The sequence below is a fragment of the Oncorhynchus tshawytscha genome, linkage group LG16, assembly GCF_018296145.1.
Source record: "Oncorhynchus tshawytscha isolate Ot180627B linkage group LG16, Otsh_v2.0, whole genome shotgun sequence".
NCBI lineage: Eukaryota > Metazoa > Chordata > Actinopteri > Salmoniformes > Salmonidae > Oncorhynchus > Oncorhynchus tshawytscha.
The window spans coordinates 86,007,564-86,079,652 of NC_056444.1; the positions used below are offsets into that span (position 1 = coordinate 86,007,564).

Below are 72,089 nucleotides of genomic sequence, written 5' to 3' on the forward strand. Positions count from 1 at the left end.
TCCAGTTCACCCATCCTGACCCATCCAGTTCACCCATGCGGACCCATCCTGACCCATCCAGTTCACCCATCCTGACCCATCCAGACCCATCCAGTTCACCACCCTGACCCATCCAGTTCACCCACGCTGCCCCATCCAGTTCACCCATCCTGACCCATCCTGACCCATCCAGTTCACCCATGCTGACCCATCCAGTTCACCCATCCTGTTCACCCATGCTGACCCAACCAGTTCACCCATCCTAACCCATCCAGTTCACCCATGCTGACCCATCCTGACCCATCCAGTTCACCCATGCTGACCCACCCAGTTCACCCATGCTGACCCACCCAGTTCACCCCTACTGACCCATCCAGTTCACCCATGACCCATCCTGACCCATCCTGACACATCACCCAGTTCACCCATCCTGACCCACCCAGTTCACCCATCCTGACCCACCCAGTTCACCCATCCTGACCCACCCAGTTCACCCATCCTGACCCATCCAGTTCACCCATCCTGACCCCATCCAGTTCACCCATCCTGACCCACCCAGTTCACCCATCCTGACCCATCCAGTTCACCCATCCTGACCCACCCAGTTCACCCATCCTGACCCACCCAGTTCACCCATCCTGACCCATCCAGTTCACCCACGCTGCCCCATCCAGTTCACCCATCCTGACCCACCCAGTTCACCCATGCTGACCCATCCAGTCCTGACCCACCCAGTTCACCCATGCACCCATCCAGTTCACCCATGCTGACCATCCAGTTCACCCATCCTGACCCATCCAGTTCACCCATCCTGACCCACCCAGTTCACCCATCCTGATCCAGTTCAACCCATGCTGACCCACCCAGTTCACCCATGCTGACCCATCACCCCTGACCCATCCAGTTCACCCATGCTGACCCATCCAGTTCACCCATCCTGACCCATCCAGTTCACCCATCCTGACCCATCCAGTTCACCCATCCTGACCCATCCAGTTCACCCACGCTGACCCCCTGACCCACCCAGTTCACCCATCCTGACCCATCCTGTTCACCCATCCTGACCCCAGTTCACCCATCCTGACCCATCCAGTGACCCATCCTGACCCATCCAGTTCACCCATCCTGACCCATCCAGTTCACCCCTGACCCATCCAGTTCACCCATGCTGACCCATCCAGTTCACCCATCCTGACCCATCCAGTTCACCCATGCTGACCCATCCTGACCCATCCAGTTCACCCATGCTGACCCATCCAGTTCACCCATCCAGTTCACCCCTGACCCATCCAGTTCACCCATGCTGACCCATCCAGTTCACCCATGCTGACCCATCCAGTTCACCCCTCCTGACCCATCCTGACCCATCCAGTTCACCCATCCTGACCCATCCAGTTCACCCATCCTGACCCATCCAGTTCACCCATGCTGACCCATCCAGTTCACCCATGCTGACCCATCCAGTTCACCCCTCCTGACCCATCCTGACCCATCCAGTTCACCCATCCTGACCCATCCAGTTCACCCATCCTGACCCATCCAGTTCACCCATGCTGAACCATCCTGACCCATCCAGTTCACCCATCCTGACCCATCCAGTTCACCCATGCTGACCCATCCTGACCCATCCTGACCCATCCAGTTCACCCATCCTGACCCATCCTGACCCATCCAGTTCACCCATCCTGACCCATCCAGTTCACCCATCCTGACCCATCCAGTTCACCCATGCTGACCCATCCAGTTCACCCATGCTGACCCATCCAGTTCACCCATCCTGACCCACCCAGTTCACCCATCCTGACCCATCCAGTTCACCCATCCTGACCCATCCAGTTCACCCATCCTGACCCACCCAGTTCACCCACCCTGACCCATCCAGTTCACCCATGCTGACCCACCCAGTTCACCCATGCTGACCCATCCAGTTCACCCATGCTGACCCATCCAGACCCATCCAGTTCACCAATCCTGACCCATCCAGTTCACCCATCCTGACCCATCCTGACCCATCCTGACCCATCCAGTTCACCCATCCTGACCCATCCAGTTCACCCATGCTGACCCATCCAGTTCACCCATCCTGACCCATCCAGTTCACCCATGCTGACCCAACCAGTTCACCCATCCTGACCCATCCAGTTCACCCATGCTGACCCATCCTGACCCATCCAGTTCACCCATGCTGACCCACCCAGTTCACCCCTACTGACCCATCCAGTTCACCCATGCTGACCCATCCTGACCCATCCAGTTCACCCATGCTGACCCACCCAGTTCACCCATCCTGACCCACCCAGTTCACCCATCCTGACCCATCCAGTTCACCCATCCTGACCCACCCAGTTCACCCATCCTGACCCATCCAGTTCACCCATCCTGACCCATCCAGTTCACCCATCCTGACCCACCCAGTTCACCCATCCTGACCCATCCAGTTCACCCACGCTGCCCCATCCAGTTCACCCATCCTGACCCACCCAGTTCACCCATGCTGACCCATCCAGTTCACCCATCCTGACCCACCCAGTTCACCCATGCTGACCGATCCAGTTCACCCCTCCTGACCCATCCAGTTCACCCATCCTGACCCACCCAGTTCACCCATGAAGTTCAACCCTAACCCACCCAGTTCACCCATGCTGACCCATCCTGACCCATCCAGTTCACCCATGCTGACCCATCCAGTTCACCCATCCTGACCCATCCAGTTCACCCATCCTGACCCATCCAGTTCACCCACGCTGCCCCATCAGTTCACCCATCCTGACCCATCCAGTTCACCCATCCTGACCCATCCAGTTCACCCACGCTGCCCCATCCAGTTCACCCATGCTGACCCATCCAGTTCACCCATCCTGACCCATCCAGTTCACCCATGCTGACCCATGCCAGTTCACCCAGTTCACCCATCCAGACCCATCCTGACCCATCCAGTTCACCCATGCTGACCCATCCAGTTCACCCATCCTGACCCATCCAGTTCACCAATCCTGACCCATCCAGTTCACCCACGCTGCCCCATCCAGTTCACCCATGCTGACCCATCCAGTTCACCCATCCTGACCCATCCAGTTCACCCATGCTGACCCATCCAGTTCACCCATGCTGACCCAACCAGTTCACCCATCCAGTTCACCCATCTGACCCATCCAGTTCACCCATCCTGACCCATCCAGTTCACCCATGCTGACCCATCCAGTTCACCCATGCTGACCCATCCAGTTCACCCATGCTGACCCATCCAGTTCACCCATCCTGACCCATCCAGTTCACCCATGCTGACCCACCCAGTTCACCCATGCTGACCCACCCAGTTCACCCATGCTGACCCACCCAGTTCACCCATGCTGACCCATCCAGTTCACCCATGCTGACCCATCCAGTTCACCCCTCCTGACCCATCCAGTTCACCCATCCTGACCCATCCAGTTCACCCATCCTGACCCATCCAGTTCACCCATGCTAACCCATCCAGTTCACCCATGCTGACCCATCCAGTTCACCCATGCTGACCCATCCAGTTCACCCATGCTGACCCATCCAGTTCACCCATGCTAACCCATCCAGTTCACCCATGCTGACCCATCCAGTTCACCCATGCTGACCCACCCAGTTCACCCCTCCTGACCCATCCAGTTCACCCCTCCTGACCCATCCAGTTCACCCATCCTGACCCATCCAGTTCACCCATGCTAACCCATCCAGTTCACCCATGCTGACCCATCCAGTTCACCCATGCTGACCCACCCAGTTCACCCATCCTGACCCATCCAGTTCACCCATCCAGTTCACCCATGCTGACCCATCCAGTTCACCCATCCTGACCCATCCTGACCCATCCAGTTCACCATCCTGACCCATCCAGTTCACCCATGCTGACCCATCCAGTTCACCCATGCTGACCCATCCAGTTCACCCATGCTGACCCATCCAGTTCACCCATGCTGACCCATCCAGTTCACCCATCCTGACCCACCCAGTTCACCCATCCTGACCCATCCAGTTCACCCATGCTGACCCATCCAGTTCACCCATGCTGATCCAGTTCACCCATCCAGTTCACCCACGCTGACCCATCCAGTTCACCCATGCTGACCCATCCAGTTCACCCATGCTGACCCATCCAGTTCACCCATACTGACCCACCCAGTTCCCCATCCAGTTCACCCACGCTGACCCATCCAGTTCACCCCCTGACCCATCCAGTTCTGACCCACCCAGTTGACCCATCCAGTTCACCCATGCTGACCCATCCAGTTCACCCATGCTGACCCATCCAGTTCACCCATGCTGACCCATCCAGTTCACCCATGCTGACCCATCCAGTTCACCCATCCTGACCCACCCAGTTCACCCATCCTGACCCATCCAGTTCACCCATCCTGACCCATCCAGTTCACCCATCCTGACCCACCCGGTTCACCCATCCTGACCCATCCAGTTCACCCATGCTGACCCATCCAGTTCACCCACGCTGACCCTCCAGTTCACCCATGCTGACCCATCCAGTTCACCCATCCTGACCCATCCAGTTCACCCATCCTGACCCATCCAGTTCACCCATGCTGACCCATCCAGTTCACCCATGCTGACCCATCCAGTTCACCCATGCTGACCCATCCAGTTCATCCATCCTGACCCATCCAGTTCACCCATCCTGACCCATCCAGTTCACCCATGCTGACCCATCCAGTTCACCCATCCTGACCCATCCTGACCCATCCAGTTCACCCATGCTGACCCATCCAGTTCACCCATCCTGACCCATCCAGTTCACCCATCCTGACCCATCCAGTTCACCCATGCTGACCCATCCAGTTCACCCATGCTGACCCATCCAGTTCACCCCTCCTGACCCATCCAGTTCACCCATCCTGACCCATCCAGTTCACCCATCCTGACCCATCCAGTTCACCCATGCTGAACCATCCTGACCCATCCAGTTCACCCATCCTGACCCATCCAGTTCACCCATGCTGACCCATCCTGACCCATCCAGTTCACCCATGCTGACCCATCCTGACCCATCCTGACCCATCCAGTTCACCCATCCTGACCCATCCAGTTCACCCATGCTGACCCCTGACCCATCCAGTTCACCCATGCTGACCCATCCAGTTCACCCATCCTGACCCACCCAGTTCACCCATCCTGACCCATCCAGTTCACCCATCCTGACCCATCCAGTTCACCCATCCTGACCCACCCAGTTCACCCACCCTGACCCATCCAGTTCACCCATGCTGACCTGACCCAGTTCACCCATTCTGACCCATCCAGTTCACCCATGCTGACCCATCCAGTTCACCCATCCTGACCCATCCAGTTCACCCATCCTGACCCATCCAGTTCACCCATCCTGACCCATCCTGACCCATCCAGTTCACCCATCCTGACCCATCCAGTTTCTGACCCATCCTGACCCATCCAGTTCACCCATGCTGACCCATCCAGTTCACCCATGCTGACCCATCCAGTTCACCCATGCTGACCCAACCAGTTCACCCATCCTGACCCATCCAGTTCACCCATGCTGACCCATCCTGACCCATCCAGTTCACCCATGCTGACCCACCCAGTTCACCCATGCTGACCCACCCAGTTCACCCTACTGACCCATCCAGTTCACCCATGCTGACCCATCCTGACCCATCCAGTTCACCCATGCTGACCCACCCAGTTCACCCATCCTGACCCATCCAGTTCACCCATGCTGACCCATCCAGTTCACCCATCCTGACCCATCCAGTTCACCCATGCTGACCCATCCAGTTCACCCATGCTGACCCATCCAGTTCACCCATCCTGACCCATCCAGTTCACCCATCCTGACCCATCCAGTTCACCCATGCTGACCCATCCAGTTCACCCATGCTGACCCATCCAGTTCACCCATCCTGACCCACCAGTTCACCCATCCTGACCCATCCAGTTCACCCATGCTGACCCACCCAGTTCACCCATGCTGACCCACCCAGTTCACCCATGCTGACCCATCCAGTTCACCCATACTGACCCATCCAGTTCACCCCTCCTGACCCATCCAGTTCACCCTCCTGACCCATCCAGTTCACCCATCCTGACCCATCCAGTTCACCCATGCTAACCCATCCAGTTCACCCATGCTGACCCACCCAGTTCACCCATCCTCCAGTTCACCCATGCTGACCCACCCAGTTCACCCATGCTGACCCACCCAGTTCACCCATCCTGACCCACCCAGTTCACCCCTCCTGACCCATCCAGTTCACCCATCCTGACCCATCCAGTTCACCCATCCTGACCCATCCAGTTCACCCATGCTAACCCATCCAGTTCACCCATGCTGACCCATCCAGTTCACCCATGCTGACCCACCCCCAGTTCACCCATCCTGACCCATCCAGTTCACCCATCCATCACCCCTGACCCATCCAGTTCACCCATCCTGACCCCCAGTTCACCCCTGACCCATCCAGTTCACCCATCCTGACCCATCCAGTTCACCCATGCTGACCCATCCAGTTCACCCATGCTGACCCATCCAGTTCACCCATGCTGACCCATCCAGTTCACCCATGCTGACCCATCCAGTTCACCCATGCTGACCCATCCAGTTCACCCATGCTGACCCATCCAGTTCACCCATCCTGACCCATCCAGTTCACCCATGCTGACCCATCCAGTTCACCCATGCTGACCCACCCAGTTCACCCATCCAGTTCACCCACGCTGACCCATCCAGTTCACCCATGCTGACCCATCCAGTTCACCCATACTGACCCATCCAGTTCACCCATGCTGACCCATCCAGTTCACCCATGCTGACCCATCCAGTTCACCCATGCTGACCCATCCAGTTCATCCATCCTGACCCACCCAGTTCACCCATACTGACCCACCCAGTTCACCCATCCTGACCCATCCAGTTCACCCATCCTGACCCATCCAGTTCACCCATACTGACCCACCCAGTTCACCCATCCTGACCCATCCAGTTCACCCATGCTGACCCATCCAGTTCACCCATGCTGACCCATCCAGTTCACCCATGCTGACCCATCCAGTTCACCCATCCTGACCCACCCAGTTCACCCATACTGACCCACCCAGTTCACCCATCCTGACCCATCCAGTTCACCCATCCTGACCCATCCAGTTCACCCATCCTGACCCATCCAGTTCATCCATCCTGACCCACCCAGTTCACCCATACTGACCCACCCAGTTCACCCATACTGACCCACCCAGTTCACCCATCCTGACCCATCCAGTTCAGTTCACCCCCAGTTCACCCTGACCCATCCAGTTCACCCATCCTGACCCACCCAGTTCACCCATACTGTTCACCCACCCAGTTCACCCATCCTGACCCATCCAGTTCACCCATCCTGACCCAGTTCACCCAGTTCACCCATCACCCATACTGACCCACCCTGTTCACCCCCATGACCCTAACCCATCCAGTTCTGACCCACCCACCCATCCAGTTCACCCATCCTGACCCATCCAGTTCACACATGCTGACCAATCCAGTTCACACTCATAAATCCTGAAAAATACTAAATAAAAAGTACAACATTTACCAAAACATGAGCAAAGTAGAGTTGTGTGAACATTCTGTAGCTAGCTAGACTGCCACATACTTATTCAAATTGGCGTGCCAAGGTTAAACAGTAACAAGTTCAGTTTACCATTCCTTTCACCATAAACAGGCTATGTTCCATGAAACTAGCTAGACCCATTCAGGCTGTAAACATTCAGGTAGAAACTCGTGTTGCATAGCATGAATATTCAAATCAGTTTAACACAGATCAAACAAACAGACGTGACAAATCAGAAGAACTAGGAGAGAAATGCGCTGTGGAAAATAGGAATGTAGGCTACAGTGTTACTAACGTTAGCTATAGCTAGTGGCAGTGCATAGTGCAGTGGCAAGAGGGCCAACTATGGCCAGTTGAATGAACGTTAGTCAAACCCTTTGCTTGTGGCATATCTCCTGCCATGTTCGCCACTGACATAAATGCCTGGTACTGTCATCTGCACAAATAGGGGCTCTACCCGTACAGAGCACATGCCCCCTTTGCCCATCCAGTGTTTATGCTCAAAGTGTTCAATAGAGGCATTTTGTATGTTATGAATTTCGAGCTGTGAATTATGAAAATAAAACATTTTAAGGTCTGTGCACGGCCCTGGTCATCAGACCCTATAACGCCTCGATCACCCCTACATAGTCATTGCTCGTAATGGTACGCGGCATCATCTGGATACGTGTGCAACAAAAGTTCAACATTCCCCTTCTGCTGCTACCATTTCTGTCAAGCCGTCTGCACATACAGGTTGACAAATCCAACGCGTGCACCACACAGAACGTACGGCGACGCAAACGCAGCGTTCCATTGGAAACGAATGTACTTCTGGTGCACCCAAAACGCAACAACACTGTCGGTGTGATCGAGGCGTAACAGTTTGAACACAATACCTGTTGTTTACAAGTAGCTAACGAACTAGGTCAATATAAAGTTGTAGCTCAACAGCAAGCAAGTCACCATGTCGCTAACGTTACTGTTAAAACTGTTCTAACTTCTAGTCCTACTTTAAGGACCTAGCTAGCTAAAAGGCGCCATATGTTTTCAAAGATGTAACGTTAGCATGAAATAGTAGTGATCATTTTAAGTAGAACAAAAAACGACTTATATTTGATCACCACCGCAGAAGCTTCGCTATTCGCCATCTTCCAAGTTGTTTTTGTTGTTTACGTGAAGATATCTAACGTTAGCTATCAAAACTAGCAGCCCTCTCTCTTCTAATGATGCATACATGCATTTTGGCTATGAAATCTCCGAAGTGTGCTGCGAATTCTACTAGATGAAATGCCGACAAGAGTAGGTCTATGACATCCTGACATTTAAATCCTACTCGATCAACAACAAAAACGCACATACTATAAAACATTCAATGTTGGCATACGAGAATGCATCATTCGCGACTGCGCTGTTTCCCGGTATTCGTTGATTTCAGTAGGTCCTCCCCTTATCTAATGATCAGCTGCTGTCAAAACCCAAATGAGTATGACATCCGGTCATTTAAAGTGTCAAAACCCAAATGAGTATGACATCCGGTCATTTAAAGTGTCAAAACCCAAATGAGTATGACATCCGGTCATTTAAAGTGTCAATACCCAAATGAGTATGACATCCGGCCATTTAAAGTATATACCATTTCCGAAATGACACATAATATTAAACTGTCTTTTTTTTCACATGCTCAAACGACCTGCTATTTAGGATGTAAGTATGTGTATGTAGTATGGGTATTTGGATACAAACCTCTGCCTCGAATCTTTGAGGTTCTCAAATTAATGTCTCCCAAATGAATGAACAAACAAAGACTGTTTACACACAAGACGCCGTAGATATATGTTGTTTACTAGTATGTTTGTTACATAGGAGCAAAATCAAACAAACAAATACATTACTACAAAAGTTGACACAAACTATGCTTTTTCAGTTTCAGGAAGGCAGAGACATGGTCTGGAAATGGCATAACAATAATGCATTATAACCCTTGACACCATGAACGTGGGATTGTCTCATTAAAACAGTTTTGCTAACGTTTAGGACTACCCCTCCCCTTTTTGCATTACTAGTTGAAACTAAATGGACAAATATCAAAAAATAAAATGACTAATTCAGACAAAGGTAAAAATAAAATAAAAATCCATAGAAAAGGGTGATGAGTGTCCTTTCAGGCAACATACTTCATAAAGTGCAGATATTAAATTTTTGTATTTCATACACTGGCCATGATTTAAATATTATTTCATAAAAAGACATGGTTGGAAGGAATAAGGCAGGCTAATGATCACCAATTACTTGTGAATAATAATAATAATAATAATAATAAAAATAAATGTTAAAACACACATCCCCCCCCACACAAAAAAAGTGCTAAAACAACAAAATACGAAAAAACAAAACCTCTTAATATTGTCACAAGGTCTTATGACATATTCGTTATTGCCTGTTATAGTCCTCAGTTCCTCTGAACACAATTTGTTTAAATGAAAAATAAAAAGCAGGTAATTTATCAAACTAATAAAATATTTTATATATCTATACACTCAAAGCGCAGAACAGTAACAAGAGGCAAATACAGGACTTGGAATAAAAAACACATTGACCACAGTATAAATTCTAGTACTTCAACTTCAAGGCACAAGACTATGTTAAATAGACAGTTAACTTCTCCAACAGTGGATTTTTGAATTTGTATCAAAGTCTGTTTTTATTTTGACCTGAATTGGCATTCAATAAATAACTTGGGTGTAGTTGAGCTTAATGCTATACATCATGCAGTCTTACAAATATGACCTATTACACCTTCAAAGTGTGGGGAGAAATGTTAAGCAGTTTAATAAGTTGAATAATGAAGTAAAATGTAAATTCACTGTTTTCTTAATGCGCTCGGCTATTGCTTTTTTAAAAAGCAGTGATTTGGTGGAAGAGACAAGAGAGTTTAAACAGCATTGTCAAAGCTAACCATGTCTGAAATAGTTCAACCGAACATCTGGAGTGGAGATATGTAATACACATCTCCCATCACCGAAAGAAACACAAAGTCCCTTGTGAGCTGGCACAATCTTCCCCCCTCTTCATAAATATAAAAACTGAAATTGTTATTTAGTTCTTCTTAACCACATGCTAACACATCAAACACCTGTCTAGCTGTGTCCATGAAATTACATTCTACATCGATGGATATTTCTTTAATTAAATCCAATAGAAAAAAAATGAAGGGTTTTATTATTCGAACGTAAATGTTCATTGATCAAGACACAAGCATACATCACAATCAACTACAGGTTACATACTGAATGAAGGTTGAGTCAAAACAGACAATCTGATTGAAGTGTAATAACCATCTGTTATTAACATGTTATGACCTGTTAACATGTTATGACCTGCTAACATGTTATGACCTGTTAACATGTTATGACCTGTTAACATGTTATGACCTGCTAACATGTTAGGACCTGCTTTTCACGTTATTCACATGTTTTAACCTGTTAACGTGTTATTACCTGTTATTCACATGCTATGACCTGGTATTAACTTCAACTGATTTAAGGAAATGCTAGATCCTCGTTGTGAAATTGTAGCCGGGTCCCAGCTCCGGTTGGGCCATGTTGCCAAGTCCAATGGTGGTTAAAGTTGGCAAGACAGCACAAACAGATCTGGGACCAGGCTAGTGAATTGTCCAAGTCATCCACTGCTTCCCTTTGACCTTTACTTTAGTTTTATTGGGATAAAATATCGTTATGTTAATCAAAGGCCACAAAATATACTGTACATGCATGTCATGTAAATCCACCACCAAAGCAAGGCACTATCCCAGGCCATCAATGTTGTTCCTATGGAGACAGAGATTCATTCACTTTCCTCAAGTCCACACTTATCACAAATGAGAGGATTTCAGGACATACAGTACCAGTCAAAAGTTTGGACACACCTACTAATTCAAAGGTTTTTCTTTATTAAAAAAATAAAATAAAAATTGACATTGTATAATAAGAGTGAAGACATCCAAACTATGAAATAACACATATGGAATCATGTAGTAACCAAAAAAAAGTGAAACAAATCAAAATCGATTTTATATTTGAGATTCTTCAAAGTAGCCACCCTTTGCAGTGACAGCTTTGCACAATCGTGGCATTCTCTCAACCAGCTTCATGGAGGTAGTCACCTGGAATGCATTTCAATTAACAGGTGTGCCTTATCAAAAGTAAACTTGTGGAATTCCTTTCCTTCTTAATGCATTTGAGCCAATCAGTTGTGTTGTGACAAGGTAGAGGGGTAAACAGAAGATAGCCCTATTTGGTGAAAGACCAAGTCCATATTATGATAATAACAGCTCAAATAAGCAAAGAGAAATGACAGTCCATCACTACTTTAAGACATGAAGGTCAGTCAATTTGAAACATTTCAAGAACTTTTAAAGGTTTTTCAAATGCAGTCGCAAAAACCATCAAGCACTAGGATGAAACTTGCTCTCATGAGGACTGCCACAGGAAAGGAAGACCCAGAATTACCTCTGCTGCAGAGGATAAGTTCATTAGAGTTACTAGACTCTGAAATTGCAGCCCAAATAAATGCTTCACAGAGTTCAAGTAACAGGCACATCAACATCAACTGTTCAGAGGAGACTGTGTGAATCAGACCTTCATGGTCGAATTGCTGCAAAGAAACACAAGCAATGGACATTAGACCGGTGGAAATCTGTCCTTTGGTCTGATGAGTCCAAATTTGAGATTTTTGGTTCCAACCTCCGTGTCTTTGTGAGTAAGTGAACTAATGATCTCCACATGTGTATTTCCCACCATGAAGGAGGAGGTGTGATGGTTTGGGGATGCTTTGCTGGTGACAATGTCTGTGATTTATTTAGAGTTCAAGGCACACAACCAGCATGGCTACCACAGCATTCTGTAGCGATATGCCATCCCATCTGGTTGGCTCTTAGTGGGACTATCATTTGTTTTCCAACAGCACAATGACCCAACACACCTCCAGGCTGTGTGAGGGCTATTTGACAAAGAAGGAGAGTGATGGAGTGCTGCATCAGGTTTGAGATGAGTTAGACCGCAGAGTGAAGGAAAAGCAGCCAGCAAGTGCTCATCATAATGTGGGAACTCCTTCAAGACAGTGAAATGCATTCCAGATGAAGCTGGTTGAGAGAATTCCAAGAGTGTGCAAAGCTGTCATCAAGGCAAAGGGTGGCTACTTTGAAGATCCTCAAATATAAAATATAATTTTGATTTGTTTAACACGTTTTTGGTTACTACATGATTCTATATGTTTTATTTCATAGTTTTGATGTCTTCACTATAATTCTATAATGTAGAAAATAGTAACAATAAAGAAAACTCTTGAATGAGTTGGTGTCAACTCTTGACTGGTACTGTAGGTAACCAATGGGTAGATTTTTCCATCTTACTTTTGATATTTACTTCCACTAATTTCTGCTTCATTAAAGAACCAAACGTGAAAATGGCAAACGCAATATGTATATTTTGCCTTCAAACTGTGGTGTAACTGACTGACCCGTATCCTCCTCTAGCCTCCACCTCCAGGTTTCTGGACCAGGGGAGACATATTACTGAAGACCCAAGTCAGACCCTGGTATTATTAAACCCCTTTCACACTACTGAGCCCAGCTGTGCTGACACAAACTGCACTGGCCTGGCCTAGTTACACATCCACCATGTCATTGTTGCTGGAACTGTGCTGAAAAGAACCCTATCAGAGCCAGCACAGTACAGCTTAGTTATATGTAAAGGGCATTTTAATAGAATAGGAGCTACGACTGATGATCTAGAGAGAGCGAGAGAGAGAGACAGTGGTACTTGGGGTCACTCAGGGGGAGAAATGTCACAACTTGTACCAGAACATCCAGCTGTAAAAAAAAAAAAAAATGCAGACGGTGTGATCACGTCAGGGTTCAGATCAACTGGCCTAGCTGTTGTGAATCTGAAGACATTCCATAGCCCTTTGTGAGAGATCATCATCAGTTATACACCTCCCTAGTCACTATATGGAGGACAGAAATGGGCCACATCCAAACTATTGTCTACACTTGACATTTTATTGAGGAGGACAAGCCACAGGGTGTATACATTGGTCTGAATCTCTGGTCGATATAGGACATATTCTCAATGCAAGGTGGGAGACCGGAGTCACCCGATCTAGAAGGAGAAAATTCTAGTGCAGATTAAAAAAAATTAAAAAATGTTGTCTGTTATTTCTGGTGTTGTGCCAAAACTGATTACTACCGTTTAAGCAAACTACTTTAAACAGGCCTGCTCTACTGTAACAGCCACATACTGCCAACAACATGACAAGAGTATTACAGGTTTAACATATTTTGCATTAAAGTAAATGAGAATATAGCTACTATCGTTATGTTACATTTTAAAAAGTCACTAACAAATAGATCTCTCGTGCAAGGACACGTTTTTTTTTAAAGGTTTTTCGAGACAGGGGCGTTACATTGATGTAAGTACTTGTGCAAGAGGGATTGAGCGTAGGCTAGAATTCATTCAAACATTTGTTCTTGAGCCAGAAGAAAAGTGCATGGTTTTATCTAAAGTAATTAGCAAGACATTGTTCAATGGGCTGGGGGGGGTGACAAAACAGATTTCATTCTTGTAATGAAAACACGCTTGCTATGTTTGCGCAGTGATTCTGGTTTCTGGTCACTGCAGATTTGATTGAACTCCAAAACATTTGAAATCTGACGACTATGTCACTGGTACTCCCAAGAGTAGTCACCCCCCCCACCATATCTTTTGACTACCCACCTGTGAGTTTAAACTAAAGAAAACCCACGAGTCTAACACCAAGTTTCATGAAGTGCCGGATAAATAGGCTAGTCCTGTTGCATGCAGAAAGGAGTCTGGGTGATGATGTAAGTCCTACGTGGAGACAGACACGTTCCTGGTCAAAACAATACATCTTCTAATTTAAAATAATTCTTAAAACAGAATTATATATATATATAATTCTGTTTTAAGAATTATGCCTGGGCCACATCAACATCCTATATACTCAGCCCTATTGCTGCCTGGGCCACATCCTATATACTCAGCCCTATTGCTGCCTGGGCCACATCCTATATACTCAGCCCTATTGCTGCCTGGGCCACATCCTATATACTCAGCCCTATTGCTGCCTGGGCCACATCCTATATACTCAGCCCTATTGCTGCCTGGGCCACATCCTATATACTCAGCCCTATTGCTGCCTGGGCCACATCCTATATACTCAGCCCTATTGCTGCCTGGGCCACATCCTATATACTCAGCCCTATTGCTGCCTGGGCCACAACCTATATACTCAGCCCTATTGCTGTCTGGGCCCCATCAACATCCTATATACTCAGCCCTATTGCTGTCTGGGCCCCATCAACATCCTATATACTCAGCCCTATTGCTGCCTGGGCCCCATCAACATCCTCTATACTCAGCCCTATTGCTGCCTGGGCCACATCCTATATACTCAGCCCTATTGCTGCCTGGGCCACATCCTATATACTCAGCCCTATTGCTGCCTGGGCCACATCCTATATACTCAGCCCTATTGCTGCCTGGGCCACAACCTATATACTCAGCCCTATTGCTGTCTGGGCCCCATCAACATCCTATATACTCAGCCCTATTGCTGCCTGGGCCACATCCTATATACTCAGCCCTATTGCTGCCTGGGCCACAACCTATATACTCAGCCCTATTGCTGTCTGGGCCCCATCAACATCCTCTATACTCAGCCCTATTGCTGTCTGGGCCCCATCAACATCCTCTATACTCAGCCCTATTGCTGCCTGGGCCACATCCTATATACTCAGCCCTATTGCTGTCTGGGCCCCATCAACATCCTATATACTCAGCCCTATTGCTGCCTGGGCCACATCCTATATACTCAGCCCTATTGCTGCCTGGGCCACATTAACATTCTAACTTCATCATAATCTCTCTGATCATCAAGTACCTCTTGTCTCTGTGTTAAGTGGAAGAGAAAAAACCTCCAGCCTGCTTGGGGAGAATACTTGTCTCTCCCTGTGTAGGGAATAGGCTGCTGTTTCAGACCGAGACTACTGTATATAGAAGGAGATGATCGACATCACACACACACAGAAGACTTGGCATCTACATAATATAGGCCAACGAGGAAAACATATGTCACCTAAATTAATATGCTGACTGTAGAGCAAGGACTGGAAACCCAACTGTGTCCCAAATGATTCCCTATTCAGTGCACTACTTCCAGCCCACTACTTTAGACCAGGGCCCATAAGGTTCTGGTCAAAAGCATCGTATTATTAGGGAATAGGGTGCCCTATGGGACGTAGCGCAAAGCGTTGATGGACTGGACGCTGAGCCTACTGCAGTAAACAGAGGATGCTACAACAGAAGAAGAAACAGTGGAAGCTTGTGTGTGTGTTGTGCCGCTTCTAGCCACAACGTTGGAAAAGACCACCTGTGAGCGAACTACAGACAGGACAAATGCCTTTTTTTTTTTTTTTTTTTTTTACATTTTATATACGCTATCTTAAAACCACAGTGAAGAACTGAATGATTGAGGTTCATGAGTCATCGTCGTGGTTACCATGGTTTCCGTCTGATGATGGCACCGGAAGTGCAGGTCCTTCACTTCCTGTGAGATTTTAAGCAAAGGCTTCTGGGTCGGGTTGGATGGGTCAAATGACAACAGGTTTTAAAAGAGCAAAACAGAACAAGACAATGACCAAACAAAGAAAAAAATAATAATAATAATAATAATAATAATAAGTTCATTTTATCAGGAAGCAATCTGTTGTGGGTTGACCATTAAGCTGCGCTACCTGTCAATAAACAGGCCCAACCCACAGAAAGAACAATCAACCAACAGCTGCCTTGTGTTTCCATGGACACGTCCTTTCCTGTTGTCTTATAAAACCCACTGCTCCTCGACACGGCTCCTTTTCTCCTTACAGACAGGGGTCCTACCATACAGTCAACTAACCCTTTCAGTGACCGGTGTCCGAGACTCGACCGTCTCCTCCCGGCTAGGCCTGGGCACAGCAGAGACCATCTCCTCCCGGCTGGGCCTGGGCACAGCAGAGACCATCTCCTCCCGGCTGGGCCTGGGCACAGCAGAGACCGTCTCCTCCCGGCTGGGCCTGGGCACAGCAGAGACAGTCTCCTCCCGGCTGGGCCTGGGTACAGCAGAGACCATCTCCTCCCGGCTGGGCCTGGGCACAGCAGAGACCGTCTCCTCCCGGCTGGGCCTGGGCACAGCAGAGACCATCTCCTCCCGGCTAGGTCTGGGCACAGCAGAGACCATCTCCTCCCGGCTAGGTCTGGGTACAGCAGAGACCATCTCCTCCCGGCTGGGCCTGGGCACAGCAGAGACGGTCTCCTCTCTGCTGGGCCTCGGTACTGCTGAGGAGGGTACAATGTCTCTCAAATCCCTCCCCACTACTACCACCGCAGCCTCGTCTGCTCGATTTCTGTTGTCTCTGGTGTCACTCGTTCCCACTACTACCACCGCAGCCGAGCTGACCTCTCCCCTCTCTCCTCTGGTCGTGGTTTGGCCCTCTGGCCTGCTGCTGGCCCGGCAGGGTCCCCTAGAGGTGCTCAGGTCCTGGGGCTTGTTCTGTTGGAGGGCCCCTGGCCCCACCGAGGATCTGGCTGTATGGGAGACCAGCCCCATAGTCAGGCCGGGGAAGTGGTGGTGAGGGGGCCGCTGGGAGGGTTGAGGATGATCCTCCACTACAGAGGAGTGTGTGTGATGGTGACGGTGGTGGTGATGGTGTTTGTGCGGCGTCCGCTCCTTTCTCTTGTGGCTGTGGCTCTTTGGAGTAGTGATACTACTGCTGCCTCCGCTGGGCCACCTTTCAGACACACCACTGGTCTCCGTGGTAACCGTTGCTGCCAGGGGACTGTCCTTGTGCTTCCTCCCTGGACTCTTTGGCAGCTTGTGTCCCTGCTCTGTCCCTTCTGTTGCCACCACAGCCAGACCACTCCCTGTTCCCGTCCCAGGTCCTGCCCCACCACCACTCCCTGTTCCTGCCCCAACACCACTCCCAGTTCCCGCCCCAACACCACTCCCAGTTCCCGCCCCAACACCACTCCCAGTTCCCGCCCCAACACCACTCCCAGTTCCCGTCCCTATCACAGTTCCTGCCCCACCACCACTCCCTGCCCCCATCCCTATCACAGTTCCTGCCCCATCACCATTCCCTGTCCCCATCACAGTTCCTGCCCCACCACCACTCCCGAGCAGTGGCGTGGTGAAGGCTGGAGTCTCCTTAGTCTCCTCAACAGTTTCTCTGGTCTTGCGTTTCTTGATGGGCAGAGCGGTCTGCTGCACCGGCTTAGCGGAAGAATCCTTCTGAGCTTTCCTCTTGGCTTCTGCGGCCATGATAGCAGCCGCTGCGTATGAGGAAGTACTGGAACCCGCCGCACCAGAAGCTGCTGACAGCGTCGACCCAGTCACCCCCGACCCTGGCTTACACCCCCGCTTTTTCAGAGCAGTCTGCGGTGGTATCTCCGCTTTCCTTTTCCGTCCCGGGCGCTTCTTGGTGACTACGACCAGCTCCGATGTCTGCCCAGCTGTCTCGGATGCCTTGGACGCTCCAAACGGCATCTTAACCAGGAGCTTCCCAGGACTCTTCTCCACCACACGCTTCATCGCCACACCCTCCGTAGCCGGGCGCAGCTTTCCACTCCCCTTCGGCCGGCCCCTGCCCCTCCCCGACGGTTTCACCACTTTGGGTTTCTTCGGGGGTCTCTTCTCGCGGCGGGAGGGGCTGCCACGCCCGGTTACGGTGAAGTCGAAGTCGTTGGGGTCGGTGGTGGTGTCCCCAACCTTCTGGAAGTAGGCGATCAGCTCCACCTTGGATCGGAAAGCTTTCCCCTCGGGGCTGAAATACAGATCAAACCAAAACATTCTGTAACTATAAACAGATCTGTTAACATGCTTTCTGTAAACACAAGTCTGGAATATTTAGTGTGTTTATGACGGAGATTAAATGTTTATCCCTCTGGAGATCGACTAAAGTGAGTGTCCATGGAATAAAGAGTGGGTGGGCGTCTGGGCGAGTAGGAACCAATATTATATACAGGGCGAGTAGGAACCAATATTATATACAGGGCGAGTAGGAACCAATATTATATACAGGGCGAGTAGGAACCAATATTATATACAGGGCGAGTAGGAACCAATATTATATACAGGGCGAGTAGGAACCAATATTATATACAGGGCGAGTAGGAACCAATATTATATACAGGGCGAGTAGGAACCAATATTATATACAGGGCGAGTAGGAACCAATATTATATACAGGGCGAGTAGGAACCAATATTATATACACAGTAGGAACCAATATTATATACAGTAGGAACCAATATTATATACAGGGCGAGTAGGAACCAATATTATATACAGGGCGAGTAGGAACCAACATTATATACAGAGTAGGAACCAACATTATATACAGTAGGAACCAACATTATATACAGGGCGAGTAGGAACCAATATTATATACAGGGCGAGTAGGAACCAACATTATATACAGGGCGAGTAGGAACCAACATTATATACAGGGCGAGTAGGAACCAATATTATATACAGGGCGAGTAGGAACCAATATTATATACAGTACCAGTCAAACGTCTGGACACAGCTACTCATTCAAGGGTTTTTCTCTATTTTCTACATTGTAGAATAATAGTGAAGACATCAAAACTATTAATTTTTTTAAATGTTACCTTTATTTTACTAGGCAAGTCAGTTAAGAACAAATTCTTATTTTCAATGATGGCCTAGGAACAGTGGGTTAACTGCCTGTTCAGGGGCAGAACGACAGATTGTGTACCTTGTCAGCTCGGGGATTTGAACTTACAACCTTCCGGTTACTAGTCCAACGCTCTAACCACTAGGCTAACCGTGCTAACCACCCCATCAAAACTATGAAATAACATGTATGGAATTGTAGTAACCAACATTTTTGAGATTCTTCAAAGTAGCCACCGTTTGCCTTGATGACAGCTTTGTAGAAAATAGTTTTTTTTATTTTTTAAACCTTGAATGAGTAGGTGTGTCAACTTTTGACGGGTGCTGTATGTATTTATGTTTATATTTATGTATATATACACACACACACATGTATATATGTATATATGCATGTATAAATTGAAGTATTTCCCTAAACCTGAAAACAGTCCTGTGAAACACTCTTTATACAGTTCAGTCACATTAACTATATAAAAAAGCCCCTTAAGGAGATCAGGCTGTAACACATGTAGTATAATCATATGAAATCATTTCTGTTAGGGGAATAACCTGTGTGTAAATGTAATCTGTTGCTGTATTTGTTTTGTGTGATATCTCTGATCGTTTTTTTTTGTGTTGATCTCATTGTAGTTTCTTAATCGTTGTACCTAAAACTGTATGTGTAAACATGTATACGCAGGGCCAGGCTGTTAAAAAAGACCCTGGTCTCAGTCTGTGTTCCTTGTTGAAATAAAAGGTAGAATAATAAAATGCTTTTAAGATACACTATTTGATAAGGCTCTCTTATCATAGCCTACTCACTTCATCAAGTAGACGTCAAATTTCCCGGCAGACCGCCCAGACTTGCGTTGTTTGAGTTTACGTGTCCAGCCCTGGGGTAGAGAGGGGTCGTCGTAGAGCGGACCTCGGTCCCTGATGATGGACCTCCTCTGTTTGGGCGAAGGAGAGGACTCAGAGAGACCCGAGGCCTCGCCAGCTGCAGCGACCATGGGCTCCGAGGGCCCCGCCTCAGCATCGGCTAGCTGGAGCTGTTCCTGGTCTGAACAAGGCTGCTGGGCTGGAGGAGGAGGAGGAGGAGGAGGGGAGGATGAAGACTCCAGCATCTCCTTCTCCACATCCCTCCTCACCTTCTTGGGCTTGCTGTGTGTCTTAGGGTCCTTGTCGTTGGAGCTCTGATTCTGGTTGACGTCCTCCCTCTTCTCCTCACTGCTGTGGAAGACAACATTAGTCATGAGTGGGAAGAGGCAGAGCAGAGGCATGATCTCATCTTAGGCTATCAGATCAGAATATGGAGAATGGCTATCTTTGGCTGATTAGACATTTGAAACAAGAGTTCAAAGTCCCAGGTAAGTTTAAGAACCTCAGCTTGCTCCCCCCCCAACCTACATTAATTCACAAATGTGTAGCAAAAACACATCACTTTGGGGATTGTTGTTGTTGTTGTTGTTATTGTTATGTTTCTTCCCATAGTGAAACATATATTACATGACTAGAAGTTTGGAAAAATGCACCTGGACTGGACTGATAAACCTACTGGCTGAGGAGCTAGTCTAAACCAAGCCCAATATCAGGCACATAGAATGTAGCAGCCAACCAGGGAAGACACTGGGGCAAGAGATAGGTATGGTTCAAATGTTATGAACTGCACATGGTCCACACACACACACCCCTTATCATGATCTACACAGCAACACTTATTGAAATGCATATCAACAATAGTTACCATACATTTGTTTTGTTATTCAAATTGTCCCATCTAGAATATTTCATTACCAGACGTCAGTGTAGAAAAAGAAAAATACAGGGAGGTATTTTTTGACGGTATATCACTGTACTTTTCTACCACGGCACTCAGTCCTTCGTGCAATAAAAACACTTTGATTGCTTCATTACACGAGTATTAGTTATTCTAGAAAATGGGCCAACTCATGTCAGCTAGTTCCAGCGTTTAGCTAGATGATACCAGTCGTCACAACCAGAAACCTAGCTAGGATATTTTCTCTGTAGAAAAAAAAAAAAAATGCATTATCATAACAAACGCAGCAATGTTGTGGCTACTTTGTTGCCACATTACCATGTCAAATGGCAAGGTATGTAACCAGCTGACGCTACAATGTATCCAGCTACAGCTATTTAGCCAGTCCGTTAGCAGCATGCCAAATTGGTTACGAGGGTGGAGGATGCGGACAAATCTATTTTGACAGTTAATATCTTAACACATCTACTGCTCTGTTTTCAGTGAGGTCAGAAAATGACACACCCACACACACCCCCCCCCCAACCACATACGTTAGCTAACTGAGAATTTCTTCGCTCAGCCATGATCTTGTAAAGTAAGGGAAATACTTAGCTATAACTTGGTGACGTATTCAGAACGCTTCTTTCAGTAAGCTACCCTGCTGACCAGTTCAGAACTAAAATACACCACATTACTTTAGTTAAATACCGCAATACATTTTAAAGGACCTGCAGTCATATAACTCGACATTTAAATGGTGAATAAATGTAATTCACACTTACAGTTTCTCCTCTCCGCTCTCTACGGCGGCCATTTTTATTTAAATAAATAATTTGATAAAAATGTCTCCAAACATCTCATGGGTACCTCTCTGAACCCCGCCCCCTGCCTCAATTCCACTGCCGTCGGTGGCGTAATCACGCGAGATCCGTGGGACCACTTTTATAAGACCCATCGCATGAGCGCTTGGATCTCGCGAGAGAAGTTGTCTTACGCTGTAAATATGTAAATGATCGTGAACTCTGAGCTGAGGCTACTATCTCCATCTGCAGAAAATACACATGACACACATAATCGCACAGCAAGGCTGAATGTACAGGCAGGCTATGCACTGGTGTTAAATGTCGGGGAAGTGAAACGGACCAGAAAATCCCCACTATAGCGTTCCTTGACAATCTGTCTCCCATTCACAGTTGCATTTGTTCAGCTCAACATGCAAGTGATGAATTACAGGTAAAATAGTTTAATTTAAACGTTTTCCTCTTCTCTGCACTGCTTGTAGTCCCAAACCCCTATGACTGACAAATGATCAGATTCAACTCACCAGATACCCATTGATTATGGTGTCGCTTTAATTGGACTGGTTAATTGCTTGCCCCCTTTGCAACCTCTACCACAGGTGATATCATCAACCTGACAGCCAACCCTGGTCTTGGAATGCCTCAGGCACTTCAGCTTTTTCACATAACCTCGAAGACCAGGGCCCGGTTTTCCAAAAGCATCTTAAGGCTAAGTTAATAGTTATAACAAAATCGTTTATTATTTTATATGTGTGTATATATATATATTTATTATTATTTTTATTTTTTTGTAACAATGAAGTTAGTCTTAACATGACTTAGGCAAAGCGGGTACAAGTGTGTTTGAATTTAGGTAATCACTAAACTGATCAATTAGCTCACTTGGTCAGGTGCCGTGATTATTTGGATGTGGGCCTCAAGGAATAGGGTTGCCTGCCTCATTTGATTGCTTTTCCCCCTGTCTCATTTCCTACCTTAACACTTGATTGCTGACTTTGTAGGTGACCTTTTAAAAATATATATATATTTTTTTTTTTGTCGGAAATGTGGACTTTTTGTCTTCTCTGCGTCTGTTTACCATGGTCGTCGTGCCGTGACGCAGAAACAGCTGCTAACGTTGCGGCTGAAGGCAGAGCGGTGCTGCAGAGGGTTCGGAACCTTGCGGCCCAACCGCGCTATGGTGAATGTTGGTCTAATGCGCTGGAGAATATCGACGCGCGTTGCAGAGACTTCACAGTTGATATACAGAGTAGGATTGCGCTACATTTTACCCACTGTCACCTGCGCAAGTAATTAAACACTTTTTGATTTATTATAAATATTCAACAACTGTTTGCTGACAGCTCTAAGTGTAGCGTGGTAGAAAAAGCCCCCTTGGGATCTCGAGTTAATATAGGTAGACTTATTGAAATGTTTAATAGGCCTATATAAATATTAGGCTACTACAATATAATATTGAAATAATATATATATATATATATATATATATATAATTTTCCTCCAGAAATTAAGAGACTGGTTGTAGTTCATTTAGGCATTGTGCCAGTGAATAAGTAACTTTCGTTATGGCATTGGGACTGGGACTGATTAAGAAACAGTTTCATTATGGCATTGTGACTGAATAACAGTAGGATACATTGTTGTGTCTGTCAGATCTGGCCGTACATTCCCAGCATGTCCAGAGGGCAGCGAGGTCAGCCACTGTACTAGAACTATGGACGCTGTGGCCTTCAACGCCTACACGGAATTCTTCACCCACGCCCACAGCATCTGTCGACACCTGCAGAGTGAGAGCTGGCAACACCAGGCTGAGGACACCATCCACAGGTGCGGTGGTATGTGCGGTACACCTGACTACAGGTGCGGTACACCTGACTACAGTGGTATGTGCGGTACACCTGACTACAGGTGCGGTACACCTGACTACAGTGGTATGTGCGGTACACCTGACTACAGGTGCGGTGGTAGGTGCGGTACAGCTGACTACAGGTGCGGTACAGCTGACTACAGGTGCGGTACAGCTGACTACAGGTGCGGTACTGCTGACTACAGGTGCGGTACAGCTGACTACGGGTGCGGTACAGCTGACTACGGGTGCAGTGATAGGTGCGGTACACCTGAATACGGGTGCGGTACACCTGAATATGGGTGCGGTGGTAGGTGCGGTACACCTGACTACAGGTGCAGTGGTAGGTGTACACGGTACACCTGACTACGGGTGCGTTACACCTGACTACGGGTGCGTTACACCTGACGGGTGCGTTACACCTGACTACGGGTGCGTTACACCTGACTACGGGTGCGTTACACCTGACTACGGGTGTGCAGTGGTAGGTGCGGTACACCTGACTACAGGTGCGGTACACCTGACAGGTGCGGTACACCTGACTACAGGTGCAGTGGTACAGGTGCGGTACACCTGACTACAGGTGCGGTACAGCTGCGGTACACCTGACTACAGGTGCGGTGACAGCTGCGGTACACCTGACTACAGGTGCAGTGGTATGTGCGGTACACCTGACTAGGTGCAGGTGCGGTACACCTGACTACAGGTGCGGTGACAGGTGCGGTACACCTGACTACAGGTGCGGTACACCTGACTACAGGTGCGGTGGTAGGTACACCTGCGGTACACCTGACTACAGGTGCGGTACACCTGACTACAGGTGCGGTACACCTGACTACAGGTGCGGTACACCTGACTACAGGTGCGGTACACCTGACTACAGGTGCGGTGGTAGGTGCGGTACACCTGACTACAGGTGCGGTACACCTGACTACAGGTGCGGTACACCTGACTACAGGTGCGGTACACCTGACTACAGGTGCGGTGGTAGGTGCGGTACACCTGACTACACCTGGTGCGGTGGTAGGTGCGGTACACCTGACTACAGGTGCGGTGGTACACCTGAGGTGCGGTACACCTGACTGCAGGTGCGGACCTGACTAGGTGCGGTACACCTGACTACGGGTGCGGTACACCTGACTGCGGGTGCGGTACACCTGACTGCGGGTGCGGTACACCTGACTGCGGGTGCGGTACACCTGACTGCGGGTGCGGTACACCTGACTGCGGGTGCGGTACACCTGACTACGGGTGCGGTACACCTGACTACGGGTGCGGTGGTATGTGCAGTTTAGTCAGTGTTCACAATTCACCTCAATTCATTCAGTGGGTGAGTTGGGTTTTGCTTCGCCAGGTGTCCCGGTTGGGTGGGGTTTGCACATTTTACCTAATTCCATTGGTTGTAAAATGTAATCTCCACTCACCCGGGGCACCGGGCTATGCAAAACAAACTTGCTCAATAGCTCTCCAGGAGGGTTGATGATCCGTATCGTAGATGTTTTGTTATTGGACACGTTTTTAAAAAAGTAGTACTTCCCTGTTTTAACCACTTTTCTTCTGTCTGGTGCTCTGCTGAATGTGGTGCTGGTGTCTAGGCTAACAGAGAGCTCAGCGGGGGTGGTGGAGCGATTGTCCTCAACCCAGCGTATGGCTGAGAGCCTAGTGGAGGCCCAGAGCGTCGCCCTCAAGTCACAGGAGACGATCCTACGCAACGGAGAGGAACTCAAACACACTCTCCACCATTCTACCCAAGGTAGCCGCTGACCTCGGGCCCTATTCTGTTAAAAGTGATGCTTATGGCTAACTTGTTAGAAAATCCTCATCCAAGGAAGTTCCACGTCTCCTATGACACCTCTGCTCAGGCATCAGAGCAGTATTTGATGAGATGAGACTGTCAACCCAGGAGCAACAAGTAGCATTCGCAGAGATCTTCAACCGTGTCACTTTCCTCCAGAGTTTCATCATGTCAGAGTCTCACACCCTCACCAGTCTACTCTACAACTCACTGGGGTTCCTCGTCTCCTTCTTCCTCACCTCGACACAACGGACTGCTCCAGCCAGGTGTCCCTTTTTTAAAAATGTTTATTTCATCCATCCAGTTACACATGAACACTTAGCCCAAGGGGTTAGAAAGCAGATTAGGGGATAGTGCCATGGGGGGGGATCAATGTGTTATAGCTTTACACACCCCTGCTATATTGTGGATAAAGAGTTTAACTGTCTAACAGAATACAGAGGGTGTTCTTTTAATTGGGAGCCTCTCCAACAAAAGCCAGGTAGAATCAGGAATTCTCCAGGGCAGCTGTCTAGGCCCCTTTTTTTTTTTTTCAATCTTTAAGTAAAGTCAGTGCGTCTATGTATGCCAGGCCTGGGCAACTCCAGTCCTCGGGGGGGTAAGCAGGTAGACTTGTGATTAGGGTTGCAAGCTTTCTAAAAATTTCCCAGAAATCCATGTTGGGGGGGATTGTTTGTTTCCCTTCTTCCCTGATTTGGTCTCACACTTTTGCCCCAGCTAACACACCCGACTCCAATAATCAACTGATCATGATCTTCAGTTTAGAATGCAATTAGATTAGTCAGCTGTGTTTGCTAGGGTTGGGGGGTGGGGGTTTTGAGACACCAATCAGGCTCCCGAGGACTACAATTACCAGGGCCTGGGCACCATGGCAGGATACATAGAATCTGACCCATTTTTTTTTTGTTCCTTTTCACCATCTGACTTTGAGTCGGTCTGAAACCCTCCCATTGCCTGCCTCTAACATTTAAGCTACCTGCCCGCCCCCTGGAATGGTTGGTGATCCCATGTACCCTTCTGGTGACTGTCCTCTTTCTTTTATGTCACCTATCCAGGTTTGTTCTGTTTGGTCTGGTAGTGCTGAATGTGTACCTGGAGAGGATGCTCTGTAGAGCGGTGCTGGACTCCTCTGAACCAGGCTACCAGCAGATGGTGAGTAGAGCATGTGTTAACTAAGATGCTTCAAGAGAACCTACGAGGAATCTTAAAAGCATTTGTGACAGCGTGGAAATTCCACCCAGAAATTCTACTCATTTCTAGATCCGGTTTGGACCATCTCTAACACATAAATAGAGAAACTATGGCAACACATTGGACAAAAACAAAGTAATGGTGGATAACTTGTCCTCTACATTTTGACTGTGTTCACTCAACGTTTCAGAGTGCTGTCTGTTGACACATCTGTAAATGTCTCCTGGTGCTGTGTTCTAACCAGCAATGGAGTCTTAATCTCATGGTCTGGGTCTAATACCAGTCTCAACTCTATTCCCCTCTGTTTCTGCCCAGGAGCAAATCAGCCTGTTGGTGGGCCTCCTCAGAAGGGCCATGGTTCTAGTGGGTCTATTGGCTCTGGTCTACGTTGCTGTACGGTATCGTAACGTCACCAAAGAGAGCCTGGAGATCCTCACCCAACTCAAAGAGACTCGTACAAGTCTTCAGCTGGCCCTGCAGAAAGCGGGTAGGTTTGGGTATACGGCTTAGTTTTAGCCTGGTCCCAGATCTGTTTGTATTGTCTCAACCAACTTGTGGTTGACACAGGGACTTGGCTATTACACAGCACACATGGCTCTGATATTCATGGTGCACAGACAGCGGATTGAGAGGTTTAAAGCTCCACTATCGAGACAGAAGTCCGGATCAATTTGATTTTCAAGTGACTTTAGTCCATTCGTAAAGTCGTTTTTAAAAATGTAATTAATTCAGTCATTGTTTTCTGAGGATTCACGAGGAACCAAACAGGATGAAACCGGGAGGGACCTACCTAAATTTGGCCCATAAACACCACTTATTTTTGTTTTCCATTTTTTTTTTTTTTTGTACATTTTAACGTTGTGAACAAATAAAATACAACACTGCTGTCCAGAGTGTCTCTCTGAGGCGGTGGACAGGAGGCGCAGCGGAGCAAGAGGTCGAAGGTCAGAACAACGGCTCCGTAGTAGGAAGGAGGATAAGGAAGAAAACGACAGCGCTTCAGATTTCACATCAGAGAAACCCTACATGACTCAAACCTATGATGGTGAGGAATATGATACTCAAATGTAAAAAATAAAATTTAAAAAAAGGCTATTTTTACATTCCTGTATTTGTCTGAGACCCGACTCCTAACATGAGGTCTGCACGTATAACGCTTAAGTATTAAAACACATTTTCCGTTGTCATCTCATGAATGATGTATGTGAAAGACTGATATGTTCTGCATGAGGTATGACGAGGGACTTTGTGTTGTGCAACATAGCCGGTTGTTTGTGTTGCATCAGGCTGGCAGTATGACAGCAGTCACAGCACCCCTGGAGGAGAGGAGACCTCCAACCAGACCTCGACCCAGACCCAACGTACCCTGCCCAGCCCTGCAAGACCTCAGCGTCGCTCCTCTGTCTCTAGACGTGCCCCGTCCTCCCCTTTGGTCTACAGTATACTGGTGGAGGATAAGCAGGTAGACTTGTGATTAGGGTTGCAAGCTTTCTGTAACTTTCTAAAAAAAATCCCAGAAATCCATGTTGGGGGGGGATTGTTTGTTTCCCTGCTGATTCCCTCCAAGATTTCTGGAAAACCTGGCAATTTTGGGGAAAGTTACTTGAATTTTGCGACCCTACTTGTGATATTCTCGATTCCAGACCTATCCCACCCTGTTCCCGGAGAGAGACCCTCCTGTAGGTTTAACCTCTAACCCTGTTCCTAGAGAGGGAGAGACCCTCCTGTAGGTTTAACCTTTAACCCTGTTCCTAGAGAGGGAGAGACCCTCCTGTAGGTTTAACCTCTAACCCTGTTCCTAGAGAGGGAGAGACCCTCCTGTAGGTTTAACCTCTAACCCTGTTCCTAGAGAGGGAGAGACCCTCCTGTAGGTTTAACCTCTAACCCTGTTCCTAGAGAGGGAGAGACCCTCCTGTAGGTTTAACCTCCTTTTTTCCCCCCCCTCTCCATGCTCATGGACGTCCCTGCAGACACGCTACAATCTGAGGAACCGGAGATCTTCTGTGTCAGGCCTGGGGACAGACATGGGCCTGGGGACAGACGGAGAGAGGGACTGACAGACCGACTGATTTAGATCAAAGTGTACTCAAACGCTCTTCAGCCTTGGCTAAAGGAATACTTTTATGGACTGAGATGATTCATGCTTCAACCTGTGGTTCATAGCAGTGAAGCAGCTGATCCCACGATACATGTGTTAAATATTGGCCATTTTCATGACCATGAATATCACTGGTTTTCAGGAATGTAGTAATGTAAAACTGTCTCAATCTTGTGTATTTTAAGTAAATAAAGCTTTTAAAATATTTTTGTTTGTGTGTATATATTCACCTGACTTTCGAGCTCCAATTAAACGAACCCGTCTTCTGTGTGATGGAGGATTTGACCGTTTTCCAGTAAACCCTCTTCTCAGGTTTGTGTGAAAGGGGTGGTCCACTATAGGTGGAATAATTGTGCATTTTATGATAAAAGTATCAAACTTTGTACACATGCTATACTGAACAAAAATATAAATGCCACATTTCAATGATTTCACAGTTTAAAAATATCAGTCAATTGAAATAAATTAGGCTCTAATGTATGGATTGCACATGACTGGGCAGAGGTGCAGCATTGCAAGGGCATAGGCCCACCCACTGGCGAGCCAGGCCCATCCAATCAGAATTAGGCTCTAATGTATGGATTGCACATGACTGGGCAGAGGCGCAGCATTGCGAGGGCATAGGCCCACCCACTGGCGAGCCAGGCCCATCCAGTCAGAATTTGTTTTTTTCCCCCATATAGGGGCTTTATTATAGACCGAAAAATAATCCTGTTTCATCGGCCGGTCTCAGATGAGCCCGTAGGTGAAGAAGCTGGATGTGAAGGTCCTGGGCTGACGTGGTTGTGAGGTGGGTTGGACGTACTGCCAAATACTCTAAATTGACATAGGCAATAGAGTATAGAGTACATTCAATTCTCTGGCAACAGCCCTGGTGGGCATTCATGCAGTCAGCATGGCAATTGCACACTCCCTCAACTTGAGACATCTGTGGCATTGTGTTGTGTGACACAACTGCACATTTTAGTGACCTTTTATTGTCCCCAGCACAAGGTGCACCTGTGTAATGCATATGCTGTTTAATCAGCTTCTTGATATGCCACAACTGTCAGGTGGATGGATTATCTTGGCCAAGGAGAAATGCTCACTAACATGCTGACTACACTGTGCATGTAAGTCTGCATATTGATTTTGTCCGTCCACACCAGACCCGATCAGGACACGCAGTTGGAAATATCAGAACGATCTCTAAACCAACTACATTCATTTAGGTTGAAACAAACATTTAACTAGATTGCTTGCTGTTGTTAGCTAACTTGTCCTGGGATATAAACATCGGGACTTTATTCTACCTGAAATATACAAGGTCCTTTTTGTTCTGGATCTTTCTAGAATTTAGACCCATTTTGAGATGCACAAAATCTTGTTCTCTACGACGACAATTAATCCACAAATAAAAGGGGAAACTTAGTTTCTAGTTTCCTTCAGTCTTCTGTGGACTTTTTTTGGGCATTTGGCAACTAACTTTAAGGTGCATGACCACCACCAACTGGTCTGGAGTGTGGACCTCAGTTCATCTTTCAATCACCCACGTGGGTATATGCTCCTAATAACCAATGAGGAGACGGGAGAGGCGGGACTTGCAGTGGGTCAAAAATATAACCACATTTTATTTTAGCGACTGGCTATGCATACGCACATTAACAACGATCGCAAGCAGTTTGGATGAAATTATTGAGTAACATGTATGTGTAAATTATTTTGTAACTTGAGGGGTCAGCATGTAATAGGGATGTAAACAAATTTGCAGACAAAATTTAAGAGAAATAAGCTTTTTGTGCGTGTAGAATATTTCCGGATCTTTTATTTCCGTTCATGAAACATGGGACCAACACTTTATATGCTGCGTTAATAATTTTGTTCAGATCCCTTAAAGGCGAGCGAGCGGAAACTCACTTTTTTTTCCATCTGAAAGATGATGCTCATAGCTTACTGTTACTTACTTAATACTTATTTTCCACCATAATTTGCAAATAAATTCATTAACAATCCTATAAAGTGATTTTCTGGATTTTTTTTCTCATTTTGTCTGTCATAGTTGCAGTGTACCTATGATGAAAATTACAGGCCTCATCTTTTTAAGTGGGAGAACTTGCACAAATACTAAATACTTTTTTGTCCCACTGTATATTATATTATATTATATTATATTATATTATATTATATTATATATATGACCATTTTGTGTAGCTATCCTTTTGTGCTGCTCAGTTTCCACCTCATTTTGTGCACAAAGCCTAAGGTGGTCTTGCTCTATAGCAAGGCTGAGTACATAGTCAAAGCTTTCCTTCATTTTGGGTCAGACACAGTGGTCAGATATTCTGCCAAAATTCATCAATTTGGTGTTTGTCCCATTTTGTGAATTCTTGGTTAGTGAGCGGACCACAGACCTCACAGCCGTAAAGGGCAATGGGCTCTATAACTGATTCAAGTATTTTTAGCCAGATCCTAATTGGTATGTCGAATTGCATGTTCCTTTTGATGGCGTAGAAGGCCATTCTTGCCTTGTCTCTCAGCTTGTTCACAGCTTTGTGGAAGTTTCCTGGGACGTTGATGTTTTGGCCGAGGTATGTATAGATTTTTGTGTGTTCTAGGGCAACGGTGTCTAGATGGAATTTGTATTTGTGGTCCTGGCGACTGGACCTTTTTTGGAACACCATTATTTTTGTCTTACTGAGATTTACTGTAAGGGCCCAGGTCTGACAGAATCTGTGCAGAAGATCTAGGTGCTGCTGTAGGCCCTCCTTGGTTGGTGACAGAAGCACCATAACATCAGCAAACAGTAGACATTTGACGTCAGATTCTAGTAGGGTGAGGCCGGGTGCTGCAGACTGTTCTAGTGCCTCTGCCAATTTGTTGATATTTACGTTGAAGAGGGTGGGGCTTAAGCTGTGCGTTTTGTGTCAATTTTAACCACGCACTTGTTGTTTGTGTACATGGACTTTATAATGTCCTATGTTTTTCCCCCAACACCACTTTCCATCAATTTGTATAGCAGACCCTCATGCCAAATTGAGTCAAAATCTTTTTTGAAATCAACAAAGCATGAGAAGACTTTGCCTTTGTTTTGGTTTGTTTGTTTGTCAATTATGGTGTGCAGGGTGAATATGGAGTTTGTCATACAATAATTTGGTAAAAAGCCAATTTGATGTTTGCTCAGTACATTGTTTTCACTGAGGAAACGTACGAGTCTGCTGTTAATGAAAATGCAGATGATTCGCCAAAGGTTGCTGTTGACGCTTATCTCACGGTAGTTATTGGGGTCAAATTTGTCTCCCCTTTTGTGGTCAGTCCTTGGTTCCACATACTGGGGAAGATGCCAGAGCTAAGGATGATGTTAATGAGTTTAAGTATAGCCAATTGGAATTTGTGGTCTGTGTATTTTAGAATTTCATTGAGGATACCATCAACCCCACAGGCCTTTAAGGGTTGGAGTGTTTGTATTTTGTCCTGTAGTTCATTCAATATAATTTGAGAATCCAGTGGGTTCTGGTCGTGTTTAATAGCTGATTCTAAGATTTGTATTTGATCATGTATATGTTTTTGCTGTTTGTTCTTTGTTATAGAGCCAAAAAGATTGGAGAAGTGGTTTATCCATACATGTCTGTTTTGGATAGAGAACTCGTCATGTTGTTGTTTGTTTAGTGTTTTCCAATTTTCCCAGATTTGAAAGATTCTTCAAATACATAGAGCTGATTTCTGACGTGTTGTATTTCTGTATAGTTTTAGTGATTCACCATAGTGGAGGCGTAGGCTCAGGTTCTCTGGGTCTCTATGTTTTTGGTCGGATAGGTTCCTCCATTTCTTTCTTAGGTTTTTGCATTCTTCATCAAACCATTTGTCATTGTTGTTAATTTTCTTAGGTTGCCTGCTTGAAATGTTTAGGTATGATAGGGAAGCTGAGAAGTCAAAACATACTTTTTAGGTTTTCTACTGCCACTATTACAGTGAAACATTTTGTCCAGGCAATTGTCGAAAATTGATTGAATTCGTTTTTGCCTAATTGTTTTTTGGTAGGTTTCTACACGACCTTCCTTCCATCTACCAGCATTTCTTAACATTTTGAAGTTCCTTTGGCTTTGATGCCTCATGATTGAGTATTGCTCTGTTCAAGTAGACTCTGATTTTGATCTGATAGGGGTGTTAGTGGACTGACTGAATGCTCTGAGAGACTGAGATTTCCAAGATGGCATTGCAGTTGGACGTCTGTTTTTGTCTTGTCTATTCCCTTGTATATATTGTTTTCTTCCTATATATTTAGAATATGTTTTAAATCTAATTTTCCATTTACGGACTGAATATACTCTCCTGCAACCCGCCTCACCCAATGTGGTATGGTTCTGCTATTTTTAAACTTCAGAACCAGAACCCATCAGCAGCTAGCTAGCTAACTAGCTACTAGCTAGTAGTCAGTTAGCCACTGCTAGCGATCATCACTGTTAACTCGGACACCAGCCAGCCTCAGCCCGATCAATACCTGCCAGTCTGCACAGCGTGGTATCAACCCAGAGCATATCAGACTGCTTTTTCTCTACCACATCTCCGGATTCGTACCGTAAGCTCTGAACATTTTCACCGGCTCATCGCAGTTAGCGAGCTGCTATCCGAGTGGTTACTCCTGGCTAATGTCTCTGTCTCAAAGCAAGCACCAGTTAGCCTGGTGCTAGGCCCGACATGGAGCCCCGCCGATCCATCATGATCTTCTGATGATCACGATCTTCACGATCTTCATCACTGGTCTTCTGACGTAACCGTCCGAGGGGTTTCTACAGGCTCTTCCATTGCGACGTCCCCCGGAGGCCCCTAACCTGGCTACCCCTATCCCGGCCAACAGCTCTGCACCCCGTGCAGCAACTTTCCCAACCCCCCTCCCCCGCCACCCAAATCCAGACAGCTGATGTTCTGAAAGAGCTGCAAAATTGGGATCCCTACAAATCAGCTTTGCTAGAGAATCTGGATCCTCTCTTTCTAAAATTATCCACCAAAATTGTTGCAACCCCTATTACTAGCTTATTCAACCTCTCTTTCGTGTTGTCTCAGATCCCCAAAGATTGGAACGCTGCCGTGGTCATCCCCCTCTTCAAAGGGTGGGACACTCTTGACCCAAACTGCTACAGACCTATATCTATCCTACCCTGTCTTTCTAAAATCTTCGAAAGCCAAGGTAACAAACAGATCAGCGACAATTTCAAATCCCACCGTACCTTCTCCACTATGCAATCTGGTTTCCGAGCTGTTCATGGGTGCACCTCAGCCATGCTCAAGGTCCTAAACGATATCGTAACCGCCATGGATAAAAGACAGTACTGTGCAGCCGTCTTCATTGACATGGCCAAGGCTTCCGAATCTGTCAATCACTCTTGCTGCAAGTCGCTCTTGCTGCTGGTGATTCTCAGATCCACCTCTACGCAGACGACACCATTCTGTATACATCTGGCCCTTCTTTGGACACTGTGCTAACAAACCTCCAAACGAGCTTCAACGCCATACAACACTCCTTCCGTGGCCTCCAACTGCTTTTAAATGCTAGTAAAACTAAGTGCATGCTCTTCAACCGTTTGCTGCCCGCACCCTCCCGCCCAACAGGCATCACTACTCTGGACGGTTCTGACTTAGCCTTTTTTGGGTAGGGGGCAGTATTTTCACGTCCGGATGAAAAGCGTGCCCAAAGTAAACTGCCTGCTACTCAGGCCCAGAAGGTAGGATATGCATATAATTGGTAGATTTGGATAGAAAACACTCTAAAGTTCCTGAAACTGTTAAACGTATGTCCATGAGTATAACAGAACTGACATGGCAGGTGAAACCCCGATGACAAACCATCACCCTCCAAAAAAAAATCAGCCTACCACTAATTTCAATGGCTGTCACTTTTATATAAGGCGAAATCCTCCCAGATTACAGTTCCTTGGGCTTCCACTAGATGTCAACAGTCTTTAGAAAGAGTTTCATGCTGGTTTTTAGAAAAACTACAATTTCTGGCTAATTTTTCCAAGTGGCTCCCATTTTGGCTGTAGTGTTTCCAAGCGCGTGGAAGAGAGTGTGTTCTTTGGTATTTTTCTCCGGTAAAGACAATAACGATTCTCCGTCTTAAATTGTATTGTTTATTTATGTATTAGGGTACCTAAGGTTTGATTATAAACGTTGTTTGACTTGTTTGGAAAAGTTTATTAGTAACGTTTGGGATTCATTTTGTATGGATTTTGATGGAGGGAAACTGGGTGGATAATTGACTGAAGCGCGCCAGCTAAACTGAGTTTTTATGGATATAAAGTAGGACATTATCGAACTAAAGGACCATTTGTGATGTAACTGGGACCTTTTGGAGTGCCAACAGAAGAAGATCATCAAAGGTAAGGCATTTATTATATCGCTATTTCTGACTTTCGTGGCCTGGTTGAAATATGTTTTTCATGCTTTTGTATGAGTGGACCTCAGACATGTTGTGCTTTCACCGTAAAGTATTTTTTGGAATCTGACACAGCGGGGATCCCTTCTGGTCCCTGTTCTGATTAACAAGAAGTGAAGCTTTATTTTGATGTACACTGCTCAAAAAAATAAAGGGAACACTAAAATAACACATCCTAGATCTGAATGAATGAAATATTCTTATTAAATACTTTTTCTTTACATAGTTGAATGTGCTGACAACAAAATCACACAAAAATTATCAATGGAAATCAAATGTATCAACCCATGGAGGTCTGGATTTGGAGTCACACTCAAAATTAAAGTGGAAAACCACACTACAGGCTGATCCAACTTTGATGTAATGTCCTTAAAACAAGTCAAAATGAGGCTCAGTAGTGTGTGTGGCCTCCACGTGCCTGTATGACCTCCCTACAATGCCTGGGCATGCTCCTTATGAGGTAGCGGATGGTCTCCTGAGGGATCTCCTCCCAGACCTGGACTAAAGCTTCCGCCAACTCCTGGACAGTCTGTGGTGCAACGTGGCGTTGGTGGATGGAGCGAGACATGATGTCCCAGATGTGCTCAATTGGATTCAGGTCTGGGGAACGGGCGGACCAGTCCATAGCATCAATGCCTTCCTCTTGCAGGAACTGCTGACACACTCCAGCCACATGAGGTCTAGCATTGTCTTGCATTAGGAGGAACCCAGGGCCAACCGCACCAGCATATGGTCTCACAAGGGGTCTGAGGATCTCATCTCGGTACCTAATGGCAGTCAGGCTACCTCTGGCGAGCACATGGAGGGCTGTGCGGCCCCCCAAAGAAATGCCACCCCACACCATGACTGACCCACCGCCAAACCGGTCATGCTGGAGGATGTTGCAGGCAGCAGAACGTTCTCCATGGCGTCTCCAGACTGTCACATCTGTCACATGTGCTCAGTGTGAACCTGCTTTCATCTGTGAAGAGCACAGGGCCCTCATACCACCCTCATGGAGTCTATTTCTGACCTTTTGAGCAGACACATGCACATTTGTGGCCTGCTGGAGGTCATTTTGCAGGGCTCTGGCAGTGCTCCTCCTGCTCCTCCTTGCACAAAGGCGGAGGTAGCGGTCCTGCTGCTGGGTTGTTGCCTCCTCCACGTCTCCTGATGTACTGGCCTGTCTCCTGGTAGCGCCTCCATGCTCTGGACACTATGTTGACAGACACAGCAAACCTTCTTGCCACAGCTCGCATTGATGTGCCATCCTGGATGAGCTGCACTACCTGAGCCACTTGTGTGGGTCGTAGACTCTGTCTCATGCTACCACTAGAGTGAAACCACCGCCAGCATTCAAAAGTGACCAAAACATCAGCCAGGAATCATAGTAACTGAGAAGTGGTCTGTGGTTATCACCTGCAGAACCACTCCTTTATTGGGGGTGTCTTGCTAATTGCCTATAATTTCCACCTGTTTGTCTATTCCATTTGCACAACAGCATGTGAAAGTTATTGTCAATCAGTGTTGCTTCCTAAGTGGACAGTTTGATTTCACAGAAGTGTGATTGACTTGGAGTTACATTGTGTTGTTTAAAGTGTTCCTTTTATTTTTTTAAGCCGTGTATTACACTTGTGATTTTATGAAAGTTAAATATATATAATTCTGTAGTTTGAATTTCGCGCTCTGCAATTTCACCGGATGTTGGCCAGGTAGGACACTACCGTCCCACCTGCCCATGAGAAGTTTTAAAATATGTGGACAACTACAAATACCTAGGTGTCTGGTTAGACTGTAAACTCTCCTTCCAGACTCACATTAAGCATCTCCAATCCAAAATTAAATCAAGAATCGGCTTCCTATTTCGCAACAAAGCCTCCTTCACTCATGCTACCTACCGATCCTCAACTTCGGCGATGTCATTTACAAAATAGCCTCCAACCACTACTCAGACTGCATCCAGTTTGCTATCAGAGTGTCATCTGTTTTGTCATCAAAGCCCCATAGACTACCCACCACTGCGACCTGTATGCTCTAGTCGGCTGGCCCTCACTACATATTCGTTGCCAAACCCACTGGCTCCAGGTCATCTATAAGTCTTTGCTAGGTAAAGCACCGCCTTATCTTAGCTCACTGGTCATCCCCAAAGCCAACACTTCCATCTGCCAAAGACAGGAAAGAATTGCAAAAATCTCTGAAGCTGGGGTCTTATATCTCCCTCTCTAACTTTAAGCATCAGCTGTCAGAGCAGCTTACCGATCATTGTACCTGTACATAGCCAATCTGTAAATAGCACACCCAACTACCTCATCCCCATATTATTATTTACCCTCTTGCTCTTTTGCACACCAGTATTTCTACTTGCACATCATCATCTGCAAGTCTATCACTCCAGTGTTAATTTGCTAAATTGTAATTACTTCGCCACTATGGCCCATTTATTGCCTTACCTCCTTACTTCATTTACTTCATTTGTCTATAGATTTTTCTATTTTGTTATTGACTGTACTTTTGTTTATTCCAATTGTAACTCTGTTGTTTTTTGTTGCACTACTTTGCTTTGTCTTGGCCTAGTTAATGGTCTAGTTAATAAAGCACCATGCCAGGGGATGGTCTGGCTAATATAGCACTGTGCCATGCCAGGGGATGGTCTGGTTAATATAGCACTGTGCCATGCCAGGGGATGGTCTGGTTAATATAGCACTGTGCCATGCCAGGGGATGGTCTGGTTAATATAGCACCATGCCAGGGGATGGTCTGGTTAATATAGCACTGTACCAGGGGATGGTCTGGTTAATATAGCACCATGCCAGGGGATGGTCTGGTTAATATAGCACCATGCCAGGGGAGGGTCTGGTTAATATAGCACCGTGCCAGGGGAGGGTCTGGTTAATATAGCACCGTGCCAGGGGATGGTCTAGTTAATATAGCACCATGCCAGGGGATGGTCTGGTTAATATAGCACCATGCCAGGGGATGGTCTAGTTAATATAGCACCATGCCAGGGGATGGTCTAGTTAATATAGCACCATGCCAGGGGATGGTCTAGTTAATATAGCACCGTGCCAGGGGATGGTCTGGTTAATATAGCACCGTGCCAGGGGATGGTCTAGTTAATATAGCACCATGCCAGGGGATGGTCTGGTTAATATAGCACCATGCCAGGGGATGGTCTGGTTAATATAGCACCATGCCAGGGGATGGTCTGGTTAATATAGCACCATGCCAGGGGATGGTCTGGTTAATATAGCACCATGCCAGGGGATGGTCTGGTTAATATAGCACCATGCCAGGGGATGGGATGGTCTGGTTAATATAGCACCATGCCAGGGGATGGTCTAGTTAATATAGCACCATGCCAGGGGATGGTCTAGTTAATATAGCACCATGCCAGGGGATGGTCTGGTTAATATAGCACCATGCCAGGGGATGGTCTAGTTAATATAGCACCATGCCAGGGGATGGTCTGGTTAATATAGCACCATGCCAGGGGATGGTCTGGTTAATATAGCACCATGCCAGGGGATGGTCTGGTTAATATAGCACCATGCCAGGGGATGGGGTCTGGTTAGGGTCTGGTTAATATAGCACCATGCCAGGGGATGGTCTGGTTAATATAGCACTGTACCAGGGGATGGTCTGGTTAATATAGCACCATACCAGGGGATGGTCTGGTTAATATAGCACTGTACCAGGGGATGGTCTGGTTAATATAGCACCATGCCAGGGGATGGTCTGGTCTGGTTAATATAGCACTGTACCAGGGGATGGTCTGTTAATATAGCAATACCAGGATGGTCTGTTAATATGCCATGCCAGGGGATGGTCTGGTTGTTAATATAGCACTGTGTCAGGGGATGGTCTGGTTAATATAGCACCATGCCAGGGGATGGTCTAGTTAATATAGCACCATGCCAGGGGATGGTCTAGTTAATATAGCACCATGCCAGGGGATGGTCTGATTAATATAGCACCATGCCAGGGGATGGTCTAGTTTATATAGCACCATGCCAGGGGATGGTCTAGTTAATATAGCACCATGCCAGGGGATGGTCTGGTTAATATAGCACTGTGCCATGCCAGGGGATGGTCTGGTTAATATAGCACCATGCCAGGGGAGGGTCTGGTTAATATAGCACCATGCCAGGGGATGGTCTAGTTAATATAGCACCATGCCAGGGGATGGTCTAGTTAATATAGCACCATGCCAGGGGATGGTCTGGTTAATATAGCACCATGCACCAGGGGATGGTCTGGTTAATATAGCACCATGCCAGGGGATGGTCTGGTTAATATAGCACCATGCCAGGGGATGGTCTGGTTAATATAGCACAGTGGCAGGGGATGGTCTGGTTAATATAGCACCATGCCAGGGGATGGTCTGGTTAATATAGCACCGTGCCAGGGGATGGTCTAGTTAATATAGCACCGTGCCAGGGGATGGTCTGGTTAATATAGCACCGTGCCAGGGGATGGTCTGGTTAATATAGCACCATGCCAGGGGATGGTCTGGTTAATATAGCACCATGCCAGGGGATGGTCTGGTTAATATAGCACCATGCCAGGGGATGGGGGTTAATATAGGTGCCAGGGGATGGTCTGGTTAATATAGCACCATGCCAGGGGATGGTCTGGTTAATATAGCACCAGGGGATGGTCCACCATGGGGATGGTCTGGTTAATATAGCACCATGCCAGGGGATGGTCTGGTTAATATAGCACCATGCCAGGGGATGGTCTGGTTAATATAGCACCATGCCAGGGGATGGTCTGGTTAATATAGCACCTGCCAGGGGATGGTCTGGTTAATATAGCACCATGCCAGGGGATGGTCTGGTTAATATAGCACCATGCCAGGGGATGGTCTGGTTAATATAGCACCATGCCAGGGGATGGTCTGGTTAATATAGCACCATGCCAGGGGATGGTCTGGTTAATATAGCACTGTACCAGGGGATGGTCTGGTTAATATAGCACCATGCCAGGGGATGGTCTGGTTAATATAGCACTGTACCAGGGGATGGTCTGGTTAATATAGCACTGTACCAGGGGATGGTCTGGTTAATATAGCACCATACCAGGGGATGGTCTGGTTAATATAGCACCATGCCAGGGGATGGTCTAGTTAATATAGCACCATGCCAGGGGAGGGTCTGTGTTAATATAGCACTGTGCCAGGGGATGGTCTGGTTAATATAGCACCATGCCAGGGGATGGTCTGGTTAATATAGCACCATGCCAGGGGATGGTCTGGTTAATATAGCACTGTACCAGGGGATGGTCTGGTTAATATAGCACCATGCCAGGGGATGGTCTGGTTAATATAGCACCATGCCAGGGGATGGTCTGTTACCATAGCACCATGGGATGGTCTGGTTAATATAGCACCATGCCAGGGGATGGTCTGGTTAATATAGCACCATGTACCAGGGGATGGTCTGGTTAATATAGCACCATGCCAGGGGATGGTCTGGTTAATATAGCACCATGCCAGGGGATGGTCTGGTTAATATACCAGGGGATGGTCATATGCACCATACCAGGGGATGGTCTGGTTAATATAGCACTGTACCAGGGGATGGTCTGGTTAATATAGCACTGTACCAGGGGATGGTCTGGTTAATATAGCACTGTACCAGGGGATGGTCTGGTTAATATAGCACTGTACCAGGGGATGGTCTGGTTAATATACACTGTACCAGGGGATGGTCTGGTTAATATAGCACTGTACCAGGGGATGGTCTGGTTAATATATACCACTGGTTAATGTACCAGGGGATGGTCTGGTTAATATAGCACTGTACCAGGGGAGGGTCTGGTTAATATAGCACTGTACCAGGGGATGGTCTGGTTAATATAGCACTGTACCACCATGCCAGGGGATGGTCTGGTTAATATAGCACCATGCCAGGGGAGGGTCTGGTTAATATAGCACTGTACCAGGGGAGTTAATATAGCACTGTACCAGGGGATGGTCTGGTTAATATAGCACTGTACCAGGGGATGGTCTGGTTAATATAGCACTGTACCAGGGGGGTCTGGTTAATATAACACTGTACCAGGGGAGGGTCTGGTTAATATAGCACTGTACCAGGGGAGGGTCTGGTTAATATAGCACTGTACCAGGGGAGGGTCTGGTTAATATAGCACTGTACCAGGGGAGGTCTGGTTAATATAACAGGGTCTGTTAATTAATATAGCACTGTACCAGGGGAGGGTCTGGTTAATATAACACTGTACCAGGGGAGGGTCTGGTTAATATAGCACTGTACCAGGGGATGGTCTGGTTAATATAGCACTGTACCAGGGGAGGGTCTGTGTGGAAAATGAAGTGGCTTACGTTCTCCTCTTTGTAGCATTCAGCAAATAGTGTCCCTGCATTGTCCTTTAGGAGCATTACAGTACCAATTGGATGTTAAAAATAACATTGCACAATTTTGGTAACATTTGTATTTGGATTGAAGGCTTTGATATAGAGGGTTGCATCCTGTATAAATCCATGTTTATCTACATGTAACCACCTCTAATTTCTCTCTTTATTTCTCTCGGGAGACCATGAGTTCATGACCTCTCTCTCTCTCTCCCTTTCTCTCGCTCTTTCTCCTTCTCTCCCCCTTTCTCTCTCTCTCTCTCTTTATTTCTTTATTTCTTTCTCTCTCTCTATCCCTCCCCCTCCATTCTGCCTCCTTTCCTTTCCCTTCCCTCTAATCTATTTTTCTCCCTCCTCTCTCTCCAACCTCCACCTCTCTCCACTTTCCTACCTCCACAGACAGGATATTGCAGAATAGATACTGTATGCATCAAGGGTATTGGCGCATAAATCCATACATTTCATTCAAGGATAAAAGGTTGGCGATAGAGCTGCAATGGGTAAACTGGCGAAAGACACAAACCAGGTTACCATCCAACCCTTTTTATGCAAATAAATTACTTTTCGGTAAAAAAAAATAATAATCCATGACAGACCCCATGGAAACATACAAAACAAAACAATTAATTATGCGGGAAATGTCAGTGGAAACGCTTTTATGCGCAAATATTGATATAATAACCAACATATCGAAGTAAACTTCGAGTCACGTGATGTGCGGTCCTCTCACTACGATTTGTCGGGAATCCATGCAGTTTATTAGGCTACACGCGACATAAATCATGAGGAACTTCACAGGGTGGCGAAAGTGTAATGTGATGAGCTTGATGCTCCTTTACAATAAATATCAAAGGTCTTATTGTGGTGATATGATAATCGATGCTTGGCTGCCGTTTGACAAATAAAAAACAATCTTGCTCTTTTTGTTCATAATAATCTCATGTCGCCTATACGTGCGCTCTAGCCAGCAGCGCGTAGATATGGACCGTGTCTGCCCGCTGTGTGTTGGCTAGAGCGCACGTACCACTACCAGAGTGGGCAGGATTGCTATATAATATAACGCAAAATTGTTCAGTTATAAAACTATCAGTATAGTTGAAAATGCAATGAAAACCCATTTTACTTCTGTTGTTTTATTTGGCACATGAGAATTGAACCTCAAAATGTATGGTATGTGTACTACGTCATCACGCACAGCCTTTAATCTGCAATAAATCAATTTGACGAAAACACATCTCTGGTGGAGAAAAATGCGCTTTTCGTTTTAATGCGAATTTTTTGAATATTCCTATTAAAACGTGTCGCCAATTGGATGGAAACCGGACAGACATCCACTCACAGGCAGTCAGACAGATATATGAACTCACATACAGGCAAACTCTAAACTCAACCCTAAACCTAACCCTAGTGTAGCCGATGTGAAATGGCTAGCTAGTTAGCGGTGGTGCGCGCTAGTGACGTCACTTGCTCTGAGACCTAACCCTAACCCTAGCTTTATGTCCACATCCCAGCTCAACCCTAACTTTACATCTTGACTCAGCTCTTGGAGTTAGGGTTGATGTGGACAACATGTTAGTGTTAGTGGTGAGCCGGTTGGTTTCTATGAAGTTAAAGGTTGAGGTTTAGGGTTGAGCCGGCATATGTGGACTCAACTCTTGACAAAACCCCAACCTTTATCCAATGAACAATGAATGAATTTGTCCCCGACCACTACATGTCAGAAAGGTAGACCTCACTTGAACCCTGACCTATAGTTAGAGCTCTGCTACCCAACCAGAGCCCCACCTGCCCCAACATTATACATCGAATTAGGGCCTCTTTTTTTTCTCCATCAATACCTGGAGTACGGGCAGGGCTCGGGTATCATTAAATTGATCACTAACAGTTTGAAGCTGAGCCATTTGCTCGTCCTCTGCTGCTGCAAGGTACAGTCATATAGGACTAAGATCATAACATGCATGGTGTTAGACTGACAAAGAAACGTATTTAACTGCTCTCTCATTGAGTAGAGCAAGCCCAGAGCCGTTGCTGTGGATACTCACCGACTCAGAGCCATCTTGAGAAGAGTGCATGCAGAGTGAGCTGCGCTCAGGAAGCGAGTGACAGACCGAAAGGAGAAGCTAATGGATTTACTAATGGAGGAAGTTATTTCAGATTTCGGGCCGGGCTTTAAATTTGACAGAAGCAATCGGGCCTTGGTTGAGTAGGGCTTGACGGTCACACGCATGGGTAGGGCTCGGGCATCAAATTAATGCCCGGGCAGGGCTCTACCTAGAGTTGATGTGCTTTGCGTGGCATCGGCAGAACGGTTCAGCCAAGATGTGGAGATGAAGCGAGGGTCAGGGTTAGGGTCGGGGGTTGGGGTTGGGGTCAGGGTTAGAGTCAGGGTCGGGGTCAGGGTTAGGGTCAGGGTTAGGGTCAGGGTCGGGGTTAGAGTCAGGGTCAGGGCTGGGGTCAGGGTTAGGGTCAGGGTTGGGGTCAGGGTTAGGGTCAGGGTTGGGGTCAGGATTAGGGTCAGGGTTGGGGTCAGGGTTAGAGTCAGGGTCAGGGCTGGGGTTAGGGTTAGGGTTGGGGTCAGGGTTAGGGTCAGGGTTGGGGTCAGGGTTAGGTTAGAGTCAGGGTTGGGGTCAGGTTAGGGTCAGGGTCGAGCTGGGATGTAGTAATGAAGTTGGAGTTAGGGTTGGGGTCAGGGTTAGGGTCAGGGTTGGGGTCAGGGTTAGGGTCAGGGTCGGGGTTAGAGTCAGGGTCAGGGCTGGGGTCAGGGTTAGGGTCAGGGTTAGGTTAGAGTCAGGGTTGGGGTCAGGTTAGGGTCAGGGTCGAGCTGGGATGTAGTAATGAAGTTGGAGTTAGGGTTGGGGTCAGGGTTAGGGTCAGGGTTGGGGTCAGGGTTAGGGTCAGGGTTGGGGTTAGGGTTAGGGTCAGGTTAGAGTTGGGGTCGGGGTTGAGCTGGGATGTAGACATGAAGTTGGAGTTAGGGTCAGGGTCAGCTTAGAGTCAGAGTTAGGGTCAGGGTTAGAGTTAGGGTTGGGGTCAGGGTTGAGCTGGGATGTAGACATGAAGTTGGAGTTAGGGTCAGGGTCAGCTTAGAGTCAGAGTTAGGGTCAGGGTTGGGGTCAGGGTTGGGGTCAGGGTTGGGGTCAGGGTTGGGGTCAGGGTTAGGGTCAGGGTTAGAGTTAGGGTCAGGGTCAGCTTAGAGTCAGGGTTAGGGTCAGGGTTAGAGTTAGGGTCAGGGTCAGCTTAGAGTCAGGGTTAGGGTCAGGGTTAGAGTTAGGGTCAGGGTTAGAGTTAGGGTTAGGGTCAGGGTTAGGGTTAGGGTCAGGGTTAGAGTCAGGGTTGGGGTCAGGGTTAGGGTCAGGGTTAGGGTCAGGGTTAGAGTCAGGGTTGGGGTTAGAGTTAGGGTCAGGGTTAGGGTCAGGGTTAGAGTTAGGGTTGGGGTTAGGGTTAGGGTCAGGGTTAGGGTCAGGGTTAGGGTCAGGGTTAGAGTTAGGGTTGGGGTTAGGGTTAGGGTCAGGGTTAGGGTCAGGGTTAGAGTCAGGGTCAGGGTTAGGGTTAGGGTCAGGGTTAGGGTCAGGGTTAGAGTTAGGGTCAGGGTCAGCTTAGAGTCAGGGTTAGGGTCAGGGTTAGAGTTAGGGTCAGGGTCAGCTTAGAGTCAGGGTTAGGGTCAGGGTTAGAGTTAGGGTCAGGGTTAGAGTTAGGGTTAGGGTCAGGGTTAGGGTTAGGGTCAGGGTTAGAGTCAGGGTTGGGGTCAGGGTTAGGGTCAGGGTTAGGGTCAGGGTTAGAGTCAGGGTTGGGGTTAGAGTTAGGGTCAGGGTTAGGGTCAGGGTTAGAGTTAGGGTTGGGGTTAGGGTTAGGGTCAGGGTTAGGGTCAGGGTTAGGGTCAGGGTTAGAGTTAGGGTTGGGGTTAGGGTTAGGGTCAGGGTTAGGGTCAGGGTTAGAGTCAGGGTCAGGGTTAGGGTTAGGGTCAGGGTTAGAGTCAGGGTTGGGGTCAGGGTTAGGGTCAGGGTTAGGGTCAGGGTTAGAGTCAGGGTTGGGGTTAGGGAGTTAGGGTCAGGGTTAGGGTCAGGGTTGGGGTTAGGGTTGGGGTCAGGGTTAGGGTCAGGGTTAGGGTCAGGGTTAGAGTTAGGGTTGGGGTTAGGGTTAGGGTCAGGGTTAGGGTCAGGGTTAGAGTCAGGGTCAGGGTTAGGGTCAGGGTTAGGGTCAGGGTTAGAGTCAGGGTCAGGGTTAGAGTTAGGGTTAGAGTTAGGGTCAGGGTCAGGGTTAGAGTTAGGGTCAGGGTTAGGGTCAGGGTTGGGGTCAGGGTTAGGGCCTCAACCGTAGACATAACCCCAACCTTAATCGAATGAACAATGAATGAATTTCTTCCATAGAAAATAATGACCTATAGCTCTCACATACTCATGAAGCACCCGTTTGACTGCGATTGAGGTAGCTAACCGTCCTTGCACACAACCAGTCGTGCATGACCTTCTAAGGATGCCCTGTTGAGGTTCAGCTTCCTGTGGCAACAGGAAGTGTCTCTCCCTGCAGTTACACAAAAACACTGGCTTCCATATCCTCTGTAGAACGATCAAATGTTAAATGTAAAGACTCAGGACATTGTTAAAGAATGTCCCCAGGAGGCCGTACATTGATATATTTGTGACCAGGGGACCTGGCATGAGAAATGTTGTGATCAATCAAAGCTAAAAGCATTTTTTGACCTCCGTTCGGACACAATCGTCTTGCAGTTCTAGAAACTGAGAGCCTTGTTGCTAAGAGCCTTGTGTATTCTTGAATGAATTCTGAAGAGGATATTGTTCCCATTTTTTATTTATTTTTAGATTAACTTGAAACAGTCTTTCTGCCTGTATGTCTATCAGACTGTCTGACTACAAGAAGTGACTTAATTGGGGGTCATATGGGCGGTTTCGAAAGGACACTTAAAAAAAAAAAATCTTCCTAAATTTGACATATTTGTTAATGGAGGACGCGGCCTGAGAAATTTGAAGCCAATCAACCCAGAAGCATTTTTTTGACCTCCCATTGGACAAAATGGGCTTGCAGTTCTAGAAACTAAGACGCTTGTTATGAATTCTGAAGAGGATATTGGTCACATTTATTTTTGATTGACTTGAAACCGTCTGTCTGTTTGTCTGCCCGTCTTCTTATCCAAGAGCTTTGTTATGAATTCTAAAGAGTGAATGTTAGTCGATTTAATTTTATTAAACAGTTAAATGTAACTGAAAATATAATCTCCGTAATCCACCAAAGTGGATGTTTTTATTGTGAGAGGGCCATTAACAAAAACTAGTAATGCTGCATACTCAAAGAAAAGGTTCAAACCTCACCTTTCTGGTAAAAATAGTTATACACTGCCGAGGTGTAGTCACTTTTGAGAACACAAGTACACAGTAACCGTAAGGTTGCAGGTTCAAATCCCCGAGCTGACAAGGTAAAAAAATCTGTTCTTCTGCCCCCTGAGCAAGGCAATTAAACCCACTGTTCCCTGGGCGCCAAAGACGTGGATGTCGATTAAGGCAGCCCCCCGCACCTCTGATTCAGAGGGGTTGGGTTAAATGTGGAAGACACATTTCAGTTGAATACATTCAGTTGGACAACTGACTAGTTATCCCCCTTTTTCTTCAACAAAACTGTATGAATAAAGCTTTAAATTACTTATATGCTTTCTAAATATTGCATAATCAAATTATAAAACTATAAGATTTCACTTTCCTTATAACTGTAAAATACATATTTGCATGTTTAGTGTTAGAGAAAATGTGCATTAATTTCTAAAGGTCTCTCTCTTGATCAAAAATGTTTGAGATTCGTCCATAGAAATCGATTTCTGAATGTGATACCGTGATTGCTGTGAACATCTCACAAAGCTCTAGCTTAACTTCCTGAACTCGTAAGGGGCCTTTCATCTTATATTCATATTGTCCGTCTATAACAAAGTGTTGTTTTTTTTTTATCTATAAATTATTTGAGATTCATCAATATAAATCGATTTCTGAATGTGATACAGTGATGACGTCACCATCCCCTGCTGCGCCACGATGCAAGATTACAGGGATTTAAGAGGAGGCTCCAAGATGGCAGCTTGAACGCACGTTTCCTACCAACTTTTGAAAGATAGTGAAAAGTGTATTCTTTTGAACTCCCAAACGAATACTTTGCTTGCTAAAAACACCAGGTTATTGACGATTAAAGATGATATTTTCTAAAATGTCACAGCGAGCTGACAGAAAGAGAAATCTTATTGCTAACTCCTCAGCTAGTAATGCTCAGGCATCATCCAATGTCGTTACTGTAACGATTGTCTGTGGTGGAAGAAGGTGAGGACCAAAGCACAGTGTGGAATGTGTTCATGATGTATTTATTTAAACTCAGAACACTAAACAAAATAACAAAGAGAAAGAAACGAAACCGAAACAGTTCGGTAAAGATGACGAAAAACACTAAACAGAAAATAATCACCCACCACAAACACAGGTGGGAAAACAGGCTGCCTAAGTATGATTCTCAATCAGAGACAACGAACGACACCTGCCTCTGATTGAGAACCACACCAGGCCAAACACATAAACACAACATAGAAAAAAAGATGACAGTTACACTGGAAGCAAATGCTTTGATTGACAACTGTCACAACTATACTGGTCTGACCGTGTCAGACGAGGATTTTCCTTCCTTGCCTAAGCAAACGTCCAGCTTTCAAGAAAGGCATGTTTCAACTGGGCCCAGATGCCGCTGCCAATAATGATGTTATGGCCACTCTTTTCCAGGCTCATCAATGCACCGGTCCGATACCATAGAGAAAATGGTTGGCAACAACGCAATGAAAATCGAGGGCTTTAAAAAATAAAAAACAGTTGACTTTGCATGCACGGAAATCAAGGATGTTATAAGAAGAAGGTCGCCCACATCGAAAAGCGTGTCCGAAAAGGAGGAGGGAAAGATGGACTTGTGACAAAGAAGAATCGAGGAACTCGAAAGCTACTCCTGACGACGGAATCTGAGACTGTACGGAGTTCCCGAAGCAGATGGGGAGAACGTGGGACAAAGAGACCATCAAAGTCTGCCGGGCTATCCTACCTGTGGAGAAGGTTAAACTAGCAGATGTTGTCCACACTGTACATCGCCTCAGCACGAGAAGGCAGGGTGACTCCAAGCCCAAAGGTATCCTTCTCCAGTTCACATCACGGATCTACAGGGATGCCACTTGGAAAGCAGACAGAGAAATCTACTTTCCTACTTGATAACAACCTGCGGTTTGCTGAAGACCTCTCGGAAGCAGACAGAGAAATCTACCTTCCTACGCGACAACAACCGCGACAACAACCTGCGGTTTGCTGAAGACCTCTCGGAAGCAGTCAGAGAAATCTACTTTCCTACTCGATAACAACCTCCGGTTTGCTGAAGACCTCTCAGAAGCAGACAGAGAAATCTACTTTCCTACTCGATAACAATCTGCGGTTTGCTGAAGACCTCTCGGAAGCAGACAGAGAAATCTACCTTCCTACGCGACAACAACCTGCGGTTTGCTGAAGACCTCTCAAAAGCAGACAGAGAAAGGAGAGAGAAACTGGCCAGCTGTGGAAAAAGCACAAAAAGAAGGGAAAGCGGCCTACTTCATCGGAGGACGCACTTTTATCAACGGATCCTGAATGAACCTTCCTCCTTGAGGACTGTCATAGACTGTGCCTGGTTGTCAACATAGGCTACCTTGATAGCTCACCACTGATGTGAGCAGATCTCACTCCAGGCTCTAAGGTGATTTGACCTTTGTTCTAACTGCACAGGACTACTGGAGTAATGGTTATTTCCTATTTTATTTGTTCTCTCAGTTCTGATATGTTTACCTGCAGTGTAGGAAGTGAACTCTTTGTTGTTTCTTGTTCTGGCAGTTAGCTTTGTTCTGCTAAACTATTCTCACTCAATCATTTATATCTATATGGTATGCAACGCTGGTTTCCTTTAATTTGCGATTGTTGTTTAGCTTATAGTACTTTGTTCTATATTCCACTTTGTCAGTCTGTAGTTTAGGGGGCTAAGAAATCATTTTAAGCGCAAAGCATTATTTTTATTTGCCAAAACAGCTTAAAACAGATTTTTTTTCTTTTTCCCAAGAGTTCAGTTGCTACCGACGTCAACTTCTGGAGATCTCAGTGGGGTAATGCTGTATGGCTTGTGGAAGCCAAGACGGCGTCGCTGTGAGAGGGAGTGTTTTCTCGCTCTTCAAAGCAACATTGAGGGTTAGGTGGTTAACAGTCTAATATTGGCTATTAATGTTGAAATAAACTAACTATAACTTGTTTTAGGGACATAGGATAAGTTTAGAGTTAGTCTGACAATCTTGATGGTTGTACAGTCGTCCCAAATAAAACTGTGAAGGACCTCGGCGTTACTCTGGACCCTGATCTCTCTTTTGACGAACATATCAAGACTGTTTCAAGGACAGCTTTTTTCCATATACGTAACATTGCAAAAATCAGAAACTTTCTGTCCAAAAATAATGCAGAAAAATTAATCCATGCTTTTGTTACTTCTAGGTTAGACTACTGCAATGCTCTACTTTCTGGCTACCCGGATAAAGCACTAAATAAACTTCAGTTAGTGCTAAATACGGCTGCTAGAATCCTGACTAGAACCAAAAAATTGATCATATTACTCCAGTGCTGGCCTCCCTATACTGGCTTCCTGTTAAGGCAAGGGCTGATTTCAAGGTTTTACTGCTGACCTACAAAGCATTACATGGGCTTGCTCCTACCTCTCTCTCTGATTTGGTCCTGCCGTACATACCTACTCGTACGCTACGGTCACAAGATGCAGGCCGCCTAATTGTCCCTAGAATTTCTAAGCAAACAGCTGGAGGCAGGTCTTTCTCCTATAGAGCTCCATTTTTATGGAACGGTCTGCCTACCCATGTGAGAGACGCAGACTCGGTCTCAACCTTTAAGTCTTTACTGAAGACTCATCTCTTCAGTGGCTCATATGATTGAGTGTAGTCTGGCCCAGGTGTGGGAAGGTGAACGGAAAGGCTCTGGAGCAACGAACCGCCCTTGCTGTCTCTGCCTGGCCGGTTCCCCTCTTTCCACTGGGATTCTCTGCCCCCTATTACAGGGGCTGAGTCACTGGCTTACTGGTGCTCTTTCATGGCGTCCCTAGGAGGGTTGCGTCACTTGAGTGGGTTGAGTCACTGACGTGACCTTCTTGTCTGGGGCCCCCTCCCCCTGGTTGTGCCGTGACAGAGATCTTTGTGGGCTATACTCGGCCTTGTCTCAGGATGGTAAGTTGTTGGTTGAAGATATCCCTCTAGTGGTGCGGGGGCTGTGCTTTGGCAAAGTGGGTGGGGTTATATCCTGCCTGGTTGGCCCTGTCCGGGGGTGTCATCGGATGGGGCCACAGTGTCTCCTGACCCCTCCTGTCTCAGCCTCCAGTATTTATGCTGCAGTAGTTTGTGTCGGGGGGCTAGGGTCAGTTTGTTATATCTGGAGTACTTCTCTTGTCTTATCCGGTGCCCTGTGTGAATTTAAGTATGCTCTCTCTAATTCTCTCTTTCTTTCTCTCTTTCGGAGGACCTGAGCCCTAGGACCATGCCTCAGGACTACCTGACATGATGACTCCTTGCTGTCCCCAGTCCACCTGGCCGTGCTGCTGATCCAGTTTCAACTGTTCTGCCTGTGGCTATGGAACCCTGACCTGTTCACCGGACGTGCTACCCGGACATTTCAATGATCATTTCTCTGCAATCCAGTCCCTGTCTACTAAACAAGACGCTCTCCAAAGTGTCCATCATAGGCTACCGAAGAAACATCAAAGAAGATCGATCATTTGTCAGAAACTGTCAGTCAGATACACAAAATTGTGAGCGAGTGTCACGCCCTGACCTGAGATATCTCTGTTTTGTTTAGGTCAAGGTGTGACTAGGGAGGGTACGCTAGTTTTGTATTGTCTAGGGTTTTTGTATGTCTAGTTTTTTTTTGTATGTCCAGGTTTTTTTTGTAAGGTTTTTGTATGTCTAGGGTTTTGTATGTCTGGGTTTTTTGTATGTCTAGGGCTTTGTATGTCTAGGGGTTTTTGTAATTCTATTTTGGCCTGAATTGGTTCCCAATCAGAGACAGCTGTTTATCGTTATCTCTGATTGGGGATCATATTTAGGTAGCCATTTTCCTTTGGTGTTTGTGGGATCTTGTTCTATGTTTAGTTCCCTGTCTGCACTATTTGTATAGCGTCACAGTGCTAGTTTGTTTTTGTTTAGCTGAGATTCGGGTTTTATTAAAAACATGTGGAACTCTACTCACGCTGCGCCTTGGTCTCATCTTTACAACGAACGTGACAGTAAGAACAAGGAAAATAACATTCCTAGAGAATGAGTTGAAGAAAATGCAATCCCGAAATAATGAGCCGTGTGAGAATGTAGCTGAACTTCAAAGGTACTCTCGCAGGTGGAATCTGAAAATCCAAGGTGTACAAGAGGCAGAGGGAGAGGATATTAGAGAAGTAGTCATTAATATCCCGGGAAAGGTGGCACCGTGCATCAAAGACAGGCTAAGAGACGTGATTGATGTGGTACATCGACTTGGGAAACGAAGATCTGATGGAGCCCCTCGCAATGTCATCTTGCACTTATATGCGCCATTACAGGGACATCGTCTGGAGAATGGCTAAGGGGAACAAGTTTCTGGACGAGAAGAAGCTCCGCATCAAAGAAGCTCTGATACCGCAGAATCAGGCTGCCAGGGAGAAACTGGGGCCGCTTATACAGAAGGCGCGACAAGAGGGAAAGAAGGCTGGGTTCAAGGGCCCACACGCGTTTATCGAAGGTAGAATGATTACTGGGTAACTCTGTTGACATGAACCAAACTGGAACTGTGAGTACTACCATGAGTACAGTTAATGTACTGCCAATTTTACCTGTACCGTTCGAACTACAACTGACGAACACTTGCCAACTAAAAAAAAGGAAGTAAATAGATTTGTTTTAATGTTAACCATCGCTACCTCATCTGAGCGTAGTTTTCCGTCGGAGTAATCCTCTCAAGGTTCACTGTTTGTTTATTGTTCACATTACTACTTGTATTATCTAATTTGTGTTTGTTTTTCAATTCACTCAATATCCCTAGTCTGAATGCCAGGGGTTTGAGAAATCTTACAAAAAGGAGAGCTTTATTTTTATATTGTAAACGCAGTAACGCACATTTTGTCCTTTTTCAGTTAACTCATTCGGGTGAAAGTAATTTGACATTTTTGGAAAGCATGATGGGGAGATGTGGCCTGTTTTCAGTCATGGGTCAAATCATTCTGCTGGTGTTTTGACACTTATTCACAAGTTTAAAGGTGACGTTCTAGAATCCACATCGTCACAGTTTAAAGGCGACGTTCTAGAATCCACATCTTCACAGTTTAAAGGTGACGTTCCAGAATCCACATCTTCACAGTTTAAAGGTGACGTTCTAGAATCCACATCTTCACAAGACGGCAGATAACTCACAAGCTCCTAATAAGACCCTTTTTACCCAATTTACCAGGAAAGTACAGGATTTACGCAACAAATACTCTGAGGCTTTTCTAATTATTTCAGGGGATTTTAATGAAACACCTGATGAATCTGCTGATCGTTTTTCTCCTAGAACGAGTCAAAGCCCTCAAAATAGCAATATTATCACTACATCATGCAAGGATCTCTGTTTTGAGGATGCTTGGTGTTATTTCAATCCGGATGGACCAATAAAACGATGTCATGTAAATCTAGAATAGATTTATTCCTAATTTCCCCCTTTTTGTTACAATTTGTTATAGATGTAGATCATCACTTGATTTCCCTGAGTTTACAAGCTACTAAAAAAATCAAAAGGTACTCGAGGATATTGGAAAAAATGAAAGACACACTTCTTAAAGATTCTACTCTCATTGAAAACATCAAATCGTTAGCTGAAGATATTTTTGCAAGAAAAGACGTGGGTCATGGAAGTAGATGGGAATGTTTCATATGTAAAGTCAGAGTGGTAGCCATTAAACGTGTCAAAGAGCTGTTTAACTTAAAGAACCTTAGAGAAAAGGACATGATGAGCAAGCTTGGCAGTTTTCTAAAGAAAGATAATCTATCTGAAGAAGAGGAGTCTGTGTTCAAGTCTTTACAACTAGTATTAGAACAGCTTTACACGGATCTTGGAAAGGGGGCCTTTGTAAGATCAAGAGCAAAATGTATTGACGAGGGGGAAAGAAACACTAGTTACTTTTTTTTTTGCACTTGAAAAGAGAAACTTCAAAAAGAAAATGTATAACTGCACTCAAAATGAACGATGTTTTATGCAAAGATTCCATTACAATATCATAATTTGTCAATTCCTTTTATGAAAACCTTTACAGCTCTCAATTTCAAGAAGATGGTTGTCAAAGCTACATTTGCCACATTCAGAATTGTGTCCCTGTAATTGAGGATGATTTCCGCTCAGTTTGCGAGTCACCTGTTTCAGTTGAAGAAATTAGAGAGGCTCTGAATTCAATGAAAAAAGGGAAATCACCTGGCCCTGATGGCCTGTCAGTTGTATTCTATAGACGGTTCTGGGAGTTACTGGAAGACCTGATTTTTAATGTTTCAAGATTGCATTAAAAATGGGAAAATGGTCTCCACTATGAAACAGGGCCTTATTTCACTGATTCCGAAGCCTGATAAAGACCCTTGTCTCATTGACAATTGAAGACCAATTACTTTATTAAATATTGATAACAAATCGATTGCTCTGGTTTATGTCAAACGATTAAAGAAAGGAATAGAGACCATTATAAATGAGACTCGGAACAGGATTTATGAAGGGCCGTCACATAAGCTCTAACATTCGTTTAGTCTTGGACCTTATCGATTATTCAGATGCATTTGACTCAGATGCGGTTCTTATTTCTAAATGTTTATTTGACTCTGATGATAAAGAAATAGAAAATATTCCTGTAAAGGACTGTGTTAAATATTTAGGAATTAATCTGTCAAAAAAAACCCGTAGTCAGACACCATTTGAATTTCTCTCCTAAAATTAAGAAAACCAAAAATATATTTAAATATCGGCTACAGAGATCTTTCTATACTTGGGAGAGTACTTCTGTCCAAGGCAGAGGGACTGTCTCGTTTTGTTTAAATCCTGCTACTTGTAAAGAGATTAATAAGACCTTTCTTGACTTCATCTGGAAAAACAAGTTTCAAACTAAAGAATTCAGTCCTTTCTAATAAAAGAGCTGAAGGCGGTCTGGAAGTGTTGGATTTTGTTGACATAAATAACCCTTTCAAGATCAACTGGTTGAAAATATGTTTGATCAATACTGATTCAATATTGTATTTCATTCCAAATAATGTGTTTCATAAATTGGGAGGTCTTCAATTTTTACTGAAATGTCATTATATTCCTGAAAGATTACCCGCTTAAATTGGCTAGGTTTCACCATCAAGCTTTAATGGCCTGGAAAATATGTATCCTGCACAATTTTTCCCCACATAAAGCTCTCTTGTGGAATAACTCAGACATAACTGAAAGGAATCAGTCATTGTTCTGCCCCAGCTGGCATGAGAGGAATATTGACTTTATTCTTGAGGTTTTTGACAACAAGGGTAATATTCTCACATATGAACAATTTATAACATTCAAAGAGTTCCCAACACCTTTCAGAGAGTATTTCTGTGGTCATTACAAGGGTTTATCCAGAGAGACTTACAGACTTGCTGCACCCCACTACACTAATGAAAACTCATCTTAGCTTTGGTAATGATCACAACGTGTATCCAGAACTCAGATTGGAAGGCGTGGGCTTACTTGAGAGATCTTGATGTAATAAAATTCTTCATTCACAATACCAACTTACGCTGAGAGGAACATTTTTCTTGAACATGATTATTCCTGACATTGTTTGGAAAAATGCCTGGTTAAGACCTTACAAATACCGTATACCTAACTATGTTAAGGAAGATAAAAATAAAAAAATTTTTTACATAAAGATATATCCGTGTAATTCTTTAATTATCCAAATTTGTGGCTATTGATGATATCTGCATTTTCTGTGAAAAAGGTGAAAATCTGTCTCACTTGTTCTAAGGAAAGTAAATTTGTCAGAATTTCAGGAAAACCTTGCTAAATTCTTATTTACCATTATGAACACGACCCATGTTCTTGACCTGAAAGATATGTTACTGTTGCAATGATTACAAGACCATTGAAATGATTGTGAATTCTTTTATTCTTGTTGCCAAATACTTTATACACAAACAAAAAATTCCAAAATTCTATACCAAAAATACATTTTTTTTCTCGATTTGAATTTAACAATTTTATTAAAACATTAACCCTAGTGAACAATAACAAGAATAACATTTTCCTTTCAGAGTGATTACTGGTGTGGCAGCGTAGCCTAGTGGTTAGAGCGTTGGACTAGTAACCGAAAGGTTGCAAGTTTGAATCCCTGAGCCGACAAGGTACAAATCTGTCGTTCTGCCCCTGAACAAGGCAGTTGTTCCTAGGCCGTCATTGAAAATAAGAATTTTTCCTTAACTGACTTGCCTAGTTAAATAAATAAAATTACAATTGCACTAGAATTGTTAATTTTTTTGTTTTGTTTTGTTTATTATAGTATTTTCTCGTTAATACCTGCATTCCGTTTTGTATGATGTAAGAATGTAAATTATTGATCTGTATTTTTTTTTTAAAGAAAGAAAAAAACTACCTCTCATGGTTCTGAACGCTCTGCTGGAGTTACCACTAAAGAATCATTTCAATTGAAGTCATTTGCACTCAGACTGTGACCCTTTTGGTCGCTTTCTGTGTCTTGTCGTCAACTGTAACATCATCATCATCATCATCATCATTATTATTACCAACTTTTATGGTTACAATTCCAAACTTGAAAATGATCCCTTACTTAAATATTTAGAAAAGCGTTTTCTCCATTGGCTAACCAAGTTCCTGAATGCTTTACTTACAGTAGGTCGGGGATTTTAATATTTCTCCGAATAATTGTATTGATAGATGGCCTCCGGGACAGTCCACTTCTATGAGTACAAGTTTGAGGCAGTTTATGGATAGGTTTGATATTCTAGATATTTGGAGAGTGAAGTTTCCTCATGACTTTCACTTGGAGTAATAAGACACGCTCTTGACAATCATTCATAGATTTCATGGTTGGTGTCTTAATGTTTTGATAAACAGGCGATTTCTGCTAACATCCTGGTCACTCCCCTTACTGACCATAGAGCTGTTTATATTGACATTACACTGTTTATCTCTGATAATGACCCTTACTGATCATAGAGCTGTTTATATTGACATTAAACTGTTTATCTCTGATAATGGCCCTGGCAGAGCATCCTACTGGAAGCTTAACTCTATATTAAAACACGAGTTGGTCAAGATGGAGACCATTTAATTACCACATTTTTGGAACAGTAATAACTGGGAGCTTTTTAAATATGAGGTTGGAAAATATTTAAGAAAATATGGGAGTATTCTTGCCGAGGAGAGCTGAAGAAGAAAGTGTAATTACAAAGATCACCTGTCTTGTTCAAAAGCTTGTTGACGTGTCTCAGAAGAGGACAAATCTGTTCTGTTTGAGCTACAACACAAGTTGGATGATGTGTATAAACTGAAAGCAGAGGGGAGCCTGTATAAACTGATAGCAGAGGGGAGCCTGTATAAACTGATAGCAGAGGGGAGCCTGTATAAACTGATAGCAGAGGGAGCCTGTATAAACTGATAGCAGAGGGGAGCCTGTATAAACTGATAGCAGAGGGAGCCTGTATAAACTGATAGCAGAGGGGAGCCTGTATAAACTGATAGCAGAGGGGAGCCTGTATAAACTGATAGCAGAGGGGAGCCTGTATAAACTGATAGCAGAGGGGAGCCTGTATAATCTGATAGCAGAGGGGAGCCTGTATAATCTGATAGCAGAGGGGAGCCTGTATAAACTGATAGCAGAGGGGAGCCTGTATAAACTGATAGCAGAGGGGAGCCTAAACTGAAAGCAGAGGGAGCCTGTATAATCTGAAAGCAGAAGGAGCCTGTATAAACTGATAGCAGAGGGAGCCTGTATAAACTGATAGCAGAGGGAGCCTGTATAAACTGATAGCAGAGGGAGCCTGTATAAACTAAAAGCAGAGGGAGCCTGTATAATTTGAAAGCAGAGGGAGCCTGTATAATTTGAAAGCAGAGGGGAGCCTGTATAATTTGAAAGCAGAGGGGAGCCTGTATAATTTGAAAGCAGAGGGAGCCTGTATAATTTGAAAGCAGAGGGGAGCCTGTATAATTTGAAAGCAGAGGGGAGCCTGTATAATTTGAAAGCAGAGGGGAGCCTGTATAATTTGAAAGCAGAGGGAGCCTGTATAATTTGAAAGCAGAGGGGAGCCTGTATAATCTGAAAGCAGAGGGGAGCCTGTATAAACTGATAGCAGAGGGGAGCCTGTATAAACTGATAGCAGAGGGAGCCTGTATAAACTGATAGCAGAGGGGAGCCTGTATAAACTGATAGCAAAGGGGAGCCTGTATAAACTGATAGCAGAGGGAGCCTCTATAAACTGATAGCAGAGGGAGTCTGTATAAACTGATAGCAGAGGGAGCCTGTATAAACTGATAGCAGAGGGGAGCCTGTCTAAACTGAAAGCAGAGGGAGCCTGTATAATCTGAAAGCAGAGGGGAGCCTGTATAATCTGAAAGCAGAGGGAGCCTGTATAATCTGAAAGCAGAGGGGAGCCTGTATAATCTGAAAGCAGAGGGAGCCTGTATAAAATGATAGCAGAGGGAGCCTGTATAAACTGATAGCAGAGGGAGCCTGTATAAACTGATAGCAGAGGGAGCCTGTATAAACTGATAGCAGAGGGAGCCTGTATAAACTGATAGCAGAGGGAGCCTGTATAAACTGATAGCAGAGGGAGCCTGTATAAACTGAAAGCAGAGGGGAGCCTGTATAAACTGATAGCAGAGGGAGCCTGTATAAACTGATAGCAGAGGGAGCCTGTATAAACTGATAGCAGAGGGAGCCTGTATAAACTGATAGCAGAGGGGAGCCTGTATAAACTGATAGCAGAGGGGAGCCTGTATAAACTGATAGCAGAGGGGAGCCTGTATAAACTGATAGCAGAGGGGAGCCTGTATAATCTGATAGCAGAGGGGAGCCTGTATAATCTGATAGCAGAGGGGAGCCTGTATAATCTGATAGCAGAGGGGAGCCTGTATAATCTGATAGCAGAGGGGAGCCTGTATAAACTGATAGCAGAGGGAGCCTGTATAAACTGATAGCAGAGGGGAGCCTGTATAAACTGAAAGCAGAGGGAGCCTGTATAATCTGAAAGCAGAAGGAGCCTGTATAAACTGATAGCAGAGGGAGCCTGTATAAACTGATAGCAGAGGGAGCCTGTATAAACTGATAGCAGAGGGAGCCTGTATAAACTGATAGCAGAGGGAGCCTGTATAAACTGAAAGCAGAGGGGAGCAGAAAGGGAGCCTGTATAATTTGAAAGCAGAGGGGAGCCTGTATAATTTGAAAGCAGAGGGAGCCTGTATAATTTGAAAGCAGAGGGAGCCTGTATAATTTGAAAGCAGAGGGAGCCTGTATAATTTGAAAGCAGAGGGAGCCTGTATAATTTGAAAGCAGAGGGGAGCCTGTATAATTTGAAAGCAGAGGGGAGCCTGTATAATTTGAAAGCAGAGGGGAGCCTGTATAATCTGAAAGCAGAGGGAGCCTGTATAAACTGATAGCAGAGGGGAGCCTGTATAAACTGATAGCAGAGGGAGCCTGTATAAACTGATAGCAGAGGGGAGCCTGTATAAACTGATAGCAGAGGGGAGCCTGTATAAACTGATAGCAGAGGGGAGCCTGTATAAACTGATAGCAGAGGGGAGCCTGTATAAACTGATAGCAGAGGGAGCCTGTATAAACTGATAGCAGAGGGAGCCTGTATAAACTGATAGCAGAGGGGAGCCTGTATAAACTGATAGCAGAGGGAGCCTCTATAAACTGATAGCAGAGGGACCCTCTATAAACTGATAGCAGAGGGGAGCCTGTATAAACTGATAGCAGAGGGAGCCTGTATAAACTGATAGCAGAGGGGAGCCTGTATATACTGAAACCAGAAGGAGCCTGTATAAACTGATAGCAGAGGGGAGCCTGTATAAACTGATAGCAGAGGGGAGCCTGTATAAACTGATAGCAAAGGGGAGCCTGTATAAACTGATAGCAGAGGGAGCCTGTATAAACTGATAGCAGAGGGAGTCTGTATAAACTGATAGCAGAGGGAGCCTGTATAAACTGATAGCAGAGGGGAGCCTGTCTAAACTGAAAGCAGAGGGAGCCTGTATAATCTGAAAGCAGAAGGAGCCTGTATAAACTGATAGCAGAGGGAGCCTGTATAAACTGATAGCAGAGGGAGCCTGTATAAACTGATAGCAGAGGGAGCCTGTATAAACTGAAACAGAGGGGAGCCTGTATAAACTGAAAGCAGAGGGGAGCCTGTATAATTTGAAAGCAGAGGGGAGCCTGTATAAACTGAAAGCAGAGGGAGCCTGTATAATTTGAAAGCAGAGGGGAGCCCGTATAATCTGAAAGCAGAGGGGAGCCCGTATAATTTGAAAGCAGAGGGGAGCCTGTATAAACTGATAGCAGAGGGGAGCCTGTATAAACTGATAGCAGAGGGGAGCCTGTATAAACTGATAGCAGAGGGAGCCTGTATAAACTGAAAGCAGAGGGAGCCTGTATAAACTGATAGCAGAGGGAGCCTGTATAAACTGATAGCAGAGGGGAGCCTGTATAAACTGATAGCAGAGGGGAGCCTGTATAAACTGATAGCAGAGGGGAGCCTGTATAAACTGATAGCAGAGGGGAGCCTGTATAAACTGATAGCAGAGGGGAGCCTGTATAATCTGATAGCAGAGGGGAGCCTGTATAATCTGATAGCAGAGGGGAGCCTGTATAATCTGATAGCAGAGGGGAGCCTGTATAATCTGATAGCAGAGGGGAGCCTAAACTGAAAGCAGAGGGAGCCTGTATAATCTGAAAGCAGAAGGAGCCTGTATAAACTGATAGCAGAGGGAGCCTGTATAAACTGATAGCAGAGGGAGCCTGTATAAACTGATAGCAGAGGGAGCCTGTATAAACTGAAAGCAGAGGGGAGCCTGTATAATTTGAAAGCAGAGGGAGCCTGTATAATTTGAAAGCAGAGGGAGCCTGTATAATTTGAAAGCAGAGGGAGCCTGTATAATTTGAAAGCAGAGGGAGCCTGTATAATTTGAAAGCAGAGGGAGCCTGTATAATTTGAAAGCAGAGGGAGCCTGTATAATTTGAAAGCAGAGGGAGCCTGTATAATTTGAAAGCAGAGGGGAGCCTGTATAATTTGAAAGCAGAGGGAGCCTGTATAAATCTGAAAGCAGAGGGAGCCTGTATAAACTGATAGCAGAGGGAGCCTGTATAAACTGATAGCAGAGGGAGCCTGTATAAACTGATAGCAGAGGGAGCCTGTATAAACTGATAGCAGAGGGGAGCCTGTATAAACTGATAGCAGAGGGGAGCCTGTATAAACTGATAGCAGAGGGGAGCCTGTATAAACTGATAGCAGAGGGGAGCCTGTATAAACTGATAGCAGAGGGGAGCCTGTATAAACTGATAGCAGAGGGGAGCCTGTATAAACTGATAGCAGAGGGAGCCTCTATAAACTGATAGCAGAGGGAGCCTCTATAAACTGATAGCAGAGGGGAGCCTGTATAAACTGATAGCAGAGGGGAGCCTGTATAAACTGATAGCAGAGGGGAGCCTGTATAAACTGAAACCAGAAGGAGCCTGTATAAACTGATAGCAGAGGGGAGCCTGTATAAACTGATAGCAGAGGGAGCCTGTATAAACTGATAGCAAAGGGGAGCCTGTATAAACTGATAGCAGAGGGAGCCTGTATAAACTGATAGCAGAGGGAGTCTGTATAAACTGATAGCAGAGGGAGCCTGTATAAACTGATAGCAGAGGGGAGCCTGTCTAAACTGAAAGCAGAGGGAGCCTGTATAATCTGAAAGCAGAAGGAGCCTGTATAAACTGATAGCAGAGGGAGCCTGTATAAACTGATAGCAGAGGGAGCCTGTATAAACTGATAGCAGAGGGAGCCTGTATAAACTGAAACAGAGGGGAGCCTGTATAAACTGAAAGCAGAGGGAGCCTGTATAATTTGAAAGCAGAGGGGAGCCTGTATAAACTGAAAGCAGAGGGAGCCTGTATAATTTGAAAGCAGAGGGGAGCCTGTATAATCTGAAAGCAGAGGGGAGCCTGTATAATTTGAAAGCAGAGGGGAGCCTGTATAAACTGATAGCAGAGGGGAGCCTGTATAAACTGATAGCAGAGGGAGCCTCTATAAACTGATAGCAGAGGGGAGCCTGTATAAACTGATAGCAGAGGGGAGCCTGTATAAACTGATAGCAGATGGAGCCTGTATAAACTGATAGCAGAGGGAGCCTGTATAAACTGATAGCAGAGGGAGCCTGTATAATCTGAAAGCAGAGGGAGCCTGTATAATCTGAAAGCAGAGGGAGCCTGTATAATCTGAAAGCAGAGGGGAGCCTGTATAATCTGAAAGCAGAGGGAGCCTGTATAAACTGATAGCAGAGGGAGCCTGTATAAACTGATAGCAGAGGGAGCCTGTATAAACTGATAGCAGATGGAGCCTGTATAAACTGATAGCAGAGGGAGCCTGTATAAACTGATAGCAGAGGGAGCCTGTATAAACTGATAGCAGAGGGGAGCCTGTATAAACTGAAAGCAGAGGGGAGCCTGTATAAACTGAAAGCAGAGGGGAGCCTGTATAAACTGATAGCAGAGGGGAGCCTGTATAAACTGATAGCAGAGGGGAGACTGTATAAACTGATAGCAGAGGGGAGCCTGTATAAACTGATAGCAGAGGGGAGCCTGTCTAAACTGAAAGCAGAGGGAGCCTGTATAATCTGAAATTAGAAGGAGCCTGTATAATCTGATAGCAGAGGGAGCCTGTATAAACTGATAGCAGAGGGAGCCTGTATAAACTGATAGCAGAGGGAGCCTGTATAAACTAATAGCAGAGGGAGCCTGTATAAACTGAAAGCAGAGGGGAGCCTGTATAATTTGAAAGCAGAGGGGAGCCTGTATAATTTGAAAGCAGAGGGGAGCCTGTATAATTTGAAAGCAGAGGGAGCCTGTATAATTTGAAAGCAGAGGGGAGCCTGTATAATTTGAAAGCAGAGGGAGCCTGTATAATTTGAAAGCAGAGGGAGCCTGTATAATTTGAAAGCAGAGGTGAGCCTGTATAAACTGATAGCAGAGGGGAGCCTGTATAAACTGATAGCAGAGGGAGCCTCTATAAACTGATAGCAGAGGGAGCCTGTATAAACTGATAGCAGAGGGAGCCTGTATAAACTGATAGCAGAGGGGAGCCTGTATAACCTGAAACCAGAAGGAGCCTGTATAAACTGATAGCAGAGGGGAGCCTGTATAAACTGATAGCAGAGGGGAGCCTGTATAAACTGATAGCAAAGGGGAGCCTGTATAAACTGATAGCAGAGGGAGCCTGTATAAACTGATAGCAGAGGGAGTCTGTATAAACTGATAGCAGAGGGAGCCTGTATAAACTGATAGCAGAGGGAGCCTGTATAATCTGAAAGCAGAAGGGAGCCTGTCTAAACTGATAGCAGAGGGAGCCTGTATAAACTGATAGCAGAGGGGAGCCTGTCTAAACTGAAAGCAGAGGGAGCCTGTATAATCTGATAGCAGAGGGAGCCTGTATAAACTGATAGCAGAGGGAGCCTGTATAAACTGATAGCAGAGGGAGCCTGTATAAACTGAAAGCAGAGGGAGCCTGTATAAACTGAAAGCAGTGGGGAGCCTGTATAATTTGAAAGCAGAGGGGAGCCTGTATAATTTGAAAGCAGAGGGGAGCCTGTATAAACTGAAAGCAGAGGGAGCCTGTATAATTTGAAAGCAGAGGGGAGCCTGTATAATCTGAAAGCAGAGGGGAGCCTGTATAATTTGAAAGCAGAGGGAGCCTGTATAAACTGATAGCAGAGGGAGCCTGTATAAACTGATAGCAGAGGGAGCCTCTATAAACTAATAGCAGAGGGAGCCTCTATAAACTGATAGCAGAGGGGAGCCTGTATAAACTGATAGCAGAGGGGAGCCTGTATAAACTGATAGCAGAGGGGAGCCTGTATAAACTGATAGCAGAGGGGAGCCTGTATAAACTGAAACCAGAAGGAGCCTGTATAAACTGATAGCAGAGGGAGCCTGTATAAACTGATAGCAGAGGGGAGCCTGTATAAACTGATAGCAGAGGGAGCCTGTCTAAACTGAAAGCAGAGGGAGCCTGTATAATCTGAAAGCAGAAGGAGCCTGTATAATCTGATAGCAGAGGGAGCCTGTATAAACTGATAGCAGAGGGAGCCTGTATAAACTGATAGCAGAGGGAGCCTGTATAAACTGATAGCAGAGGGAGCCTGTATAAACTAATAGCAGAGGGAGCCTGTATAAACTGAAAGCAGAGGGGAGCCTGTATAATTTGAAAGCAGAGGGAGCCTGTATAATTTGAAAGCAGAGGGAGCCTGTATAATTTGAAAGCAGAGGGGAGCCTGTATAATTTGAAAGCAGAGGGAGCCTGTATAATTTGAAAGCAGAGGGAGCCTGTATAAACTGATAGCAGATGGAGCCTGTATAAACTGATAGCAGAGGGAGCCTGTATAAACTGATAGCAGAGGGAGCCTGTATAAACTGATAGCAGAGGGAGCCTGTATAAACTGATAGCAGAGGGAGCCTGTATAAACTGATAGCAGAGGGAGCCTGTATAAACTGATAGCAGAGGGGAGCCTGTATAAAATGAAAGCAGAGGGAGCCTGTATAAACTGATAGCAGAGGGGAGCCTGTATAAACTGATAGCAGAGGGGAGCCTGTATAAACTGATAGCAGAGGGGAGCCTGTATAATCTGATAGCAGAGGGGAGCCTTATAATCTGATAGCAGAGGGGAGCCTGTATAATCTGATAGCAGAGGGAGCCTGTATAATCTGATAGCAGAGGGGAGCCTGTATAATCTGATAGCAGAGGGAGCCTGTATAATCTGATAGCAGAGGGAGCCTGTATAATCTGATAGCAGAGGGGAGCCTGTAAAAACTGATAGCAGAGGGGAGCCTTTATAAACTGATAGCAGAGGGAGCCTTTATAAACTGATAGCAGAGGGGAGCCTGTATAAACTGATAGCAGAGGGAGCCTGTCTAAACTGAAAGCAGAGGGAGCCTGTATAATCTGAAAGCAGAAGGAGCCTGTATAATCTGATAGCAGAGGGAGCCTGTATAAACTGATAGCAGAGGGAGCCTGTATAAACTGATAGCAGAGGGAGCCTGTATAAACTGAAAGCAGAGGGAGCCTGTATAATTTGAAAGCAGAGGGGAGCCTGTATAATTTGAAAGCAGAGGGGAGCCTGTATAATTTGAAAGCAGAGGGAGCCTGTATAATTTGAAAGCAGAGGGGAGCCTGTATAAACTGAAAGCAGAGGGGAGCCTATATAATCTGAAAGCAGAGGGGAGCCTGTATAATTTGAAAGCAGAGGGAGCCTGTATAAACTGATAGCAGAGGGAGCCTGTATAAACTGATAGCAGAGGGAGCCTGTATAAACTGATAGCAGATGGAGCCTGTATAAACTGATAGCAGAGGGAGCCTGTATAATCTGAAAGCAGAAGGAGCCTGTATAATCTGATAGCAGAGGGAGCCTGTATAAACTGATAGCAGAGGGAGCCTGTATAAACTGATAGCAGAGGGAGCCTGTATAAACTGATAGCAGAGGGAGCCTGTATAAACTAATAGCAGAGGGAGCCTGTATAAACTGAAAGCAGAGGGGAGCCTGTATAATTTGAAAGCAGAGGGGAGCCTGTATAATTTGAAAGCAGAGGGGAGCCTGTATAATTTGAAAGCAGAGGGGAGCCTGTATAATTTGAAAGCAGAGGGAGCCTGTATAATTTGAAAGCAGAGGGAGCCTGTATAATTTGAAAGCAGAGGGGAGCCTGTATAAACTGATAGCAGAGGGAGCCTGTATAAACTGATAGCAGAGGGAGCCTCTATAAACTGATAGCAGAGGGGAGCCTGTATAAACTGATAGCAGAGGGAGCCTGTATAAACTGATAGCAGAGGGGAGCCTGTATAAACTGATAGCAGAGGGGAGCCTGTATAAACTGAAACCAGAAGGAGCCTGTATAAACTGATAGCAGAGGGAGCCTGTATAAACTGATAGCAGAGGGAGCCTGTATAAACTGATAGCAGAGGGAGCCTGTATAATCTGAAAGCAGAGGGGAGCCTGTATAATCTGAAAGCAGAGGGAGCCTGTATAATCTGAAAGCAGAGGGGAGCCTGTATAATCTGAAAGCAGAGGGAGCCTGTATAAACTGATAGCAGAGGGAGCCTGTATAAACTGATAGCAGAGGGAGCCTGTATAAACTGATAGCGTCCGCAAAGGAGCCTGTATAAACTGATAGCAGAGGGAGCCTGTATAAACTGATAGCAGAGGGAGCCTGTATAAACTGATAGCAGAGGGAGCCTGTATAAACTGAAAGCAGAGGGAGCCTGTATAAACTGATAGCAGAGGGGAGCCTGTATACACTGATAGCAGAGGGGAGCCTGTATAAACTGATAGCAGAGGGAGCCTGTATAAACTGATAGCAGAGGGAGCCTGTATAATCTGATAGCAGAGGGGAGCCTGTATAATCTGATAGCAGTGGGGAGCCTGTATAATCTGATAGCAGAGGGGAGCCTGTATAATCTGATAGCAGAGGGAGCCTGTATAATCTGATAGCAGAGGGAGCCTGTATAATCTGATAGCAGAGGGGAGCCTGTATAAACTGATAGCAGAGGGGAGCCTTTATAAACTGATAGCAGAGGGGAGCCTGTATAAACTGATAGCAGACGGGAGCCTGTCTAAACTGAAAGCAGAGGGAGCCTGTATAATCTGAAAGCAGAAGGAGCCTGTATAATCTGATAGCAGAGGGAGCCTGTATAAACTGATAGCAGAGGGAGCCTGTATAAACTGAAAGCAGAGGGGAGCCTGTATAATTTGAAAGCAGAGGGGAGCCTGTATAATTTGAAAGCAGAGGGAGCCTGTATAATTTGAAAGCAGAGGGGAGCCTGTATAATTTGAAAGCAGAGGGGAGCCTGTATAAACTGAAAGCAGAGGGGAGCCTATAATCTGAAAGCAGAGGGAGCCTGTATAATTTGAAAGCAGAGGGGAGCCTGTATAAACTGATAGCAGAGGGAGCCTGTATAAACTGATAGTAGAGGGAGCCTGTATAAACTGATAGCAGAGGGAGCCTGTATAAACTGATAGCAGAGGGAGCCTGTATAATCTGAAAGCAGAAGGGAGCCTGTATAAACTGATAGCAGAGGGAGCCTGTATAAACTGATAGCAGAGGGAGCCTGTATAATCTGAAAGCAGAGGGGAGCCTGTATAAACTGATAGCAGAGGGGAGCCTGTATAATCTGAAAGCAGAGGGGAGCCTGTATAAACTGATAGCAGAGGGAGCCTTTGTCAGATCTAGGAAAAAGTGACTAGAGGAGGGTGAACAAAATTCATGTTTTTTTTTCAGGTTAGAAAAATACCACTAAAAATACAATTCAACAATTTAATATTAATGGTCTCATCACAGATGATTCCAAATTAATCTCTAACGTTAGTTGCAATTTCTACAGGAATTTATATAGTTCTAAGTATTGTGAGGTTTCCTCAACTCTTGTTTTTGACTCTCTGGGGGATGTGAAATCATTTGGGGAGGCTGAGAGGGAACAGTGTGATGACACTATTATAGTTGAAGAGATCATTTATTCTATTGAACACCTTCAAAATAATAAGTCTCCTGGGACTGATGGTATATCTGCTGAGTTTTACACAACTTTTTCTTAACAGTTGGCCCAATTTTCTGTTGGAGGTCTTTTCTGAAAGCATTGTAATGCTCTCCCTCCCAGTCTGACTCCAGGTCTGATTACATTGTAAATAATGCTCTCCCTCCCAGTCTGACTCCAGGTCTGATTACATTGTAAATAATGCTCTCCCTCCCAGTCTGACTCCAGGTCTGATTACATTGTAAATAATGCTCTCCCTCCCAGTCTGACTCCAGGTCTGATTACATTGTAAATAATGCTCTCCCTCCCAGTTTGACTCAAGGTCTGATTACATTGTAAATAATGCTCTCCCTCCCAGGTTGACTCCAGGTCTGATTACATTGTAAATAATGCTCTCCCTCCCAGTCTGACTCCAGGTCTGATTACATTGTAAATAATGCTCTCCCTCCCAGGTTGACTCCAGGTCTGATTACATTGTAAATAATGCTCTCCCTCCCAGTCTGACTCCAGGTCTGATTACATTAATACTTGATCCCATGAAAAACTTGCTTTCTACTCGATAATTGGTGTCCAATCTGTCTGCTCAATAGTGACTACAAAATATTAGCCTGTATATTTGCAAAAAGAATGAAGGCAGTATTGAACTCAATTATAGAAGAGACCCAATCTGGCTTCATGAGGAACATACAAATATCTAATAATATCCAACTGGTCTTAGACCTTACTGACTATTCTGATTTAATCTTCGAAGATAGTTTTTGTCTTCTTAGACTTTTACAAAGCCTTCGATACAGTGGAACATGAGTTTCTATTTCTCTCCCTTGAGAAATTTGGTTTTGGGGAAATATTTTGTAGTACTATTAAAACTCTTTATATGAATGGGAACAGATCAATTAAATTAAAGCATGGCACTTCTAAATTTGACTTGAAAAGAGGAATTAGGCAAGGTTGCAACCCAACTTCTTACAAGTTCTGTTAAATCCAGCGATATAAAAGGGATCTCTATTGCTGACAGAGATCTTATCATTAGTCCGCTGGCAGATGACTCCACCCTCTTTTTGAAAGATGCTGACCAGATTCCTAGAGCAGTCGATGTGATAAATGTATTTTCCAAAACATCTGGTCTTTGCCTAAACCTTAATAAGTATTCATTGTTTGCTGTTAAAGACAGTGTGATATCCTTTATATTTAATATTCCAGTCAAGGAAAAAGTAACATACCTTGGGGATTACCATATCTAAGGGTCAACAGGAAAGATGCTCATTAAACTTTATAGCTATTATTGAAAAATCAAAAAAGAAGTTGAACCATTGGTTGCAGATGGATTTATCCTTGAAAGGTCAAGTATTGCTTTCTAAAGTTGAAGGTATCTCCAGACTTATTTATGCAGCCCAGTCCCTACACGCAGCCCAGTCCCTACATCTTGATAACAAAATAGGTAAACTGGTTGACCAGGTGCTTTTCAACATCATCTGGAAAAATCGTACACATTATATTAGGATATATGTCGTTATGAACACATGAATAAGGTGGTCCCAATTTTGGGGGATTTTCCTACTTTGAATAATACTTAAGATAAATTGAGCTAAACATTTCTTAAAGAATCCAACTTCAATTTGGAATTTCCTCATATCTTCTCCCGTTTTGGTGGCCTCAATTTTATGTTACTTTGTAACTATAGTAACTATAACATTGATCAGATTCCAATTAAATGATCTGCTTTTCATAGACAAGTATTCTTAGCGTGGTCGATAATATATTAACAATTTTTCCCCGCATAGGTATTTCGTTTGGAATAATAAGGGAATTTTGTATAGAAACAAGTCTTTATTTTTTAAGAACTGGTTCAATAATCATATCCTACTGGTGAGTCAACTGTTTAATGCAGAAGGATTGTTACTCAATAATGAGGCATTTGTATCTCGTTGCTACATCCCTGTAACACCTAGAGAGTTCGCCATAGTCTTTGATGCTATTCCATCTGGAACTCGTGTTATTTAGCGGTGGAACCAGACCTCACCATCTTGACCTACACTTGCTTAATCCAGTTGATTCTTCAATAGGGAAACTGTGTTTCTCTCCTTGCTCCCTCAAAACAACAGATCTATACGTGTGTCAGTGTCAGTGGTGTATTGGTGAGGACGGCGTCAAGCGCAGGAAACAGAACTGAGTAAAAATAACGTACTTTACTCGAGAAAAATAAACGTAACACACAAAACTAGCACATAACAGGAACAATCACGCACAAAACATACTGGGAACCAGAGGGTTAAATAGGGAAATAATAATAATAATAACGTAATGGGAACCAGGTGTGTACACTCAAGACATAACAAATGGAAAACAGAAACATGGATCGAAGGCAGCTAGAAAGCCGGTGACGACGAGCGCCGAGCGCCGCCCGAACAAGGAGAGGCACCAACTTCGGCGGAAGTCGTGACAACGTGCTTTATTTCAAAGGGAGATTGTATCCATAATTTATGTCACAATTTACTGGAATTCATTGGTCACTAATATCTGTTGGGAAAAAATCTGGTTATTAAGACACAAATACTTGCTTGATAACAAGGTCAAAGGGGTCTGTTTCTGAATGATCCATGAGTATTACCCTGAGAATCATTACCTGAAGAAACTCAAAAAAGACATTAACTGTACTTTTGTGTTGAGCATCCAGAAAAAGTTTCACATTTATTTTGGCATTGTCTACATGTAAAACAATTATGGAAAGATATTCATAGTTTTATAATTATTAATATTCTTGATGACTTAAAAAAAAAAAATCTATGGGAGAATGTGCTTCTCGGTTTCCTTAACCATAATAAAGATAACGAAAAACTATTTTACCTCATAAATCTAATTGTGCTAATGGCAAAATTTCATATTCACTAATAAAAAAAACACTCTTCCGTGTTTTCTAGAATGAATTCTAGCAGTACATTAAGACCATTCTACATTATTCTAATAAGAAAGCTGTTAAAACAATCAATAAATGTGTTTCTTTTAAGGTCTTTGTAAAATCTGTCATTTGTTGTACCCCCTAGCATATGTTATCATTGTCTATTTGTATACTTATTGTATGTATACAGATTATTCTAAATGTATTTTTAATTAAAAAATCTTTGGCATATGAAAAAAAAGATGTAAGATTGAAGGCGTGATCTTCACTAGCTACGATGTACGGTTCAGCAGGAGTTGATGGACAGTCGGAAGAGCGAATGAAATGTTAGGAGGGACGTCCCATGATTTAAGTGGTTTCAGACTTCACATCCTACGTCACACAGGCTCAGAACAAATACTACCGTGTCCGTGGGAACCAGGGCTATCGTTCAATGCAAGCTTTTTGATCTACGGTGTCCACAGATCGATGTGTAAGCGACAATGTCGGTCAGAACCAGAACCATGCAGGTCCCCACAACTCTGTCTGCCTGTCTGTCTGTCTCTGTCTGCCTGCCTGTGGAAGAGAGGAGGCGCCGAATACAACAAGTGTAGACTTTATCGTGAAACGCTTTACTTACAAGCCCATAACCAATAGTGCAGATAAAGAAGAGTTAAGAAAATATTTACCAAATAAACGAAAGTAAAAAAAATAACGAGGCTGGAGAGAGAGAGAGAGAGAGAGAAAGATATATATATATGAAGTCAATCAACCCAAAAGCATTTTTGACCTCCATTGGACAGTGTCTGTGGCAACCGTGGCAACCGCAGGTGATGGGGCAAACAAGCAGAAAATACCGAACATTGAGCCGTGATTGGCTCAGTGTTCTGTCACTCATGGGGACACTACGAGCTATAGCTAGAAAATTCAAGCCCCTTTTGGGTGCTGCCATAGAGTTACGTGAGAAGTGCTCATCCAAGAAGGCTCAAGGTCATTGGCCACAGATAAAATGATGTCAAATCACGTTATATGTACAGTAGCTTTGATTGGAGTAATCATGTCAACATCATACATTTAAAATCTTAGCTAGAAGTCATCATGAATCAAGTTGACAATCTACTGGCAAATCCTCATTAATTCTTGTCATATGAAGAGAAAGAATGAAGGGAGATTAGAGATAAAACATATCGGTGCTCATGGAACATTGGACATAAACATTACACAACACGTTGGAAATCGCAAATTCAACAATGAGTGGTTTGGAAAGAATCAGTGACAGTGGCTAACTGCAAGCATTTCACAGCAATCACATGCCTGTTATTCAGTGGAGCTGCTGTGTGCTGCCAAATCTGGGATTAAGGGTCTCTTAAAATGATAAATATTCAACATTGGCCATGCTGTCAATGAAGCATGATTTGTGCCGCAGTCAAAACAAATAAAATAAAATAAAATGTATTTATATAGCCCTTCGTACATCAGCTGATATCTCAAAGTGCTGTACAGAAACCCAGCCTTAAACCCCAAACAGCAAGCAATGCAGGTGTAGAAGCACCAGTTGTAGCACCAGGTGTAGAAGCACCAGCACCACAACAGTTAACTTGGAACTGCGATGTCTTGAAGTCACTGAAGTCAAGTTAACTGGGAAGTCAGGAATAAACGAGCTCCGACTGGGAAAATACGTTTTGAACAGTCATCTAACTCAGAATTGTAAATCCGGCCTCTTTCTAGAGCCACGACCTGAAGATCAATGATGTCATCATGATTCAACCTTGTTTTTTTTCAGAGTTCCCAGTTGTTTTAAAAGCACCATAAATCCAGAGAATGACAGACTTTGATGACAAAATTTGCCCACAAAG

The 72,089-nt window shown here is 45.3% G+C and overlaps 2 protein-coding genes across 18 annotated transcripts; one reads left to right on the plus strand and one right to left on the minus strand.

Moving 5' to 3' along the window:
• Positions 1–13,584: 13,584 nt before the first annotated feature.
• On the minus strand, positions 13,585–22,458 carry mecp2 (methyl CpG binding protein 2). Of its 9 annotated transcripts, none has more exons than XR_006079163.1 (4): positions 22,180–22,340; positions 20,100–20,507; positions 15,232–18,423; positions 13,585–15,159 (listed from the first exon to the last, which is right to left on the minus strand). XR_006079163.1 is itself a non-coding variant. In XM_042299829.1 (4 exons), exons 1-4 carry the CDS (start codon positions 22,221–22,223, stop codon positions 16,512–16,514), a joined length of 2,328 nt encoding a protein of 775 aa, XP_042155763.1. In that variant the 5' UTR covers positions 22,224–22,340; the 3' UTR covers positions 13,585–16,511. The 9 variants fall into 9 exon arrangements, 6 of the variants coding, with proteins under 6 accessions (XP_042155763.1, XP_042155762.1, XP_042155759.1 ...); XR_006079162.1 differs by having other exon boundaries at positions 13,585–14,931; positions 15,118–18,423; XR_006079161.1 differs by having other exon boundaries at positions 13,585–14,973; positions 15,118–18,423.
• On the plus strand, positions 22,035–28,973 carry LOC112216455. 9 transcript variants are annotated; one of them, XM_024376447.2, is made up of 11 exons: positions 22,041–22,269; positions 22,436–22,549; positions 22,939–23,085; positions 23,490–23,663; positions 25,278–25,435; positions 25,545–25,743; positions 26,533–26,629; positions 26,984–27,155; positions 27,561–27,713; positions 27,955–28,130; positions 28,639–28,973. In XM_024376447.2, exons 4-11 carry the CDS (start codon positions 23,551–23,553, stop codon positions 28,723–28,725), a joined length of 1,155 nt encoding a protein of 384 aa, XP_024232215.1. In that variant the 5' UTR covers positions 22,041–22,269; positions 22,436–22,549; positions 22,939–23,085; positions 23,490–23,550; the 3' UTR covers positions 28,726–28,973. The 9 variants fall into 9 exon arrangements, with proteins under 9 accessions (XP_024232218.1, XP_024232211.1, XP_024232215.1 ...); XM_024376441.2 differs by having other exon boundaries at positions 22,042–22,269; positions 22,939–23,125; XM_024376443.2 differs by lacking the exon at positions 28,639–28,973 and having other exon boundaries at positions 22,038–22,269; positions 22,939–23,125; positions 27,933–28,059.
• Positions 28,974–72,089: the final 43,116 nt, after the last annotated feature.

Excerpts from the sequence above, each read along its gene's own strand:
- mecp2 (XM_042299824.1), bottom strand. The coding sequence starts at position 22,223 with ATGGGAGACAGATTGTCAAGGAACGCTATAGTGGGGATTTTCTG. Across the intron at positions 20,508-22,179 it reads GCTATAGTGGGGATTTTCTG|CAGTGAGGAGAAGAGGGAGG; the intron begins GTCCGTTTCACT and ends TGTCTTCCACAG. Across the intron at positions 18,424-20,099 it reads TTTGACGTCTACTTGATGAA|CCCCGAGGGGAAAGCTTTCC; the intron begins GTGAGTAGGCTA and ends TCTGTATTTCAG.
- LOC112216455 (XM_024376441.2), top strand. The coding sequence starts at position 22,474 with ATGCCTCAGGCACTTCAGCTTTTTCACATAACCTCGAAGACCAGGGCC. Across the intron at positions 23,664-25,277 it reads GCTGAGGACACCATCCACAG|GCTAACAGAGAGCTCAGCGG; the intron begins GTGCGGTGGTAT and ends GCTGGTGTCTAG. Across the intron at positions 27,156-27,560 it reads GCTGGCCCTGCAGAAAGCGG|AGTGTCTCTCTGAGGCGGTG; the intron begins GTAGGTTTGGGT and ends ACTGCTGTCCAG.